The sequence below is a fragment of the Arachis ipaensis genome, chromosome B1 (assembly GCF_059453495.1).
Source record: "Arachis ipaensis isolate K30076 ecotype BB chromosome B1, ASM5945349v1, whole genome shotgun sequence".
Taxonomy (NCBI): domain Eukaryota; kingdom Viridiplantae; phylum Streptophyta; class Magnoliopsida; order Fabales; family Fabaceae; genus Arachis; species Arachis ipaensis.
The window spans coordinates 146,491,803-146,563,891 of NC_142436.1; the positions used below are offsets into that span (position 1 = coordinate 146,491,803).

A 72,089-nucleotide genomic window follows, 5' to 3' on the forward strand; every position below is an offset into this window, starting at 1 on the left:
CGATGTTCCTGCAATTATTTTTGTGTTAAAAATTTATAATTTATAATTAAATCGAAGCTTATGTTACACAAGACGTAAGACGCTCTCTGGTAGGGCGTTTTGGATATTGGTATAGGTATGACCCCACGGCCCTTGGTGTTGGGCCTGAGCTGCTAATATTATATTAGATAAATAAACCCCAACAAGGGCCAAAATAACTCATGAATGACAATAAACGGGGTTACATGCCATTTTGAAGTAGAATGAAGGTGACAGTGCCCTACCTTTGAGCGATTAGAGATTCTCTTTTTACAGCCATTGAAAGGCTGAAACATCTCCATCTGCTGCCTCAAAGCTCAAAAAATCCAAGTTCAAACTCCTGCGGGTGCAAATAGAATAGAAAGATATGTCAGCACTGGAAGTGAAAAGAGTAATAAGAATGCTTGAACAAATATCTTCAGCATTCTTAACCAACAAAATTGACAAGTTACCTCCTTTCAAGTCCCAACCCAAACTCAGAGAAACAACGGAAATCGAAAAGATACTACAATTGAAAAACTGTGGCGTTCACTAACTACCCTTCTAGCGAAACTATCCCATAAAGAATTCCCCACCGACATCAAGGTAAAATAGCAAGGTGATGGCAACATTAGTCCATCCTATTTTTTAATTGAAATTCATGTGGTTTGTGTGTGCATATGCATGTGCACACGTGTGGATGCACATTTGGGGCAGGGTAGAGAAGTGGGTGCAAGGATTGGAACCTGCAGGCTTATTTTTCCACATCCACTCTTGAGAAGTTTGGATACCCTGGAATTGATTCATGAAATAACATTAGACTGAAGGACATAATAACACAAATGAAAGATGTGAAGTGTAAACCTCGGAATACCTGAGAGTAGCGTCCAGCATCAACAGCAGAAATTCCAGATGCCTGTATCTGTTTATAATCCTGAATAGAAGCAGTAGTTCCAATTAATACAACAAAAAGGAGCTACCAAAATAATGACAACATAAAGTGCCAGAGGCTCCATGGACTGATTATGAAGAACATCGGGAATCATCTCTCTAGCGATTTAACCAAGTGTTGGCAAGAATAGTTTTACCTGAATACCTTGGTGACCTGTAACTCCGTATGCCTGGAACTAGAATTGCAAAATGCAAAGTCAGCAACATAAAATCTTTTTACAATGCAAGAATATCATAGATATGCTTACCACTGGGGGCTGCTGCATTTGTTGATGGTGGAGAACCCGGCCTTGATTACCTTGAGGCTGAACCTGTTGGACTTGAGGAAGTTGCTGAGCAGATATTACTGAAGGCTGTGACTGAGACTGAGACTGCTGAATAGACATCATTTGCTGTTGCTTTTGCTGTTCATATAATGTCAACTCCTCTGGTTTCTCCCACTATAGGTTCATTACAGTTAACAATAGTTACTCAACTACTCAAGTGAATTATAAGTCAGGGAAGATAATGACAAATAAAAAACAAATTCTTACCCTACTTTCACCAGTGACACTATTGTAGTAATACTTGAAACCCTCTGGAGATAAATGCTCTGTCCAATTACATTTCACAATAGCTGTGTTTGGGCTTACCACTGGGACAGCAGCAGAAGCAGAAGCAGAAGCAGATGCAGATGAAGGAATTTCTGCAGCAGTGCTGACCATGGTCTGCGGTATGGTCCCAGCCCATTGAGACTACAGGTAGAAAGCATTAGCAGAGGAATGTTACTGCGAAGCTTCCTCAAAGAATTATAAATGATGCATCCCACGAACACTACTATACACTATAACCATATGTCAACTCTAATAATACCATCGATGGAAGAACTGCAACTATCAAAAGCTTTGAAGTAAAACTGATTCAAAACAATTTCCACACGTCCACATTCTACTTAATAAAAATCAAGCAGAAACACTAATCCGCAAAACGTGAAACCTAATCCAAAGTGAGAAATTGAAAAACTAGAATCTAAAAAGGCTAAGCCAAGCAGATTTTAACCAAGAATACCTGATTTTTAGTAGCTTCTGAATTTTGCTGCAATGTATTAGCCTGACTAGATGGTTGTATCATCTGTAGTTGTTGTTGGAGCTGGGAGAAGGCCTGCTGGGAGGAATGAAAGCTTGCTTGTAAAGTCTGAGTTTGCTGTGACAGCATCTGAGCTAACTGAGAGGGGGATTGCTGAAGAGGTTGAACTGTCTGCTGCTGCCCAGTGGGAACTTGCTGTTTATTTGAAGTAGCCAAAGTTGTACCAGATTTTCCGCTGGTATCAAGAGGTGCCTGGGGAAATGCAGTAGCCAAAGAACTCGGCTGAGCTTGGGGTTGTGAAGTTGGGAACTGCCCACTCATGCTATGTATCTGCTGTGAAGGTAGAGAACCAGCAGGGAGTGGAAGTTGTGGCTGGCCAGGATGCCGTACAGATGAAGGTGGTGGAGTTTGTAAGTAGGGTGTTGGACCTTGCGGGTACGACTGGTGGGAAGGAGGCAACTCCTGAGAAGATTGTGTCGGTTTGTGCAATGGTGCTATTTGTTGTTGCTGGTTGGCTGGTGGAATTTGTGGCATAGGCTGGTTGAAATTCTGACAGTGACATTAATGTATTATTCTCTTTTATTTTAGGGTAGCAAACAAGCAGTAAACCCCAATTATTAATTCATGTCAAACTGCTGATTATTTAATTATACCTGTTGTGAAAATGGTGGAAAATTTTGCACTTGGAAACGGTCATCTATTGGACCTCCCATGCCAGTCATAGGACCACCCTGCATTTCATTTTAGTATAAACAATAGATGTTGTGACCAACCAGATCATTGAAAAAAAATAAACAAATGATGGAGGAAGAAGGGTAAAAGGTTTAGAGAAAAGATCACACAACCAGCAACTAATACATCTTTTTCTATAATAGATCTAGGAAGGATGATTGGCCAATAACATATAGCAACGAAGTTCTAGTTTAGTACAAACAGATTTCATGTTTCCATCAACTCCCGCCATTTTCATCATAAACTAAATACCTATACCAATTAACAGTTAACATTTCCATTTGTCCCATTTAATCGAAATACAAGCACAACTTTGGGTTTTTTTTTTTTTTTGAAGTACAATAAAAGACAGCATTTTCAACAGTATTAATAAATTCTATGATCCCCTCCCTTTTCCCCATAGCCCTGCCAACACTATGCTACGTGATTAAAAGGAGGATGACTTATGTCAATAGATACATACAAAATTTTGCAGTTATAGTTCTACTCATCAAATTAATAGACAACACATTAAATAGGATTGTTCATTCTTGGCATGACCAGACTTCACAGAATCCAGAACAAATTCAATACTAACATAAACAGTAGACGCACCACATTTCAGAAGGGAAAAGTTGTATTTGGGCAAGCATAACTTCATATCTCTTAGTTTATACTTACTGGATTTGTAGGCAATGCCATGTCACCAGACCTTGGAAGCATTGGAGGCCCCACCGCATGAAAACCAGCATTCGGGGATGGGCCCATATTTGGTGCATGCATTGGACGCCAAGCATTAGGAGGAGGCATACGATCACCCATGGGATCAGTAATATTTGATGGAAATCTGCACGATGTTATACAGAATGAAACATTACATCACCGAACCACAAATACATATGTATATATAGACACAGGAGAATGAAGAGATACAAGAAAGAAGTAAAAGGGCATGGATGTACATTATACCTTGGGCCTGGTGCATCAAATCTAGAACCATATCCTGGGCCACCAAGTGCAGGACCCCTGAAATGAGCAAGAAAATTTTCTGTAACAACTTTGAGATATATATAAAGCATTTCAAAGTTTGAATAATATGTAGGACACCAAAAATAGTACATATAGGACAGCCATTTGGGTATCAGCTTATTGATTTATGTCTGTTTCTTTGCAACATGTTAGGTACCAAGCTAATTAAAAATTAGGGACTTAACTGTTATTGAGTGAATTATGGGCTATGGTGGGTATCGTAACTAACTTGCCTAGCTGGAAGGTGAGTGAGAGAGAGCATTCTGTTATGAGGGAAGGAAAAAAGATGAGATGAGATCAGACTTTAGGACTTAGGAGAGAATCAAGTCTCTTGAATACCGGATACTTATGTTATACCCTCTTTTTACTAATAATAAATACTAGGAAATTGGGTGACATCTCACTGATATCACTCCATCTTCCTTGCCCTTCTATTATTGTTTCATTCTTCTACTTAATCTAGATGCCAGGCTCTTACACAACACAGCACACTCATTTATATGTCAGAACTCACGCATCAAGAATATTACCTGATTCAAAATTTCAAATTCAAATACAAAAAATAAACTCCTTTCGTTCACCCATGATTGTAATAGAAAATAAAAACTTGTTGAGTGCATAAAAATGAGGTCCACAATACCTTTCATCAACTTATCAGTTAATAGCAACCTCAAATTTGAACAAAGCTGTAGTTCAGATTGCCAAATACTAAATAGAACATATTACTTCTAGTTTGGGATTGATAAATGATATCAGTAAGCATAATGCAATCACTGGGTCAAGCATGAAAATTGCACAACTTAACAATTTTGTTAAATTTTTGGAGTTAAAATAGACTTCAGCTCACCTAGAATCTCCTTGACGAGGTCTCTTGGGATCAGCAAACCGCACAATTAGAGGTTGATCACAACCCTGTGCAGCAAAGTACAAGAGATTAAAGCAGAAAACTTCCATAAGGAGGACCATTACTAACTTCAAATATTCCTTACTCTCATTGTATAAATCCCATTCAGTGCATTTATAGCTGCCAATGCCATATCCCTATGCGAGTATTTAACAAAACCACATCCTTCAATAAAAAAGATGCAAAATATTATGTAATGGATATTGTCGTCAAACAGAAATACAGATAACGAGACATGGACGACAAAACCAGAATAAATGTTAGCATGGCCCAAAGAATGAAGTAAAAGGTTAATCCGGCATCCTACAGTTCCTAGCTATATCTCCGAACAGATAAAAAAACATACCACGGCTTTGCTTTTTCTCATCACGCATGAGATAAACATCTTCAACCCGCCCATATTTTGAGAAAACCTGAAGCAAAGAGGTACATCTATTACTTCCATGCTAAAATTAAAAGAAAGGAAAATACTCCCCCCCACCTAAAAAAAACCACCACATAATTAAAGAAGTATAGTAAACAGAAATTAAATATTAAGAGTGGATTTAATAATTCATTAGACAATTTCTTTATATATTTTTGGATAGAAATAAATCATTGAATAATCCAGGCATCAATTCCCTGGTGCCAAAATTTTCCTTCTGAATACCAAACCGTTTTTTCACTGAAAATATTTCTATAATAACATCTAGTGTGAAGCTTAATCAGTAAGCCACATACTTCCTCAACTTCCTTCACTGTAGCTTGTTTGTTCAGAGATCCCACAAATAATTTGTACTCAACTGCACCTATCATAAATTGTTTGCAGCAACATGAAGAAGTCAGCAAAGAAAGTTCGATGACCCTGAGTACTAATGCTTTAATAAATACAACAAAAGATCACCCAGCCATAAAAGTCTCCCCCCACCTTTTTCCCTCATCTACTAAGATATTGCTCAAACTGAAAACTAAAGTTCACTAGGGTTCAAATAACTTTTTGAGGGGAATATTAAGCTAATACTGCAATAGACAGAAGGCTTGAAGCATGGAAAGTTAAATAAGAAGAACTAACAAAAAAATGTAATAAACATGTTTTTCAACCTTTTACCATATAAAAAAAAAAAAGAAAAGCTAATGATTGTAACATCAATGATCAACCTTTTATGTTCTTTCATAATAAATATGTTTCAATCATTAGAACCCCTCACATGAAAATTAACAGGGTTTTTTGATAGCTATAGAGACATTTTAATTTGTAAAAGCAGCAGGAAACTACATGTTCAACTTATAACCTATGGGTAGTTATTATCTAATCTTTCTGTATAGTCCCTCATCAAAATAACTGTCTCACATTTTAGATTCATTCAAAAATTAATATATTTGGACAATCCCTGCCTAGATATATTAATTTTCAATGAACCTAAAAAGTAAAAGAGACACATATTTTGAGGAGGAGAGAGTAATGTACATATGGATTTAAAAATTTTCAAATATATCAATTTGAAGAAAGAGAGATAGCTACCAAGCCGTTCCCGCTCCCCGTCAGCATAGCGTACTTGGATAGGACCAACACCCTAATTGGCAATACAAGTGTCAGAAAACTATTAACCATAAATTTCCCTCAATGTTCAGTATTTAGGATTCAAAAGCACTACAACTCACTCCAGGAAGGGTATGCTGATTGTGTAATGCTCTAATTGCCTGATCAGCTTCTTCTGAGGTAGCATATTTTATGAAACAACAACCTGCACAACAAAAATCTTTTATGGCAGTTATATTAAAATTATAACCCAAACCCACCTTTTCATCACAACAGATATCAAATATAAATCCACAACCACCAAAGAACTCATTTGCCACCAAAGGTTAACAGTAACTACAAAATGTTTTGATAGATAGAAAGTTGGGAAAAAAAAGTTCTGTCCATGCTTATTAATTACTGAACAAATGAGATCAACGTCTTATTGTGCACATTGTAACAACTATATGGGAAAGGACAATAGATTAAATAAAATTTAAGAGCATAATGAGCAATTGAAATTATAAAAAAAAAACAATTAACACAGGATTTTCAATGGACCATGTTGACAAGTTCCCATAGGTCAAGAGACCAAAAATCCTAAACAATGAATACTAACACATAATCAGGCAACTGGCAATTATCACCAGTAGACTATATCATAAGCAGTATCTAATTTTAGCTGAGCAAATAAAATTCTATTCCATATCTCTTATAAGAAGCTGACGTCACATATTATGCAGATTTATACTTTCTCAAGGCAGAGAGAGAAACTTCGCTTGAGAAGACATTAACTAAAGCAACTACACCAGATAGATCCACAGAACAGAAATCCTTGTACTAATATATTCACAATCGACTGGTTCAAAACATGAGTATGTGCGCTGAATACACACTCATGCCTAGTAATTTACTTAGTATAAAAACTGAACTGCTCTAATAAATGAAGCAAAATGGTGAATCCAACCTTAGCACAAATAAGGGAAGGCAGAAGCATAAATGACTTATACCAGTTGGAAATACCAACTCCACAAATACATGTATGTGGACATCACTATCTTTATCCCAAACCAGGACACATAAGCAATCACAGGCTTCCAAAATTAATTTGGAAGGGGTGGCATAATTATACGTAATCGCATGCCTAGCATCACGACGAAGCAAATTAAATGTTCCAAAAGATAATGATAATTCTAAATCCACACCATCACGAAACGTTAAAGTAAATCCATCACATAAGCGCAACAATAAAACTGAATCCACTCGCCTACGCTTTACATAACAAGCTGCAAATGAACATCCATCAGTCACATCACCAACCGGTCTGGCATTCATAAGGGAACTAATGAAGTGTACCACCCATATTTTGTCAACCCAACTTCAGACCCATGCAATTTATTGAATTAAAACAGATATATGACATGCCAAGCCATTCAATAAGCTATTATGTTCACCAAAACATGAAAAACATGAAACCACTAGAAATACATTGTGATTCACACCATTCAATTGTAACAATCCCAATGTTTTTCTCTGTTCCCTTTGTACAAAAACTGCCTTCTAAATTCTTGACACAAACAACCCTACAACTATGGCATCCGAAACTCCCACTACAATTAGTTGTTGGGTAATGCCCCCACTGCTGCAGCTACAATTGCAAGAGCAGGATCTTTTGGTCCTCCAAGATCCCATCTGCTATACAAAGAGCAGCTTACAGGTTTACACGTCTTGCCTCCTTCTGGTATGACAGGACGAGGAACAAAAAAGGTGGAACCAAAACCAACAAGCCTGAACTTGTTGCAAAAACAAACTGAGATGATGATGAGCTCATTTTTCCTCCCATCAGCCTCTCAAAGGACCTGAAATAAGATGCATATAAATCACAACAGTCTCGGCATATTAAAATTATAAATACCTTGATGCTGCCCAGTTTTTTTATCCTTGATCAGCGCAACCTCAATCACATTCCCATGTTCCTCAAACAAAGGTCGAATCTAACATCATGATCGTGACAAGGAAATAATTAGTCATCAAATACTAGACTAGTTTAATATCTTTCAATGTTGTGAAAAGCATTAAATCATTAGACAATAACAACAAAGCCTTGTCCCACAAGGCGAGATTGGCTATATAGATTAAACGATGTCATAACGTCTTGTAAGGCATCATGTTTGTAGCAAGTGCATTTATGTTTAGATCTCTCTTGACAATTTAACAATATAATAACAATAAACACGGTTAGTATATCTTACATCTTCTTCAGTGGCTGTTCGGGGCACAGATCCAACAAATAGTTTGGCAAAGTTTCCACCATCAAAACGATCTAAAAAGGACAAATGTTTCAATCATTTCATTTATAGGATAGCAAGTGCCATAAGTCATGCTGGGCTTACATGGAAAACATTAGGGTAGAAAAAGCATGGGTGAAATTAAATTAATAGAGCAAAAACTGAAACAACTAATGTTGCAGGACATATAAAACTACAATCAAGCCTTCTCCAACTAACCATGGCTATAAAATAACAGAATAAGTGGACGCCTATATATTCTGGAGCTCTGGTAGGAACCGAATTATAACAGTACTTTAAGCAAGTAAAAAACGTAAGCTAATACCAGCATTATAAAATAGAGAAAGTCTAGAGAGCCAGCAACTTTTGTGTTTTGTGGCCAGCACTTAACCATCAAAAGAAAAGTGAGTAATCTCTCAACATTGGATGTAATCTCACACCATTAAAAATACTATTGATGGCCAATTGATGGTTACAAAACACAAAAATTGCTGGTCCCCTAGCACTCCTCTATAAAATATATATCCGAATTGCAGGTTTTCAATTATGAATTTATGATTCAGGTAATCAGGTGCGGTTGTGTTGTGATCACTGCAATTTACAACAATATAATTATGCACACGATTCCCGGGTAAACTGACAATCACAACCGCAATTGCCACTACGTACAGCAACTTTAAATTCTTAATAACAATATTCAATACAGCTTTAAACTCTTAAAAAACGTATCCCAACTCCAAAGCTCAAGAAGCCTCATGCCAACGCCACCCAGCTCAATCAATTGCGATTAAACCAAACCACGCAAAATTACATTATGCCAACAAACGGAAAACGAAGAGCTCCAATTCAAACTCAGACTCACCTGGCGAAACTCCACGAAACCCTCGCTTGTGACCAGACAGCTGCGGAGGAGGAGCCTGGTAAGTGTTGAACCCGTATTCTCCGTAACCGTCACCACCCATCGGCCCGAACCCTTCGCCGGGGCCGATTGGGTGGAAACCTCCAGGCCCAGCGGGAGAGCGACGTGGCGAGCTGTGGAAGCCGCGGCCTCCAGGGCGGAAGTGCGCGGGGCTCCGACGAGAGTTGTGGTATGTCATGGGAGAATCGGAGAAGCGAGAGTGCGGCCTCGAAGAGTGACGGTGGCCATGAGAATCATCGTTGTTGTTGTTGTTATTGTTTCCATAGCGGTCTCCTCTGTGCCTATCCAGCTTGGCCAACACTAAATTGGAACGAAACCCTAACCCTAGAGAGAGAAAGTTAGAGAGGGAAAGAGAGAGAAAGAGAGAGAAATTTGCGAGAGAGGGAGAGAGCGTGTGTAATTAATCCGTAGTGTTAGAAGCTGTGTGCAACGATTGGGGGAGCTGAGTGAGTTGTGGCACTTTTCTTTTCAGGTTATAGAGCGTAACAAATGTGACAACGACGATCAAAGGAAAATCAGCGACGACTTGACTCGTCTCTGTTTTATGCGAATTGGGCCTTTTATAAGCACTGGGCCCAACCCATGTAACTCTTACTACTACAAACATTTTAGTTTTGACTGTGACTCCTTATCTGCTTGCTTGCCCAACGTTATATCATTTTTCGTTTTAACTACCTGTGGTTTTTTGTTCTTTCTGGACAACACTATCGGATATTCGGATGATGTTGTCTCAAGTCTTCAACTCATGATAACTGACGAACATTGGCTCGTCCGTCCCAACCTAGCTGCGTCTGCTGTATTCTTTTTTTTTTAAGTAAATACCCAAATTAAAATAAACTTGGATTAGTTTACTCGTCTATTAACTAAGTTAATTTAGTGTTAATTAGAATTTTGGGTTAACGTTAAGTAGTTAATTATGTAGATTTACTGTTTACAGTTTATTGGATTAGCTTAGGATAATTACTTAGCTTCATTAATTTTTATAAGTATTTTTAAAAATTTTATTAGTTTTGATTATTAATTTTGTTTATTAAGTTTTAACTTTTACTAACTTTGTCTTTGTTTTAGGATTTTTTTTTTCCTTTTGTTTAAAGATGATGTAGTGTTATTGTGGGTTGTTCATGCTGCTTATATATATAGATTGTTCATGTAGTACCGATGTTAGTTTTTTTATCTCTAAACTTGTTAAATTGTTTAAATTTTACGTCGGACTTATTTTTCTTAGGATAGAGTTTTAGGACAGAAATAGGAAAAGGTTGCCTAGTAGCGCTATCTTGAAATCTTTGTGTTGCTAGAAAATTGCATAGTGATAAAGGGATGCGAACTAGAATGGCTAGGATTTTATGTTTGTTTGAAGGGTAACGTATACTTTTTGTCTTTGAAGTTTGACAAAAATTTCAAAAATACCCCTAAGTTTTATTTTGTTTCAATTTTGTCCCAAAAGTTTTCGATTTGCATCAAATATACCCTGGACAGCTAAATTTTCAAAACAATTAAGATCAATCTAACAATAATACATAAAAATTATGCTTGATTTGTTTGTGTTGAGGGTTGTTCTTATGAAATTGTTGTTGAATTGGTCTTTAATTTTTTGAAAAATTAGCCGTCAGTGGTATATTTGATGCAAATCGAAAACTTTTGGGACAAAATTGAAACAAAATAAAACTTAGGGGTATTTTTGAAACTTTTGTCAAACTTCAGGGACAAAAAATATACTTTACCCTTGTTTGAATGTTTGTTTGTTTTAATATATGCTTACAATTGTTTAAACTGTGAAATTTCTGTGGTGAAGGTTCTTGAATTAAGGGAAAATTTTGCCGAATTTTCGTCAATATTGTTTTTAAACATGTTTCATTTGTGAAAGTTGAAAATTACATTTGGTAGAGGACATTAATTATAGCCGAAACTCTATCGAAATTTTTAAAGAATTCAAAAAATGTGTTGGTTGGTTGCTTTAATATATGCTTGCGATTGTTTAAATTGTGACAATTGAATTTTTTTTTTTTTTTGAGGTTTCTGAATTAAGAAAAAATTCTGTCGAATTTCTATTAAAATTGTTTACGGACATAATTGGTATATAAAAGTTGAAATTTATATTTGGTGGAGGTCGCTGATTATAGTCGAAACTCTGCCAAAATTTCTAAAAAGAAAATTAATAATTAAGTTTGTTGTTTGTTAAATTCTAGGTTGTTTGTAGCAAAATGATTCTAAGTTATCGCTTGTGAATGCATGACAGGAATAACAAACAACTAGGGGGACAAAACCTGAGTTCTTTGAGAGGGTTTAACTATCTTAATTATTTGTTTCAGGTAGACATGTCCTGTAGAAGTAGTGGCGGAGGTCACCCTCATGGTTAGGGTAGAGGGTGGGGGACTCACCCCCGATGACTACTCAATCACCCTCTACATTTGCTATGCCGGTAACATCACAAGCACATGTTCTAGGGAACCAGTCTTTCATCATGATCTTGAACCCCAATTATTGGGATTCTGCAACTGTTGCTCCACCTCGATCTGAGCCAGAGTCGACTCCTTTACTGCCTCCACCTCCTTAGCAGGTCCCGACATCCACGCCACCTCTTGTGGTCGACCCCGAAGCAATGCCAGCTTCTTCTCATGGATCCCAGCCAGATCCCACATCACAACAGGTCATTAAGATGTTGATTTGGCCTGATGGCATGACTGAGTAAACATTAAACTTCTTTAATTTGTATAACTATTTATATTTCGTTCACTTTTAATGTATATTTTCTACTAAATGTAAATTATCTCATTGTAGGTTTGCACTAAATAATAATATTTGTATACGGGAGTATATAAATGTTATAAAGTTACTTTATGACCATCTTTGACCCAGCTACAAGAAGGTCCTCCTTGAGGTCAGAGAGAGATGATTTGACAAGTGAGAGATAAGTTATTTATTTATGTTAATTACATTTCATTTATGGTATTATAATGTTAGTTTTTAACCATATATTATTTCATTGTGTAGGAAAAATCACGTGGGATGAGGCTCCACAACTAGACAATAAAAAAGATCTTCCACCACCGTATGGCGAATCATCTTCAGTATATGTTAGAGGACGTGCGAATGAGGAGGGACCACCTGACGCAGTGACTTCGACCCAACATTAAGAAGGCCTTGTATTTCTACTGGGAGACAGATAAAGGTTTCAAACGTCGTCAGGCCATGAATAGGACCAACAGGGCGTCAAAGAACACAGGGAGTTCGACAACGATTATGAAGTCAAAGGCCAAAATGATATAACTTCTTTAAATATGCTTAGCTAGTTTTATCTTTGTTTCTTTAATTAATTGGGACTTTTTTAATATGCTTATCCAATATGTGCAGACAAAGTCGTTGGAGCGTCATGTTTCTTTGGCCGAGCTCTTCAAGCAAACCCGCACGCTCAAGGAGAACAATGAGAGATTTGCTGATCAGAGGTCTACAGACTTTTATGTAAGTAATCAACCTTTTATAGTATTTATAATATACTATCGTATCTATAATTATATTGACATTCATATTGAATGTGTTAGGATTTATACACTTACAACTTTGAGGTTGCAACACAGCAATCTCAGTAGACAATGGCAATGCCTCGAGCACATCCATAGTGGATCTTGATGTCATGTGGCACCAGACTGCATCTTAACCATAGAAGAGCATCATCTTTGGAGTGGGGTTATTCTTCACCAGCAACCTGTGCACATCCACCTTCTGGGCTTCCTCCACCTCAGCCAACAGCCCTGCAGATCCGCAGGACATTGATTTGTGTAAGTAGATCTATAGCCTGACATAGAGCCAGCAGGGTCACCAGTTCTATTTGGCTGATGAGAGGTACAACGAGCTCTTCGCACGCATGGGAGAGAGGGATGCTTAGGATACGGAGACAGAGTCCTTTAAACAGGAGCTGGAGCATATATAGCACATGTGAGGGACAGCGGTGCTAAAGGTAGCTTCTTTTTGTATGCATATGAGCTACCTTTTAGCATAAAGATAGCTCCTTTTATGATTATGAAGAAGTTCAAAAGGAGATAGATCATGAGTATTAGAGGAAGGTAACCGATTAATGATATAGGTGGCCGAAAGAAAAGCATCATCCTAATACTATAAAGAAAAAGAAATCGTTGCAAGCATGGCAAGTCCTGTCTCAGTGACATGTCGATGTTTTCTTTTGGCCCTCCCATTCTGTTGATGGGTATATGGGCAGGAAAATCGATGAGTGATGCCATGGTTGAGGAGAAAAGAGGTGAAGACTGAAGAAAGATACTCCCCCCATGGTCTGTTTGAAGGTTTTTGATCTTCAAACCTGTAAACTTTTCTATTTTGGATTTAAATTGAACAAATGCCTAAAACGCTTGAGACTTAATATGTAGTAAATAAATTGAAGTGTAACGAGTATATGCATCAATAAAAGTGATATAATAGCAATACATATAGTTAAAAAAATATACGGTGGCTAAGAAAGAGAAAAAAAGTGGCTGTAAGTGAAGCAAGAACAAGAGCATATGAGGGTCTCTACCAGTCTTTAGGCACGAAGGAAGGAGAAAAATGTATATATAGAATTGCAAAGAGTCGTGAAATAAGAACGAGATACTTGGATCAGGTTAAATGCATAAAGGATAAAAACGGAGAGGTTTTCCCTTAAGATAAGAAGATCAATGAAATGTGAAAAAGCTACTTCTACGAGTTATTTAATGAAGGATAGAGGACTCTTTCGAGTCTTGGTCGATTATGCACGAGGGAAGAAGATCAAAACTTCGACTACTATTAAAGGATTCGAGACTTCGAGGTAAAAGATGCTCTAAAGCGGATGAAAAATGGTAGAGCAGTAGGACCCGATAATATTTCGATTGAAGTTTGGAAGGGCCTTGGAGAGAAAAGCATCAGTTAGTTAACCAAGCTTTTTAATGAGATTTTAAGGTCAAAGAAGATGCCAGATGAGTGAAAAAATAGTACCTTAGTACCTATCTACAAGAATAAGGGGGATATACAGAGTTGCAAAAACTATAGAGGGATCAATCTCATGGGCCATACCATAAAGTTATGGAAAATGGTGATAAAATCGAGGCTGAGACAAGAGACATAAGTAACAGAGAACCAATTTAGTTTTATGCTAGACAGATCCACCACTGAAACTACATACATGTTAAGAAGGATGATGGAGAGGTATCGTAGTAATAAATGGGATCTACATATGGTGTTTATTGATTTGGAAAAAGCGTACGATAGGGTAATAAGGGATGTCTTATGGAAGGTTTTGGAAAGAAAGAGAGTAAGGATCCCATATATTCGTGCAATTAAAGACATGTATGATGGAGTGCAACTAGTATGAAGACTCAAGATGGTATGACAGAAGAATTTTTTATTGGTATATGATTACACCAGGGTTCATCCTTAAGTCCATACCTTTTTACATTAGGCTTGGAAGTACTCACAGAGCATATCCAAGAGTCTGTGTCATGGTGTGTGCTTTTTGTCGATGATATTATCCTTATGAGAGAGTTAAAGGAATACCTAAATAAGAAGTTGGATTTATGGAGAGAAGCTCTAGAAGTGTATGGTCTGTGCATAAGTCACTGTTACATGATCAATAGCCATTATACATTTAGTTTAAGAGTACATTTGTACTCCAAGTTTGCTAGATGATAATTAAGTTAGTTAAACTTAGTTTGTTAAAATTTGTACAGTAGGTTAGTTTGTTAGTTTTTAATTGTAAGCATATATATTGGATAGAACCTGAGTAAGTGGGTTCGTTCTCTCATTTGGAGATGCCAATGCTCATGCTTTTTCTCTCTGAGAACCAACTTCTTCTTCCATCTCTTTCTTCTACTTTCTAGAACTTTCTTCTCGTTCTTTCACTCATTCTTGATTTCTTTAGTTTTCTTCCTCCATTTTTCACTTCTCTTCACATCTAAGCTTACACGTCAGAGATGATGAGAGTTGCTTCACCTCAATTCACGGTTTTTTAACATGGTGCGGTGAGCATGGATCGTGGTGAAGGCTCCGATCACGAGCACTAATGTGAAAGATCTAACAGGTTTAAAGTTTGAATCAAACTTGTGGTTTCTAGCATCCGGATCTTGGAACTTACAAGATCTTTGAGTTGAATCCCTAATTTTCAGAAAGAATGGCCAACCAAACCTCGAATTTTGACATTCAAACACTTGCGAACCTCGTTAATCAGGTTAATCAATTGCAATCGGCAGCAAATCGAGCGAACACAAGTCCGATTATGGATCCAATGAGTCCGTATTTTCTGCATCCTGGTGAGAGTCTAGGAACTCCTTTAATTTCTGTGATTTTAGGTCACAGTAACTATCATGCTTGGGAGAGAGCTATGTGTAGAGCGTTGAGATCTAAAAATAAACTGAAGTTTGTTGATGGAACTTTAGTAAAACCATCAGAGGATGATTCACTGTTTGATGCATGGGATAGATGCAACACATATGTGGTGTCTTGGTTGAATTTGTCTTTAAGTCCAGAGATAGCACACAGTGTAGTGTGGATGGATGTTGCTGCAAACATATGGCGTAGTTTGAGACATCGCTATTACCAGGGAGACTCTTTCAGAATGGCTGAGTTACAAGAAGACTTGTTTGGAATAAGGCAAGGAGACCTGAACATTACTGCATACTTTACCAAATTAAAAGGAATTTGGGAAGAGTTAGATAATTTTCGCCCAATTCCATCATGTAAGTACTGCACTGGAACTTGTGATTGTGGTTTAGATGTGATGAGGAATTACCAAGAAGATACCAATGTAATGAGGCTCCTCAGGGGACTAAATGATCAGTTTACCGTAGTGAGGTCCCAGATCATGTTGATGAAGTCGCTTCTAACGGTAGATGCAATCTTCTCACTTTTGTTACAGCAAGAGAGACAAAATGCAGATATCATTGAAGGAAAAGCATTGATAACCACGGGTGACACTAGAGCCAATCAAGGCTTTAACCCTCAGATCAATATGGCCACTAGAGGAGGTAGGAGCTTTAGAGCCAGAGGGGGTAGATTAAATGGAAGAGGAGGCAGAGGTCAAACTTACAAATAGTGTGTATTTTGTGGTAAGAGTGGACACACTGAGGATGTATGCTATAAAAAACATGGATACCTTCCTTATATGAGGAGTGTCGGTGGCAGTGGAATCATCAACATGGTTACTGATTTGAATGGTGATAACATCAGTAACAACACTCAAGAAGCAATTAGCAAGTTAGAGGCTCAGTTCTCTGCAGATCAGAGAGCAGCATTATTGGCACTTCTTGAAAGGGAGAATAATCAACAGTAGAGTCATAACACAGGTTCTAATCACACCATTTCTCTACCATCAAATCAAGGTATTGCATTCATTATGTCTTTGGCCACATTTAGTCCAAATTCCTGGGTCATAGACTCAGGAGCTAGTGAACATATTTCTTTTTCATTAAAATCATTCAAAAATTTGTATCACATAAAACCTATACGTATTAACTTGCCTGATGGTACTCAAACAGTTACTGATGTAGCTGGAACAGTAGAGTTTAGCAATACATTTCATCTAGTACATGCATTATACATTCCCAATTTTAAATTCAATCTTATTTCAGTATCAAAATTGACTACTGATCTGAAATGTGAATTCATTTTCAATGATTCTACTTGTGAGATACAGGATTGTCTCTCCAAGAAGATAATTGGAGTAGTTGAACAAAGAAGAGGATTATATGCATTTGAGAGTCTGACAACTATTGCATCACCAAAACTACATACAACATTAACATCTCTGAGTTGGCCTCACAACTCCAATAAACATGAAGCAGGAGCCTTATGGCACTTTAGACTATGACATATACCATTTCAAAGAATAAATGTAATGCAAAAATCATATGAATTTTTGACAAATAAAGGATTTATGGATCCCTGTGATTCTTGTCATTTTGCCAAACAAAGAAGGATAGCCTTTTCGCATAGTTTCTCTCAATCTTCAGCTTTATTTGACCTTGTGCACATGGACATATGGGGACCTATTGGAATACCTTCCATGGAAGGTCACAAATATTTTCTAACAATAATATATGATAAAAGTAGATATACCTGGTTGCATCTCATGCGCTCTAAAGCTGAAACTGTTTCCCATGTGCAAAATTTTGTCAATTTCGTACAAACTCAATATGGCAGCACCATAAAGAAAATTAGAACCGACAATGGTCTTGAGTTCAAAATGCCTTCTTTCTACAATTCCAAAGGAATAATTCATCAAACAACTTGCGTTGAAGCACCTCAACAGAATAGAATTGTAGAAAGAAAGCACCAACATATTTTGGAAGTTACTAGAACATTAATGTTTCATTCAAATGTACCTAAAAGTTTTTGGCATTTTACTGTAGCACATGCTGTCCATTTAATCAATAGGCTTCCTAGTGTGTCTCTCAATGAATCATGTCCTTATCAAATTTTAAAAAATAAATTACCTAAAATTGCTTACTTGAGAGTATTTGGTTGTCTTGCCTATGCATCTACATTGATTGCACATAGGAAGAAATTAGATACAAGAGCCAGCAAATGTGTACATCTTGGTCATAAAATTGGAGTTAAAGGATATCTTTTATATGATTTGTCAAATAGAAAAGTATTTTTGTCAAGAAATGTCAGTTTTTATGAACATGTACTACCTTTTTTGCAAACTGAGAAACTTGAATCATCATTACAACATCATACAGCACCCTGCATACCTACACACTATACATTTTTTTTATCCTTTTGACTCACCTCATCATAATATCATCAACAATAACACAGATCACACACAATCTGATGGTACTCAGCATGCATCTCATGACTCTCAACACACCTCTGCATCCATTGAGCTAAGCAGTGACAATTCTAATCAAATTGCACCTAATAGTCCTCAATTGGAAATTACTCTTAGAGGTTCAGCACCCCAAATAATACCTCATCAACATACATTACATGAAAACCATGAGTTGCATTTAGAGACATGAAAGTCACTTCGCCCTAAGAGACCACCGTCTTATTTAAGAGACTTTCATTGCATGATTGCCTCCTCCAATAGTTCAGCTACTACCAGCACCACACATAAATATCTCCTCTCACAAGTAGTTTCATATGAGTCGTTGTCCCCAAAGCACAAAGCATTCACACTAGCTACATTCATGCATTTAGAACCCAAAACTTATGATGAAGCTGTTAAGGATCCGAATTGGAAAGAAGCTATTAATAATGAACTTTCTGCTTTGGAGAGGAATAAGACCTGGACACTTACTGAATTGCCTGTTGGAAAGAAAGCAGTGGGTTGCAAATAGGTTTTTAAACTCAAATTGAACCTAGATAGATCTATAGAGAGACACAAAGCACGCTTGGTGGCACAGGGTTTTTCTCAAACTAAGGGTGTTGACTACAAAGACACTTTCAGCCCTGTAGTAAAGATGAACACGTTTCGGATAGTTATGGCTATTACAACTATCAAGAATTGGCATTTTCACCAGTTAGATGTCAATACAGCATTTTTACATGGAGATCTCAATGAAACTGTCTATATGAAACCTCCACCAGGCCTCAAAATTCACAAATCAGGTCTGGTATGCAGATTAGATAAATCCCTCTATGGATTAAAACAAGCAAGTAGACAATGGAACACAAAGCTTGTTGGCTCTCTAACTAAGGCTGGCTACACTCAATCTAAGCATGACTATAGCATGTTTACCAAGAACACTTCGAAGGGTTTCACTGTTATCTTGGTATATGTTGACGATTTAGTGGTTGCAGGCAGTGACTTATAGGAAATTCTTTACATCAAGACTTATTTGCATAACTTGTTCAGAATTAAAGATCTTGGGGAGCTCAAATACTTCCTTGGCATGGAGGTAGCTCGAAGCAAGAAGGGCATTTCCATTTGTCAGAGAAAATACTGCCTCGACTTACTGCAGGATTAAGGAATGCTTGCTGCCGAACCAATATCCACTCCTATGGATTATACCACTCATTTGTCAAAGGACTCGGGAACCCCTCTAGCCTCAACTTTAGAATATCGTAGAATTATTGGAAGACTCTTATATCTAACAAACACAAGACCTGAAATTTGTTATGTAGTATTTAGATTAAGTCAATTCTTAGATTGTGCTACAGATAAACATTTTCAAGCAGCATTGAGAGTGTTGAGATATCTCAAAGGAGCACCAGCAATGGGTTTATTCTTTTCTTCAATCACTGACCTCACTCCCTCTAGCTTCTCAGATAGTGATTAGGGAACATGCCTAGATTCTAGAAGATCCATCACAGGGTATTATTTTTTCTTGGGCACTTCATTAATTTCATGGAAGAGAAAAAGGCAAGATATAGTTGCAGCATCATCCTGTGAAGCAGAGTACAGGGCATTGGCTTCAGCAACAAGAGAGGCGCAATGGCTTCGTTACATGATGAAGGAACTTCAGATTGACCAACAACGACCAGTGAGAATTTATTGTGATAGTCAATCAGCATTACATATAGCTGTTAATCCTGTTTTTCATGAGAGGACAAAACATATTGAAGTGGATTGTCATATTACAAGGGATAAATGGCAAGAGGGGGTCACTAAGTTGCTGCCGGTAACAAGTGCTGATCAAGCAGCAGATATTTTAACTAAAGCTCTTGCACCTAGCCTGTTTCGAAACTGTCATAACAAACTTGGACTATTGGACATTTGCACTCCAAGTTTGAGAGGGGGTGTTACATGATCAATAGCCATTATACATTTAGTTTAAGAGTACATTTGTACTCCAAGCTTGCTAGATGATCATTAAGTTAGTTAAACTTAGTTTGTTAAAATTTGTACAGTAGGTTAGTTTGTTAGTTTTTAATTGTAAGCATATATATTGGATAGAACCTGAGTAAGTGGGTTCGTTCTCTCATTTGGAGATGCCAATGTTCATGCTTTTTCTCTCTGAGAACCAACTTCTTCTTCCATCTCTTTCTTCTACTTTCTAGAACTTTCTTCTCGTTCTTTTACTCATTCTTGATTTTTTTAGTTTTCTTCCTCCATTTTTCACTTCTCTTCACATCTAAGCTTACACGACTGAGATGATGAGAGTTGCTTCACCTCAATTTACGATTCTTTAACAGTCATAGCAAGAGAAAATATATGGAATGTAAGTTTGGCCCCGAAGGAAAAACCCTAATACAGAGGTGAAGATTGGAAAAAAACATCCTACAAAAAGTTAGAAGTTTTAAGTATTTTGGGTGCATCATATAGGATAATGGAAAGATTGAACATGATGTAAATTATAGAATTCAAGTAGATTGGTCAAAATGGCGGAGCGCGCCTGGTTTTATATGTGACAAAAAAGTGCCTTTAAAACTGAAATGTAAATTCTATCGCATTGCTATCATACCAGCTATGCTTTATTGTACAGAGTATTGGACGGCCAAAGGGAGCACGAAGATAAATTAAGTGCAGCAGAGATGAAGATGTTGAGATGAATGAGTGGTCATACGTGATTGGATAAAATAAGGAACGAAGATATATGAGAGAGACTTGGAGTATCACCTATTGTGGAAAAAGATGGTAGAATCGCATCTCAGGTGGTTTGGACATGTGAGAAGAAGACTAACAGAGCACTCAGTCAGGAGGGTGGATGAGATAGAAGATAGACAAGGGATGAAAGGTAGAGGAAGATCTAGGAAAACCATCAATGAATTGGTCAAACGAGATCTACATGTAAACAGTCTCTTTGTAGACATGATAGAGTTCAAAGATGTCGTTTGATTCATGTAGCCGACTCCACCTAATGAGACAAGGCTTCGTTGTTGTTGTTTATATATTTATATACAAATATATAATGACTAATTTAATAGTTAATTCTAGCATTTTTGTGTTTTATACACACATTTGTGAGTTTAAATGTTAGACAACAAATTTGGATCAAGAATTTGTATTGATAAAGAAGTTTGATAACATGGTTGATTTTTATGTTAAGGGTTAAGTATGGTTTTGGTCCCAAAGGTTTTCAGCCAGAATCGAAACTATCCCTCATCTAATTTTTTATTTAGAATCATCATTAACATTTTTTTTCGTATTAAAATCGTCCTTTTAAATAAAATTTTTAATTTAATTCCTAAACTACCCCTATTTTAATAAAAAATAAAATAAAAAAAATAAAAAAATGCGTTTTGGGGGTGGGGGGGGAAGGAAACGCGTTGGGGGTGGGGGTGGGGGTGGGGGGAAAGGAAACGCGGGAGGGAGGGGAGGAGTCCATCGCCATAGCCGCCGCCACCATCGCCGGTCCGCCCACGAGTCGCCGCCGGAACCACGACCAGAGGAAGATGTCGCCGCCTTCCCTTCATGTATCTTTCTGCCGCCACCGTGGAGTGCGTCGCCAGGAAGGGGAGCCCGAGCTGCCGATCTACCCAGCCGTGGAGTGTGTCGCCGCCGTTCATGCATGCTCCTGCCACCGCCAATCTACCCAGTTGCCGTTGCTCCGTCGCCCACGATTCGCCTTCTGCATCTACTTCTTTGTGCTTTGAATTTCTGATTTGGCTTTGTGCTTCTCTGTTGATTTGGCTTTGTGTTGATTTGTTGATTTGTTGCTTTCTGTTTCTGCTTGTGTTAAATTTGTGTTGATTTATTGATTTTCTGCTTCTCTGTTGATGCTGTTATTCTTGGAGGTGGAGGTGGGGGGTGGGGGGAAGGGAAACGGGGAGGGGGAGGGGACGCGGGGTGGGGGGGTGGGGGTTGGGGGAAGGGGAAACAGGGAGGGGGAGGGGGAAGGGGAAAGGGGGGAGGGGGACGGCGGCGGCGTTGGTGGTGGTGGTGATGGTGTTGGTGGAGGTTGTGGCGGTGGTGGTAGATGAGGTAATTGTGTTGGTAGTGGTGAGGGTATTTTTGTTTAAAAAAATAAAAAGGACGATTTTAATACGAAAAAAAGTTAAGGATGATTCTAAATAAAAAATTAGATGAGGAACGGTTTCGATTCTGGCTGAAAACCTTTGGGACCAAAACCATACTTAATCCTTATGTTAATCTAGATAAGCCTATACATAATTGGAAAAGACAACATTTTTAATATAAGTATAATATTAAGTATTTGTATTGATCAATCGTACTCGAATAAATTTTTAACAATTATGTTAGGTTATGTTAGGTGTACATTAATATTTAACTATCAAATTAGTTATTATTTATATAGAATATATATTAAAATATAAATTATATATTTAAAATAATTAAATAATATATATATTTATATATAGTAAATAATTTAGTATCTAATTTATATGCACATAGTATTTTTATTTTTAAAATACACCAATTTGTAATCATTGTATGAAAGTTATTTTGTTTTGGTAAAATAATTTTTTTGAGTAAGACATAATAGATATTCCTTAATCCTTGTACATTCTTCTTAACCACTCAATTATAATTGTTTTATCTAAAATATGACTTAATGAAATACAATTACACAAATGCTCCATATATTTTATAATGAATGGTATTTACAAATTTGATTAATTAATATTATTAATATTATTAATATTATTATTAATAATATTAATACTAATAAACGATTATTAACCGTTTAGTACCATTAGTTGAAGGGACACAACCTTTTAAGGATTGTGTATGTTCAAAACATTGTGTCTATTGGCTAAAGGGACACAACTCTTTAAGAATTGTGTATGTTGAAAACATTGTATCTATTGGTAATAGAAAAGATACAACTATTTGTATACGTAACTAATCATAATTGTTATGTACAATATGTATAAATAAGTCATTGTCCACTATTTCAGAAATAGAAGTACTAAGTGTACATTTTAATAAACTATTAAGAGATTTTTTTGTTCAAGAGAGTTGAGAATTTTTTACTATTACTAATTAAGAAATTCTTAGGTTTCATTGTATCCTGAGAGAGTATTGTCATAAACCCTATAGCAACTAAGTGTGGGGACAAATATCTCTCTAAAGAAAGCGATCTAATCGTGCCTTGAAACCACTACACAAATATAAGATTTTGTCATCTTCTCAAACTAATATACCCAACAATTTTAGAGAGATATTTCTTGAAGATGGCACAAGATCAAAATAGTACGTTCAAGGTCACGAATCAAGAGTTCGTCAAATTAGATCGCTTTGATGGAACGAACTTCAACCGTTGGAAAGACAAGATGATGTTTCTTCTTTCAGTTATCAATCTTGCATATGTGATTGACCCAAAGACTACACCAATTGCCGATGCCGCTGAAAATTCCACACCGGAAGAGAAAGAAAAGATTGTTCAATTGAAGAAGAAACGTGATGAAGATACTTTTGCATGTCGAGGTCATATTCTCAATACTTTATCCGACCTACTCTATGATCTCTATATGTCAATTCAATCACCATTAGAGATTTGAAAATCTTTGGAAGAAAAGTACAATATCGAACGACAAGGAACATATAAGTTTATTATGATGAAATATTTTGAATTTATTATGAATGATACTATGCCTGTCATGGATCAAATTCATGAATTACAAATCCTTGTAAGTAGACTTCGTGATCTACAAGTGGTGATTCCTGAATCATTACAAGTTGGAGCAATTATTTCAAAATTGCCTTCATCTTGGAATGGTTATAGGAAGAAACTTTTACATCTCGATGAGGACTTCACAATTGAAAAATTACTAAGGCATATGCGTATAGAGGAGGAAACTTGAAAACGTGATGCTATGTATCTTTCTCAAAGTTTTAAAGTGAATCATATTGGTGAAAACAACACCAATAAGAAGAAAAGAAAGTTCTCTAAAGATTCAAAGCAAGATAAGAAGAGACAAAGAGAGTGTTATCATTGTCACAAGAAAGGACACTATATCAAAGAATGTATACTTCTGAAAAAAGAAGCATCAAAGACCAACTTAGTGGAAGAGAAGGATCTAATTGCTATGCATATTGGCATGGTTACAGAAGTTAACATAGCAACACAAGAAAAATCACCTGAATGGTGGTTAGATTCAGGGGCTACTATTCACATTTGCAATGATCGTAACCAATTTCAAACATATGAAGAAGTGAACAATAGAGAGGTCTTAATGGATAATGACAACTCAGCCAAAGTTTGTGGTCAAGGAACTGTGGAATTGAATTTTACATTTGGAAAGAAATTAAGTTTAATAAATGTACTTCATATGTTCCAGATTTGAGAAAAAATTTAGTTTTTGTTAGTCTCTTGTGTAAGAAAGGATTCAAAGTTGTAATGAAATCCGATAAAGTGATCTTGCTTAAGAATGATGTATTCGTAGGAAAATGATATTGTACTGAAGGCATGTTTAAACTTAGTATTAATAAAGTGAATGTTTTATTGTATGTTGTTGATTCTTGTGATTTATGGCATAGTAGATTAGCACACTTAAATTACAAATCAATTGAATATATGCAAAAGAATAACTATATTGATCTTAGTAATAAGGATTTTAATAAGAAATATGATATTTGCATACAATCCAAAATGACTAAGAAACCTTTTTCTAAAGTTGAAAGAAATACACATTTATTGGAGTTGATTCATAGTGATATTTGTGAACTAAATGGCAATATTACTAGAGGAGGAAAAAGATATTTTATAACTTTTATTGATGATTGTTATAGATTTACTTATGTGTATTTGCTTAGAAATAAAGATGAAGCTTTTGAAATGTTTAAGAAATATAAAATGGAAGTAGAAAATATGCATAATAAGAAAATAAAAGTTCTTCGTAGTGATCGAAGTGGAAAATATTTTTCTAATGAAGTCGATCACTTTTGTGAATTACATGGTATTGTGCATGAATCTTTCGCTCCATATACTCCGCAACAAAATGGTTTGGCGGAAAGGAAAAACCGTACCTTAGTAGATATGGTTAATTCAATGTTACTAAATGCAAAATTGCCTTACAATTTGTGGGGTGAAACATTATTGACATCATGTCATATCCATAATAGGATACCATCAAGACATAGAAATGTTTCTCCTTATGAAATTTGGAAAGAAAGGAAACCTAATTTAAATTATCTTAAAGTGTGGGGGTGTTTAGCCTTTTATCGAGTTCCTGATCAAAAGAGAACCAAATTGGGGCCAAGAGCCATAAAAGGGACTTTTATAAGATATGCTCAAAATTCTAAAGCATATAGAATATTAGATTTAGTGTCTAATGTAGTTGTTGAATCAAGAGAAGTAGAATTTATTGAAAATAAATATATCAATGATTCAACTTCTAATTCAGAGTATCCCCAAAATGATACTAATATTTCACAAGAAATAAATAATCAAAATAATAAACGTCTAAGCGACAAAGAGTTAATTGAACTAAGGAAGATTTTGAGAGTAACAAAAGAAAATGACTTGGGTCCATATTTTATTTCTTCTCAGTCTATCACCTTTTTGGTAGAAGGAACTAGGAATTCTGTAACAAACAAGATTCATATTGTTATGAACATAGAGAGTGATCCTCAAACATTCAAAGAGGCTATGGCTTCAAGGGATTCTGCTTTTTGGAAAGAAGCAATAAATGATGAAATGGACTCAATATTATCTAACAATACTTGGGTCTTGGTTGATTTGCCTCGAGAATCAAAGCCTATAGGATGTAAGTGGGTATTTAGAAGAAAGTATAACACTGATGGTTCATTACAAACCTTTAAAGCAAGGTTAGTAGCCAAGGGGTTTAGACAACAAGAAGGTCTAGACTATTTTGATACCTACGCACCTGTGGCAAGAATGACTTTTATTAGAACTCTTATAGTATTAGCATCTATACATAAGCTTCATATACATCAAATAGATGTTAAAACGGCTTTTCTAAATGGAGATCTTAATGAAAAAATTTATATGGAGCAACCGGAAGGCTATGTGCTACCCGAAAATGAAAAGAAAGTTTGCAAATTAATTAAGTCTTTGTATGGGTTAAAACAAGCGCCTAAACAATGGCATGAGAAGTTTGATTCAGTGGTGTTATCAAATGGCTTCTCGCATAATAGTGCGGATAAATGTATTTACTCAAAATTTACTAAAAATTATGGAGTAATCATTTGTTTATATGTTGATGATATGTTAATCATCGGAACAAATTTAGAAGGAATTCGTATAACGAAGGAGTATCTAACTTCTAAATTCAAGATGAAGGATTTGAATGAAGTTGATACAATATTAGGCATAAAGGTGCATAAGAATGAAGTTGGCTTTATTTTAAGTCAATCTCATTATATCAAAAAGGTATTGGAAAAGTTTGATCATCTCACAATTAAAGAATCCAATACGCCGTATGATCCTAATCTTAAATTAGAAGGAAACATGGGAAGACCTATAACACAATTAGAATATGCTAGTGCTATAGGAAGTTTAATGTATGCAATGCATTGTACTAGACCTGATATAGCATTTGCTGTGTGCAAATTATCAAGGTTTATAGGAAAGCCTAGCAATCAACATTGGAAAGCTATAACAAGAGTTCTTGGTTATCTCAAGAAAACCATAAACTTGGAATTACATTATAGTGATTATCCCGCAGTTTTAGAAGGTTATTCCGACGCAAGTTGGATTACAAATCTTAGTGACAACAAATCCACTTCAGGATGGATTTTCACCATAGGTGGTGGAGCAATAAGTTGGGCCTAAAAGAAACAAACATGTATTACACATTCTACTATGAAGGCTGAGTTTGTAGCTTTATCAGCCACAGGTAAAGAAGCGGAATGGTTAAGAAATTTGTTATATGATATAAAGCTGTGGCCACAGTAGACGACATCCATTTCAATCTTCTGTGATAGTGAATCAATCATGTCTCGAGTATATAATAAGGTTTATAATGGAAAGTCTAGACATATAAGTTTGAGACATGAGTTTGTGAGGCAATTAATAGATGATGGTGTAATTACCATTACTTATGTAAGATCTCAAGGAAATTTAGCAGACCCTTTGACTAAAGGTTTGTTAAGGGATAAAATCAAAGAGACTACTGCTAAAATAGGATTAAAACCTATTATTGCTAAATGATGGGAACCCAACCTTATTCTAGTAGACCACTAGTTTCAAGGTTTAATGGGTAATAACAAGTTATTTAGCAATTGGAGCACTAAGGTATAAGATTTAGTGCTATTTACAATAAATTAGGAGGGTGAGTTTAAACTCTTAATGGAATGATAATATTATCTATTAAAAGATTCCACCTATATGAATATAAGAGTGGTGCCACTCTAATCGAGAATTTTAGAGGTTTTATTCTCATAAATATTCATGAAATCAGGATGAGCACAAAGCCATATAAGTGTTTAAAATTGTAAACTCTTGAACTTGGAGGGTATAAGTAATGTGTGTGATTTTTGGTACTAGCATATGGAGTATATGTTTAATCGATTAGACACCTATTACTTCGTTAGAACTTTAAAATTTACACTAAAAGAATGTTTAATCTTAGTGACACATTTTTTATGTATATACTTGTATGACATTTAAATTTTGTAAATAGTAGGGGATTGAAGGGTATTTACAACTTTGATTAATTAATATTATTAATATTAATAAACAGTTACTAACCGTTTAGTACCATTTGGTTGAAAAGACACAACCTTTTAAGGATTGTGTATGTTCAAAATATTGTGTCTATTGGCTAGATGGACACAACTCTTTAAGAATTGTGTATGTTCAAAACATTGTATCTATTGGCAATAGAAAAGATATAACCATTTGTATACGTAACTAATTATAATTGCTACGTGCAATATGTATAAATAAGTCCTTGTCCACAATTTCAGAAATAGAAGTACTAAGTGTAAATTTTAATCAACTATTAAGAAATTTTTTGTTCAAGAGAGTTGAGAATTTCTTACTATTGCTAATTAAGAAATTCTTAGATTTCATTGTATTTGGGACAGTATTGTCATCAATCCTATAGCAACTAAGTGTAGGGACAAATATCTCTCTAAAAAAAACGATCTAATCATTCCTTGAAATCACTACACAAATATAAAATTTTATCGTCTTCTCATACTAATATACCTAACATATAATATATAATAATTTTGATATTTTAATTTAATAAATTATACTAATATCTAATAAAATACAAAAATGCCTTCCAACACACCCGAAGCTCTTGGTAATTAAATAAGATATATATATATATATATTACTAGTTTTTGAATGATCACTTTCAAAAAAGATAAACCCACTTTATCTCACAGACATACCAAATCTATAAATTAATGATGCACTACAAGTTTGTGCTATGATAATTGAGGAATCTAAAATCGGTAGATTTCATATTGAACACATCACTATAGCAATAATTGAAAATATCTAAGCTTAAACCCTATGTACCCCACATGAAAGCTTAGGAATATGATGGGATGTGTTGTAGTCTTGTAGACTAATATATAATTTACCCTTTATATTGACTGTCACATGAAATACAAACCAATAATAATAATAATAATAATAATAATAATAATAATAATAATAATATAGAATTTAAGATTAACTACCAATTCAGGCTCAATTCTTTAGTTATGAACCCATTAGTGTGCTTTTTCCGGATATAGAAATAGGGAGTGATAGACAAAAAGGTGTGACAGCTTTATGTCATTTTTAGATGAAAGAATTTTGTTAAGTAAAAATAAACAAACAAACAGTCAGAGGATTGATGGCTGGAATTTGAATTTTAACAATGCAAAATAGACTGTGCGTTTTATATATATATATATATATATATATATATATATTATCAAGTTGAAAATGAAATCGTAGGATCCGAGTTTCCTTTTTTAATATTAATTTAAATCTGCCAATGATGATAAACAGTGGGTCTGATATAGAGTTATTGAAAATATAAAAGTGTGCAACTCGTTCAACACTCTCAGATTCCGTGTTCTTCTTCAAGCTTGCTCGTCTTCTTCCTCTAGTTCTCTGGTATTTGTATTTTTCTCCTTCATGGTATGTAATCCAAAAATTTGTTAACGTGGTTTCTGTTATTATTTAGTAGAGTGAGAGAAATGGATGATAAAAGTACTTTTGAAAGTGTATTATTTTGGATGATAGAGTACAAAAATAATACACATTTCTATTCAGCTTCTAACAATAACAACAACAATAATAAACTTCCTAACAATAATAATTTTAATTATAAAATATTAAAAAAATTCAAAAAAAAAGCTACATCTGGTAAAAATGATAATAATTTCTAAATTCAATTTCTAACCACAACAATAATAATTAACCACCTAACAATAATAATTATAATTACGGAATATAAAAAAATTAAAAATTTTTTTTTACATATTTTGGATGATTGAGAGGACGATCAAGTGAAAACGGATGGTGAGTGCGGGGGCTTAATGTTGGGTAGGGCACCGTTGGGGGAGCCAACTGAGCGCGACAAGTGGCAGGAGAAGCACAAGTTGGAGGGTTCGTTTTCTCACCTACAACACGGACTGTCCGAGTCATACAAGACACACGGTCTGATTTGTGGTTTACCTGACACCACACTCAGGTGAAGCACCCTTCTCCATAAAGACATCCAACACATACTATACTTCCATATGAAAATTAAAAAGCGACCAATTCACTATTAAAAAAATTCAGTTACTGATAATAAAATTCTTAAAATAACTAATAAATATTATATTTTTTATAAATAACAAAAAAATTTGTGTTTAACAAATGACTTATTTATTTGATATGAATTTTTTTAATAATATTTGAATAAATATTTAAAAAGTGCATAAAAATTTAAAATAAAATTTAATATCTATATTTTTTTTAAAAAAATATGATCATTTACATTAATTTTTTTAAATTTATTTGAATAAAATTATTAAATTTTAAAGATAAAAAATATTATTTTTTAATAATAATTACAAAATTTATATTAAAATTTGATTTTTAAAATTTATTTTTAGAATATAAATTTAATATTTTAAATTTTTTTATCTCATTTATAAATTTTTCGAAAATTTATTTGTTGTTATTATTTTTTAAAATTCTTTTTGTAAGTAATGTGAACTTTGGCTACTATTTGATAGTTTACTCTAGAATTTATATGCTCATAGTTGTCTAAAATTTTGGGAATGTATAATTGAATTCAATTTCAAAATCCTGAAAAGATTCATAATTCAGATTGATTGAGTGGGGTTATTTCTGCTTGGAAACATATTAAAAAGGTAATACGAGAATTAAGTGGATCTGACAACAACAATCGGGATTAAAAGTTCCTACTTAGTTGTTCATCCACTCACTTACCATCATTAGTTGCAATTCGTGATTAATTAATTATTCAATTTACAAAAAAGTTTAAAATCTTAAATCCTTAATAATAATTGTTATTGTTATTTTTCTCAAATGATAAGGGGAATAATTCTCTGTCTATTAGTGCTACGTGTAAACAACCCTACGTGTTTTCAGTGGTAATCATCACTCGCCACTACAAATAAAACAAAACGCTTCAATTTTCAAAGTCGTTTAACAGATAAATAAATAAAAACACTGAAATCTGAAAACTCGCTTCTAAAGTGAGAGAAAGAGAGAAAAACATAAACAGAAAGCGAAAGCTGAAGAGAGATTCTGCATTTTGAATCAGGAAACAAAGAGAAGAGAAGAATGGCGAAACACGAGGAGCTTCCGATCCCCATTTTCCAAAGCTTGAACGATGTCTATGGCGAAGGCTCTCAGCTCGAAGAAGCTAAGCTCCGCTTTGACACGGCCAAGTCCAAGTTTCAAGAATTCTTCGGTCACGCGCCTCAACTCTTCGCTCGCTCACCTGGTTCGTTCATTCTTTCTCTCTCTATTGAACATTTTCATGTCAGCATGTGTGTTTGCATGGATATGCATTGGTTACGGATCTTCGTGAATCGCGAGATTGATTCATTTTCTGTGTGTTTTAATTAATTAATTAATTAATTAATTAGATTAATTATGAATATGTTTATTGTTATTGTTTGCGGTGGTGCAGGGAGAGTGAACTTGATTGGGGAGCACATTGACTATGAAGGATATTCGGTGTTGCCTATGGCAATTCGTCAAGATACGATCGTGGCAATTCGGAAGAATGAAAGCAGCAAGAAGCTTAGGATCGCTAATGTTAATGATAAAAAGTATTCCATGTGCACTTACCCTGCTGACCCCAACCAGGTCCATCCTCAATTCAATTCTTCAATTCCTCTTTGTTTTTGCGTTTTTTTTTAATTATTATTATTATTATTCTAACTTCTAAGAGTGGATGTTTACCGTTTATTTGAAGATTCAGTTTACCAATAAGATAGTTCTGTTTTGTTAATATACTCTGGGTTTCAATTTTGAGCAGCAACTCGATTTGAAGAATCACAAATGGGGCCACTATTTTATTTGTGGGTGAGTTCATTTTGGTTTATGTTTCTTTTTTCTTCCTAATTCTTAAGCAAAACAAAAAAGTATTGAATGCATTAGGAGGATAAATCATTAAAATAGATGCCAATGATATTCTCTATTTGCTAAACAAGAAATAATTAGTAGCATTTTTTTTAAATGAATTCTTAATATTATCTGTCTATATGGTTTCTGTAGGTACAAAGGTTTCTACGACTATGCAAAAGCAAAAGGGGTGAATGTTGGCCCACCAGTTGGACTTGATGTTGTTATTGATGGAATTGTGCCAACAGGTGTGCTCATTGATCCAAATTAGAATGTCACCAATGATATCAAAGTTTAGCTCAAGTGATCACCATCATTATCTTTCTTGCTCTATTGGAGATGATGAGAGAAACATAATTTATTAATCTATTCACTATTTATTTTTATAGGTTCTGGACTATCAAGTTCTGCAGCATTTGTTTGTTCTTCCACAATTGCTATTATGGCTGCTTTTGATGCTAACTTCCCAAAGGTCTGCATTTTCTACTTGATTGTAAATACTATTTTGCCCTTCAGGGGGAGCTTGCAAATTTATCTGGTTAAAATTTGCATGGATAAATTATTTGTAACATCTTGTTGGACTTTTTATCTTTTAACTGTAATAATTATTTTTTTAAGAAAATAGAAGTGAAACTGTCTGTATCATTCAGGTAACAAAAGAGAAAGAGCTTGTTAAACCTTTTAGATGTGCCCATCCGGATTAACTTATGCCACATCAACTTTATGAAAAAAATCTATTTGATACAGTGCCCCCATTGACATGATAGTGTTACTGGAATTCCAATTCTTACACTCTTAGAAAATCAGATCTAGTCATCAATTCAAATATCAAACTGAGGCTATCGAAGTTGTTTCAGAAATCTTTATCCTCCATGCTTTGTTGATTTTCATGATCTTTTTTATTTTTTTTAGTATGACTATTATCTGAGATACATTTCGAATAGACCTTCTTAGTGTCAGGTTGTGCCAACTAAATGAATTAACTTATTTATCTATCTGTCACAATGAAGATATGCTAGGATAAATGGACAATTACCATCTTGTTGAATTCATGTATTTTTTTATAATTAATTATGTAATGTATGTATTTAACATTTTTTTTCCTGGTTTTGTACCTAACATACATTATCCTATATTGTTGACAGAAAGAAATTGCACAAGTTACATGTGACTGTGAACGATATGTCGGGACCCAATCTGGTGGGATGGATCAGGTTGGGTACATCTTTTCTCATACGTATGTTTTATACCAATTTTAATGCAGATGTAGAGTTTAATTTTGATGCATTGATAGTGTAAAGCGTTTTACACAGTTGTGCAATCACATTCGTTCTTTTCGATAATCATTCACGCGGTCAGTGTAAAAAGTAGTTATTTTTACTGATGTGACGTTACGTAATTGGATGCACGTGTAAAACTATTTTACACTTACAGTGCATCAAAATTAAATTCTGCAAATGTATGCTGATTACTTATCACTAATGCAGGTTTGGTCTTTTATTCCAAATCTCCTCCCTGTGGAGTGGCCTTCATAAATATTGCATTGTAGCTTCTTACTCTCTTTTTACTCATTAGCCACTATAATAGATATCTCAATTTGAAAATGCTAGTTGAGACCTAAATTTTTTGTAGAAGTCATTTGCATCAAGTCATTAGTGCATTATTCTGTATCCAGTCAGCCCTTTTGTTTGTGAATAAATTTTAATTGTTACGTGATTCACAGCATTTTTATCCAGCACATGAATTCCTACATTTGTTGCTCTTTCCTGGACATTCTGGCATGTAACCTAGACTTAACTTTTCCCCTTTGTTTTACTTGACAGGCAATCTCTGTCATGGCCAAAACTGGCTTTGCAGAGCTGATTGATTTCAACCCAATTCGTGCAACTGATGTGCAACTTCCTGCTGGCGGGACTTTTGTGATAGCCCATTCTTTGGCAGAGTCTCAGAAGGCTGTTACTGCTGCTACAAATTATAATAATAGGGTTGTTGAATGCCGTTTGGCTTCTGTAAGTACATTTCAGACTAATCGATGTTATTTGTTGTATCTTCTTGTATTATTTCTGTAGCAACCTTCCATGATCGACCTATATCTTATATCCACCACTAGCATTTTTTTATCTCTCAATAAGATTTAACTTGTAAGTTCTTGAATATCCTAGCATCTAAATGTTTATATCTATTTATTGAACAAGATAATACCATTATCTCTTCATTTCTGCTATTTCTGGCCCTTTTTCCTAGAACTGCTAATTTGGTGTCTGTCAAATGCTTATTGCTTAGGCTAACTAGCTAATCCTATTGTGTTGTTAACTATATTAATAGAGTGCTTCTTTTAAATTTTCCAGATTGTGCTTGGTATAAAGTTGGGACTGAATCCCAAAGAGGCAATGTCAAAAGTGAGCACATTGTCTGACGTTGAAGGATTATGTGTACAATTTGCTGGTAAACATAATTCCTCTGATCCAGTACTTGCTGTCAAGGTAATTTTACCTGGTATTATGCCATCTATAATATTGGACAAGCAAGACATGTTGTTTCTTTCTTCTTTCTAAACTTTATATTATGAATATTTTGTTTCAATTGATATAAAATTTACCTTTTTTCTTAAGTTCATAGAAATTGTTAGCATTTTCCTGTTTAAAATCTTAACTATGTTCTGGGTACAGGAATATTTGAAGGAAGAACCATATACAGCTGAAGAAATCGAGGCAATTACGGGTGAAAAGTTGAGGTCATTTTTGGGCAGCAATGCTGCTTATGTGGAAGTTTTAAAAGTTGCAAAGCACTACAAATTACATCAGGTTCTTTTCTAATCCTCATTAGCAAAGTTATTGAGATCTGATTCTTATGTTATCACTTGGTTGATAACTTTTAATATGGTATCAACTGTTCATCTAGTTCTGCTCTCTCTTGATTAGTGACTACTGTAATGCTGTAGGGTCATTTCTGATTATCTAGATTGCATTTGCACCCGTGTAGTGGAGACACTTTCTCTCATTTGTATTACCATGCTGCAATTCTGAACATAACTTTTCTTGTTAATTATTTGGTTTGAAACCTATAGTTTTGTACGGAATTAGTCATGCTTTTTGGTTCAGGATTTCTTTAATAATTGAAAACTGCTGATCAGATAGTTTGTGCACCTTTTGATTATATTCTTGATTATTTAGAGTTCATGTATGATTTTCTCCAATTATATGATATCTAACTATTTCCTGTGCCTTTGCATTGATGCATTTATTCTTAGAGAGCTGCTCATGTTTATTCGGAAGCCAGGAGGGTGCACGCTTTCAAGGACGTTGTATCATCAAATCTAAGGTGAGATCGAACCCTTGTTCTTTTATTAGTGTTTCATTTTCTGTGCTCTTGATTATTATTATTCGCATCACATATTTCTTGATTGCTTAAAGCTTCTAGAAGAATTGTCCAAGTATTTGGTAGTTCATTTGCAAAGGGATAAAAAACACTCATTTACAGATCATTTTAACCCTGGAAAATTTAAGTTACAGTTAAATCTGAATTCTGTTTGATTGAACATTTTTATTTTACTGTATGAATAGTACATGATAGGAGTTAAAGTTATTTGTCTTTCTGTTTTCATCAACATGATGGCAAATTGGCAAGGACTTACCTGTTTGTCTATTTTGTAATTCTTTTGCGTGTGCGCATAAATTTTGTGGAAGTTAACTTCTCAATTCTTTTCAGTGATGAGGAGATGCTAAAGAAGCTTGGTGACCTAATGAACGAGAGTCATTATAGCTGCAGCGTTTTATATGAATGCAGGTATTGGCAGCATACTTATACTTGCTTTCAAAATTTTTGACAGAATGAGGAATAGTTCTTGGAAACTTTACTTTCCCTTCTTGGCATGAAAGTTGATCTTTTTCTTCGTTATGTTTAAAATATTTTTTGTTGATTGAATCAGCTGTCCTGAGTTGGAAGAACTCGTAAAAGTTTCTCGTGAGAATGGTGCCCTTGGGGCAAGGCTTACTGGAGCTGGATGGGGTGGCTGTGCTGTTGCTTTGGTGAAAGAGAGCATAGTCCCACAGTATATCCTTAATTTGAAGGTTTGCATCCCTACAATACTAGGCTGCCTAAATCATTGAGAATTTGTAATTATTAATTAACATGTCTTTAACAATGGATTCTTTATACGTTGCAGGAACATTATTTCCAAAAGAGGATTGACAAGGGTGTTATCAAGAAGGACGACCTTGGTCTTTATCTTTTTGCTTCGAAGCCATCAAGTGGTGCTGCCATCTTCAAGTTTTAATTTATTTCCTTTTATGATTGAAAGTTGTGAAACATATATGGTATTTTTTAGATCTTAATAAATTGCTTATGGTCTATATGGAGTAATAAGGTTAGAGGCTCCTTGATTTGCTTCATAGTTGCTTTTGATATACTAGCTTGTATAGCCAAAACGATTAATTTTGTTGATAATTCTTAAATCCATCTAGTATATTTTCCTTTTAGTGCAGTCAATTATAGAAACATGATTAACGTGGTGGTTCTATTAGCTCTGCTGATCTGACAGACTTATGTTTATGTTTCAATTTCAGTGCTGGGGCCTCCAAATCTTGTAATATCGAAACCCACATGCATTTGTACCTTTGTCATTGAACATGTAGAAATAAGCTGCACGTGTTATGCCAAAGGTTCTTTTCATTGGTTTGTTCTGCCCCCAAGGATGCAACCCTTAAATCTAAATGAAATACAAGGAACCCCACACAACAGCTACATCTATACGACGTATCCAAAGAACTATTAACGATAAACTAACAATATTCTATAGGCTACGATGAATTAACGTTAAATTTTGATTGATCAAGGAAAAGAGTCCATCCTCTCAAGAAATTCAAGGTCTCACTTTGAATCCCAACGTCCTGGTGATTAAAGCAGCTTTATTTAGGGGAAGAATTAGAAGTATTCGTTCTATGTGAATACAGTTCTGATTCATTTATCGTTGAGCATAAGAATAAATTACCATTTGTATTCTTGAAAGATATAAACGCTGATAAATGTATTTATATAAGAATAAAACGATAATTGTACTCACGAAAGATAGTTTTCGTGTGCCAAGAATACTCTAACGGACCAATTGTGTAACCAATGTCTGGATACTCTTAGTACACGAAAGCCATCTTTCATGATTATAATGGTCGTTTTATTTTTATATGAGTACATTTGTCAGGATCTGTATCTTTTATGGGTACAAATAGTAATTTATTCTTGAGCATAATAAATTATATTAAATGGAATGCAATAAATATTTTCGCAAGGAATAATCTTTTGTAGATGCTCAGCATATCTCTCGCTAAGTTTGGTGGACTGGTCCTACTGTCACGTCCCATTACCCTGCGGACTCAGTTCATGAACCTTGAAGCCATTTTCTTATCAAATAAAAGTTATACTTACAAGGAAATAATACCAAAAAGAAAATAATAATCATACTAGCTAAATAATAATAAACCTATCATGGCAATGAAATCTGGTTACTGAAAACAAGTTATTTTCCATATAAGCATGTAATGTAAGTTTCACTGTTCAGTTTGTTGGGTATAACATCATTGTTTTTCACTAGCTATAGAACTATATATTAGATTCTATAATGAACGAAATTTGCAGTATTGCACATGCTTAACGAAATAGCACCGAAGATGCGTAGAGTGATAAACGTGTTTCAAATCTGAATCCTTTACGACCTGGGGGAAATTAAAAAATAAAAAAAGAAAAAGAGAAGATTTTTTATAAAAAAGAAAAGGTAAACCTTTACCCTTTCTGTTTTTGTCCTAAAATTTTTATTTCTTATATATCACTACCAGATAATCTGATATGAGTGATATCCTGAGGTTGTGGAGTCCAATGCAGAGACTTCTTTTTTGATGATAATCATTGCAGATATTTCTTTTGTTATAAATAATAATAGATAATAGATAGATACAACTCTGCATATCATTAACCCAAAAAAAATTGTCGGTGTAGCATCAACGATCAATAATGAATTAATGACGCTATTTAAGGTTTTATGTGAATTACTCCACCGATAGTGGATACACATACACATGATAAATTGTTTAAAATAAAATCAAACAATAAGAAGAAAGAAATAATTTTTTTAAAGATTTAACTAACATAGATATTTGGAAAATACAAGTTAAAATTATTAATAATAATTTTTTTTAAATAATTTATATTAACAAATGCACAATAAATATATCAAAAATCTGAACTTTAAATATTTTTTATAACTGTTTAATTAATAATTTTATTATGTGCTCTAAAAATATATATTAACTAAACTCTTTTTAATCATATTTTTAATAATTTTGTAATTTCTAAATAAAATAAAATCATAAATATAAATAATTTGACTCATGTAGCTCGTTTTATTTAATAGAATAAGATTTTGTCACTGTTATAATTGTGTAAGAATTTACAATGTATTTAGTATGGTAATAATTAAAAAAAAATACACTCAATTTTTTATAATATTACTTTACCTATCATTTTTTTTATTGTATAATATAAATTTAAGGAAAAATGAACAACGTTATCCAAACAAAAGTAAAAATATTCATTTACTAATTTAAAAAGATACTTATCAAAAAAACTAAAATTGGTAATAACTTTATAATACACGGATTGAAGAAATTATTTTGTATATATTCCCAGAGATAACAACATTATAACAAAAATATCTATTTTGCTAATAGTAATTCAAATATGAAAACAACGTTAATTAATAGTGATATTGATGTATACTTAATGGTCCCAAACAAGCACACATGACAAAATTCATTCAAAAAGAAAAGAAGAAGAAAAGAAAGAAAAAAAATGAAAGAAACATGAGGAAGCTTTTTTTTTAAGAGTTTGTTTTTTCTTTTAAATTAAAGATAGAGAAATTTAAACTCGCGGTCTCTAAATAAATATGAAAAGACTATATACCGTTTGAGTTATAATTCAGTTGGCTATTTAAAAATCTGTTATTAATAAATAAAATATTACATGTATAAAATAAAATTTAAATTGTTGACATATATTTAAATAAATGGATAAGTTGACCACTCGATCAATTCAACTTAATTTGAAACACGAGGAAGCTGATAGTAAAATGTGGAGTTGCCAACTGTCGGCAGGTTCTCTCCTTTGAAGCTTCCTTTGGTTATATTTTGGCTGTATAAATATGCTCTTTTTTTTTTTCGAAACACACTAAAATTTCAAATAAAATATACACATTTTAATTTTAATTATTAACATAATTGCAGTTAATAATTCCAGTTTCCAGTTTCCAACTTAGGTTAAGGTAGTTTCCTAGTAGCCATGTTCTGAAATCTGTAAACTCCATTCGTGTCCGTGCTTCAAGCTCTTTTGTCCCTCATCGGATCTTGGGTTACTTCTCTTTCCCTCAAAGGGTATTCCTCTTTTCTTGAATGCTCTTTTTTTTTTATATTATTAATTTATTATTATTATTCATGGTTGAAGCTACCTTTAAATTAAAGCTGCTACCTTTGGCCCCTTTTCATCTGTTTCCAGCTGAATATATGCATTTCAATGATGTGGCTGCAATTTAGCTTTCATTTTATAATGTGGAGTGTTTCCTAGTGCTACTTTCTTTTTTTTTTTTTCCTTCCTTTGAATGTTGTTTGTGTAAGTTTGGATTGCTGTTTTTAGCTATTGTAAGATTTTAGTTTGGTTCAATTGATTGAATTCTGTCTCTTGTTATGATGCAGGGTCAGTCAATTCAGTTCTAGGGTTACATTTTTGTTTTACATCACAAAAGAACAGAAAATCACCCTGTATTATATATTGACAAGGTGATTTTCTGTTATAAATTGAGTTCAAAGAACTTGTCTTTTCCTAATTGGGACAGTTTGGAGGAAAATTTGCATTAGTTTTGGGATGGATCATAGAAGTGCAAAAGATGAGGATGCTGAAATTGATCTTGAATGTGGGGTGGCAATAAGTGATGATTTTCAGAAAAGTGATGATAATAAGCATAGGGTATCCTGCAATGACTCGAATTTAAGTGGAGCTTCCATGGATTTTTCGGAAGTTACAAACAAGTCTTCAGTACATTGTGCAGCCAAAACTCCTACCTCAAAGGAGAAGCATAAGAAGTCCTGTAACAAAAAGTCTCCGAAGCCTCCAAGGCCTCCGCGAGCTCCATCGTTGGATGCGGCCGACCAAAAGCTAATCAGGGAGATATCTGAACTCGCCATGTTGAAGCGTGCGAGGATAGAACGCATGAAAGCCTTGAAGAAGATGAAAGCTGCAAAGACATCTTCGGCTTCCGGAAGCAGCATGTTTGCCATGATTTTTACTGTTATCTTCTGCATTGTGATAGTACTCCAAGGTAGTTACTATATTATAACAAAAGTAATTTATATTATGCATGTGATCTTTTGTTTCTAATCTTGTGCACTATAACATGATGGCGGGTTTAAGTTAGAATCGATAGATGCTATGTTGATAACATTATTTGGAATCATTGAGTTGGAATTTCGCTTTACTTTGTTTTGGTTTGTTTGTATTTTGCTTTCGTTATCATGTCTGCATGTTGGTCAATTCAAATTTCATGCTTATACTTAAGTACTATGTTTAATGACTCCATGAAAAGTCATTGTTTTGGTCAAACTTGCATGTTGGATAGAATTTCCTTGTCCACAATTATAGACCGATGATAACTAATGTTAATATTTGTTGAGTACTCTTCTATGAAATATCACCATGTTGAATTTCTACTCACATATCTAATGATAGTTACTGTTTTTTCTAATAAGGAATAACTAAAGAATCAAAAGTTCTATGATTAGGTTTAGAATTTAGCTTGATTCAATAGTTGTTATGTATGAACAATCATCACATGGAGCTTTTTTAACAAATTATGTATTTCATCTCCATTTTGAATGCTGTAACTTCCTTTTTTAACCCAGTTTTTTAACATGTTCCCTTTGCAGGCATGTCGCCTGGAAAAACTTCGGTGGCGAGTTTCCAGGGATCTCCTGAACCTGCAGGAGAAGCAGAAGCTGCTCTGATTGAAGTTCAACTTCAACCCCACCTCAATCCATCTTCAAGTGATGTAACTGCCCCCAGTTTTGAGTCTCACTCTCACAAGTAAGTTGAAATGCAATGCATGTTGTTCGTCGAACTGCCTTTGGTGGAACCCTTTTCTTCCTATTGTTTTTGTCATTAATATAGGAGTTAGCAGCCTTGTAACATCATCTTTGTTACTTGATGGTACCTTGCAGCTTTGTTCAGCGAATTACCGGTTCGGATTTTCCTGTAAAACTGAGCAGAGATGCACATTAAGGATTTGTTCTTGACCAAGAAAAGAGGGTTTAGTGCTCTTGTGCTGCTTCTCTTCTTGCCTTTCAAAGCATTTTCTTCATTATGAGACTCAATATGTTGGGTAGTTTATCCCCAGTGTGTATATTAATCAATGATGGGGGTGAGTTAAATTACCATAATAGTGTTATAGGTGTAGTTACTTACCTCCTTAGCAACTACATGTTGCTTTTTCATACTCTCTAAAGTTAAGAGTTGGAGGAGATTTTGCTTTCCAAGTTTGATAATTATGTATGAATATGATCACCTAATTTATGTTGTATTGATGTATTTGTATCATTTCCCTCTTGTGAATCAATAAGAGAAGGCCTTTCAAATCTTTCTTGGTACCATCTTTCTAACTAGGAGACATGGATTAAAATTCATGGGTTTTACAATTGGCAAGAGTGTTTTGGGCTAACATTTGACTCGAGTAGAATAAGAACACTCGTTCGTAGAGCTATTTACTCGATCGCAGGTATTTCGTAGACATTTCAAGAGATAAATAGTCAAAATTTTAAAAGAAATTATTGTAAACTTTTTTCAGATATGAATCTACCTGATTTAGAAAGAAAGAACTTGTATCTGTATCTCAATTTGAATTCAAACGTCAGTTTAATTTACGCCATGTTCTCAGAAATATTTATCATCTAGGAACAATTGTCAAGAGTGCTTTGAGCTACATTTGACTTGAGTAGAAATCCATCTAAGAGGAAAAGATCAGAGACTAAAATTTGACAGCAACAAATTATGTATGTATGTAATGAAATATTGGAATACAATGTCAAGAAAGGGACGGTTGATTGGTTTAATAGAGAATTTAAACATTGAGACAAGGAAGATAGATGTGGCTATGATACCATATTATGAGTCAATTATGTGATGGCAAGTTTGGACCATAATGCAATGTTAATTGTTAATTGTTAATTGTAAATTGCAATGTGCATGTTGCAATGTTGAGAACTGAATAGATAGACATGTGATGGTGCATGTGACAATGCCTCGCTCTATCTGTGATCCGACAAACATATTTAAGAAAAAAGTTGACAAAGCAACCTTCGTCTTATGGGAAATCGACACCTATAACAGTTTCCAATCTGTATCAATCGAAAGTTCTCGATTACTCAAACCCATTTCACATTGGCAGCTCCTCAACCTAATTTTTCACTTTTTAAAAAGTTTAGTACACAAATTTTTGTTCCTAAAACATAATTTATCAATATTTCATAATTTTTTCTTCTTATTTTTCAAAACATTAACTTATGGAATATAAAACAGTAATTATCTTGGGTATGCATATATTTATTATTATTTCACATATTTGATAAATAAAAAGTTTAATTAATAAATAAATTAGTATTTATTAGTACACTAGCAGTAATAGTAATAATAATTGTTACAAATGACCTTCTATTTATTTAAAACCTACTTAATATTAAAAAGTTGAAAAATCATTTAGAGAAATGCTAACAAAATCAACAACTATAACTTTTGTTTACAAATTATATAATTTAGAACATCACCAAAAGAACAAATCAGATAATACTTGGAATCTACAATTAATTACATGATTTTAAAGTTGAATGAAACTGAAGTAACGGTAAGTTTGACAGGTTGTCAGAAAAGGTTAAGGTTATTATAAACATCTGCTTCAAAGTACATAGAAATATAACCGGGTTAGTCGAGTCGTTCACTTAAACAAGTATTAGGAGTTCAAATCCTGTTTTGTGCATACAACAATTTATTAACCAATAACAGACCTTTAAATGGAACTTAAATTCACGTATTATTCCTTGATCTATCGGACTAAGAGATATCGTGAAAAACTTCAAACAAAAATACATAGAAATAGAATCATATCATATGAGTCTATGGAAATATATACATAACCAAAACCAAAGCATATATTAAAGCATTTACTATTATGAAACAAGAACAACAGCAATGCTAAATACAAGTGCCAAACGAGTTTCTATATATATTGTCTCAGAAACAGTATCTAGATTCTAGACGCAACCTGCTACAACCAAGAATAATGTGTAAGAAATTAAAAAGAAAAAAAAAAAGGAAAAGGAAAAGGAAAAAGAAGAATCAGCCATTTAACAAAAGCTTAACAATTGCAGCAGCAACATCAACAAGCTTCTGCATAATCCCATTCCTATCACCCAAAGGAGACTGATTCCCAGAGAATTTCTTGTTGCAAGCATCAAGTTCTTTCTCAGCATCAGAAATACAGTAACTTGCAAAGCCAAATTTGCCTTGTTTCAAAGCATCAACAGCTTGAGGAAGAATATACTTAACAACAGGGATATAAGACTCAGCACAAAAGGCCAATTGTTGCTCCAATTGTTGATCAGAGGTTTTCTTAATGAGGTCTTGAATGTAATTGAGAGTGTCAGTGGCATTTTCTTCAATGTTGTTGACCATTATCACAGCCATACCCTTTGGATCACTCTTTGGGGTGAGAGGATTTGAATGGAGGATGCTGCTGCAGAGTTCATAGAATGGTGTCTTCTTGCATATTTGGTCTATCAAATCATCACCACCATCATCTGAAGATGATTGACTACTCACTAGTCTTGTGGATACAAGAGTCAAGCAGAGAAGAACAAGTGTTAAAGATGTTGAGGCCTTATTCTTCATTTTCTTTTTCTTCTTCAAATGATGGGTTGGGATTTGTGAGAGGAATTTTGAGTTGTGAGTTCTGATCTCTCTATGCTTCTTTCTTGGCAGGTATTTATGGTTAGTTTGGCCGTTGTTTGAGTTCAATTTGGTAATTTATATATATTTTTTTAAATAAGGTAAATGGTTAAAGAAACAGAAATTAATTTCTATTATGTAATGATCATAGTTGTCTACTAAAAATTAATTATTAAATCAATCATTTGTATAAAATATACTTTAAAAATAAATTAAACAATAATAATAATAATAATAATAATAATAATAATAATAATAATTTATTTGACGACTGTTTTTTAGTATGTACATAGTATTTTTATGATAGAAACTCATATGCAGTTAATATATATTATGTGAAGTTGATAGTTGAGAGTTCTTAAATGATTTAACAAGTTTGACTAAACTGTCATCTAACGATTATGAATTATCAACTTTACATAAAGTTAATTGTACCTAAATTTTCACTTATTTTTATTACAAAATAATTACCCATAATAAGTACATACAAAAAATTAACCAACAAATCAATCTATAAAAAAAATTATGTAAAATTTTTTGGGTGAATTAAATTTTTTCTATCGGTAAACTATTCTAATAATAGCTAATCTTATTATTAAGGTCTCTCACATTCCAAAAGTAAAAAGTCAAATTTAATTAATCAAAATTTGATTTAAATAATGAAAATAATTATTTATATAACTAGGATTCATCAAACAACTATTAATTTCTATAGAAAATTCGAAAACATAATCAACTAATGATAAATTTTAGTAGTATAAATGAACATTTTAAACTTTTTTCACAATAATTATTAGTTGTTCTAATTATATAAACAACATTTCTCCTAAAATGATAGGAGGATTCAATTCCACATTAAGGAGCACCACTTTATGTCGGTGTATACCATTTTTTTAATGTAGATTTTGTAGTCTTTTCAATAGAAGAATGGTCACAAGTATGTTGTTTTATCTTTGTAACTATGGGCTACCAATGTAATTATTGGATGAATCCTTTGTTTTTAGAAAGGTCAAATCCTGCTTGGATATCACGGATACCTTGTTTTCATCTTCGTCTTTTATTTATAAGAATTTAATTTTGATATATTGGCAGTATAAAATGTTTTACACAGTTGTGCAATTACATTTATTTTTTTAAATGATCATTTATGCAGTTAATATAAAAGATAATTATTTTTATTGAGCGTTATATAATTAAGGGCTTGTTTGGGTGATCTTTTAAGAAAAGATCTTTTTTCAAGTTATCTTCTTTTAAAAGATCTTATGGAGAAGTAAAAATAATTTTATATTTGGATATCTCATACAAAAAGATCTTTTTATCTATCAATTATGTTTGGGTATAACAATATAAAAGTACTTTTTTATTTATTTATTATATGAAAAACATTTTTTTTAAGGAAAAAAGATCTTTTAAAAAAGGATGTAAATTACAGCTTCTCAAAAAATATGTTTTTTTTTATTTTTCTAGTGTTTTTACTTTTACTACTAGAAATTTGCCAAACACACTAAAAAATAGAAAAAATATCTTTTTTTCATTAAAAAAATATTTTTTTTAACAAAATAATAACACCTAAACAAACACTTCATGTATATAATTACTTAATACTAATAGTCTAACACTAACCGTTCATTAAAATTAAATTCTATTTATAATTGAAACCAATCCCAGCCAAACCTTCTTCTGTTCTGTTCTGTTCTCTTCTGTTTCTTGTTCTCTTCCTACTTTACTTGTAAGATGCCAAATCAAAGATCTTTTGATATGATGTTTGCTCATTAAATCAAATTCTTTTTCCCTGGGAATTTAAGAAACATTATTATTATTATTGACCCCAAGAGACTGACACATACTTGTTCATTGTTTTTTAACTAAGATTTTAGTATACATTAGAGGACAAATACTCCCATGATTTCATTGTGTTAGAGCAATCTTGTTTTCCTCATCAATCAAGGCATTCCCTTACACCATATGACATACTAACTAACAACTATAATAATAATTTGCATTTTCTTATATTTCAAGACTCAAACATAATCATCACCTTTTTTGTCTTCTTATTAACTAATATTTTGATGCTCTCCTCCATTGACACTGAAGAATCTTTTAACATACTAAAGTTATTCTACAATTATTTGTAGCCTCATATTTTAGGTGATCAAATCAAATATATATCACACATTTTTTTACTTCCAAAATTTCACTCCTCTCTTTAGAGCCACCAATTTTGTTATGTGGTGTTTGGTGTTCACTTCTTGTGGTTGGACCAATAATAATAATAATAATAATAATAATAATAATAATAATAAATTAATAATAAAGGTAAATACATGTGTGTCGCTTGATGACACGTCATCTGATGTCTTAAAGTAATTAAGAGAATATTTTAATAATTAAAAAGTCAAGAATTCAAATCGAATATTATTTTTGACATAGTTGATCTGAAGTAAAGAAAATAATCATTATTCTCACAGTAATACTAGAGAAACAAAAAAAAAAATAATTAGAACTTGATTTACTTAATTTTCATTAGTTATTGTAACAATTAACTAATATTAAACAAAATAAATTCTAATTATTTTTAATTAATTTTTTTGTTATCAAATATTTTCTTTTGACAGTAAATACCAAGAGTTTCTTATACTTTGAAATTAAACCAATTATTTTGTTAATGTAAGGGGATACCAACCTAAACTAGTTCTTAACATTAGAAAAGGACGAGCCTATATGCATAATTTGTTCTACTTGTTAAATAAGATTTTGGTTCGGCCAACTCCATCATCAATATTATTTGTTTTAATTTTCTTCTCCACAATTTATATTTAATAAATAAGATTGAGAGGAATCCGTGTGAAAAGGAGAGAAAAAGACAGATGCATCAAATTAATGAAATTATACCTATGAGTATGACCTACCTGGTTCCAACAACGTTCCAATAATTGAACAATAAACAAGAATAAAATAAGAAACAAAACAGGAAGTTAAGGGGGTGAAAAGTAAAAAAAGTAAAAAGCTGGAAAATTATTCGAATGTTTTATTCCAGAAACAAATCAAACGAGAATCACGAGAGTCCATATATACAGAACTATATATACATTATTTGAGGCTAGTGACTAGTGTGTTATTAACTTGTTATTGTAAATATGATATGATAATGCAGGACTAAGCTAAGCTAATATAGCACTTTCATATTGGACAAACACACGCATGCAATCAATCATATACTATAAAACATATGGTTAAATTACATCATAATAAGAACTAATCTGTCGTGAATATGAGCTCCATTTAAAAGTAACTCCCAACATTTGTTTAAATGGACGAGTGAGTTAACCACCTGACCAACTCAAATTGGTTAATTGCATCATAATCTTCGTCATGTTTAACTAATAACTACAACGCGGCATCATCCATGTTATTGGTGACTATATTGCTGATTTTCCCTTGATGGAAGCTGGTCTCAAAGGACTTCAATCAAGGTAAGGTATGATTGAGAATGTTAAATTATTTAATATGTTTGATTAAATTACTTAACGTCCATGTGTTTATATTTTAACTGATATCTTCACCTAAATACATCTTTACATGAGTAATAAATTCAGGTGCAGTCGATTTTACGTGAGATTGATAGTTGATAGCCATTGACTCTCAGTTATCCACTCCACGTGAAGTCGACTGCACTTGAGTTTTCACCTTTAATCAATCATATCTGCAGATAGGGCTGTCAAACGGACTAGCCCGACCCATTTAGGGCCGGCCCGTTAAGCCTGTGGGTTAAATGTGCTGGTCCGTTTAAGCCCGCTTTATTTGCGGGATATAATTTTTTAGTCCGGACCGTTTATGGTCAGCCTGATGGGTTAAACGGGCTAGTCCGTTTATTCTTTTATTTTATTTTTTGAAAAATATTTTGACAAAAAATATCACTTTTAGGTCAAAAACTTTTTTTAAATTTTTTTTTTTAGTTGATGGGTCGAATTTTCGGGTCGGATCGTGAGAAATATCGGCTAAAAGTGCAATTTTTTAAAAAAAAAATATAAAAAAAATAAATGGACCACCCATTTAATTCGCGAGCTAGCTCGTTTATCCCGTTATTTTTTTCGGGTTAATCGGGTTCAGTCCATTTAGGCCAAAATTTAAACAGGCTTAATTTTAGAGAAAAAACCTGCGATTTTGACGGCCTATCTGCAGAGCATGTTCTTCAAAATTAGTGTCCCACTCCCCCACCTTAAATTTAAAAGAATCAATAGCTAGCCAGCTTTAGCTTCCACAAGACTACAACATTACCATTCAAGAATGTTGCTTTGTATAAAGAAATTAAGAGATGCATTCAGAGTTCCTATATAAGGCAATGTTTGGTTTGCTTGTCATCATTTCAGCCATGATTACTCTGCCCATGGACATGTGCACAGCGCTTCTTCTCTAACACAAAGTCCAAAGGCCATGATTGGTTTGTCGTCTGCTATGCATGTTTCCTCTTCCAGAATTGGTTTATTGGGAGCAATGTTTTGTAGTGACATATTAGTTTGGTCATCATTGGTAGTATTGACTATTGAGATTGTATTCTTCTTCACAAGAGTGCACATACATGGTTGTTATGAGTTACCTCCATCAACATATTCTAATTCATAAGACTAATCTATTACATAGGAGAATTCCATTAGGAAAAGTAAAAGGCAAGGATAAACTAAGTGGTACTTAAAAAATTTACATTCGATGGTTTATCAATGGCTAAGAAAAGGGGGTTGAATCTTAGCCCATTTTCGCTGAATAACACTTGCTGCCTTTTTAAAATGTTTTAGGAGATATTTCTGCTTTTTGTCTCATCACTAGTCAAGAGACATTTTTTTTTTCTCGTAACCAATGAAGAGATATTTTTCATTTTTGTCTTCTACAAACAGAATCAAAAATTGAGTAGAAGAGAGGGAGAGAATCACACCCAGAAGTATCCTGGTTCAGCCGCTAAGTACAGTGCAGCCTACATCCAGTCTCCATCACAACAATGATGGAATTTCACTATAATCAAATAGATTACAGACACCAATTCTCCCTAGGAACTACCCTTCCTATCCGGGACAAGTCCAGAATCTATCTCTAATCTTGAACTTGACTTGGTCACCTACCAAGCTTTCAACTGCTAAGTGCTAACCCAACTTGCAAGGTGATGGTTTCAGTGGCTAAGAGAAAGGGGGGGTTAAATCTTAGCCCCCTTTTAATGTTGCTGACACTTGCTGAACTCAGAGGAGACTTTTCTGTTTTATCTCGTCTCTGGACACGAGACTTTTTGTTTTTGCTCGTCACTTGCCACGAGACATTTTGATTTTTGCTCCTGTGCAGTATAGAACAGAAATGGAGTTGGAGAGAGGAAAGATTATACCCAGATATATCCTGGTTCAGCTGCTAAGTGCAGTGCAGCCTACATCCAGTCTCCATCACAAACATGATGGAATTTCACTATAATCAATCTGATTACAACTTGTAAAGTGCTAACCCAACTTACAAGGGGATTCCCACAGAATCATGAAACACAACATAGATGAACAAAGGAACTCTAAGACATCTATGGCTTTTTCTTATAATTTTTCACTCTCTGCCTTTTTCCGCTCTATGGCTTTTTCATTACAAACCTCACTGTTTGCCTCTTACCATGAGACTCAAGACATGACAAAATTAAACAGAAAAATACAAAACTGAATACATTGAAGGAGAAGAGAAAACTGTTAGCTCAGGTAGCTCTGAGAACACTGTGCCTTGCACTCTCAAATTTTCTCCTTGCTTCAAACAGTGGCTGTCCACCCTTAATATAGAAGAGGGGAGCCTCCACTTATTGAAGCCAAAACCGAACTAACTTCTTCCTCCTTCAACAAAACCGGTTCGGCCACATAGAGAGAGAAGAGATAACCATGCATTAACCAACATGCAATTACCTCTAGTCCTTTCTTGATCATCACCCTTCATCAATCCGAGCTCTCCATCCTTGGCTTGCTCTCCAAGATGGAATTCTGGCCCTTGATGCTTCATGATGATGATGACTTCATCTGCTTCAATCTCTGCCTTTAACCATCACTTCGCCACTCTAGCTACTCCCTGTGGTGGTTGAGCAGAATCAAAGACAAGCCATGCTTCAAGAATCTTCCTTGTTGGCCGAGATCTTCTTATTCCTTTTTGAGCATGCAAAGCTCAAGATAACCTCACCAAATCTGACCATATTTGGTAAGTATCTTAGCCACAGTTCATTTTTATTTTAGTATGTTTTCTTGCCATCATTAGCTTGATGGTCTTGATGCATGCAGCTTCTTCCTTCTATTGGTTGAAGAACATTTCTTCCATTATTTCCTGGATAAGGACCGAAGAAAGAAGAGAAGCAAATAGAGAGAAAGAAGAAAGAGAAAAGCAAAGCTATGAGAGTTATGATAGATAAATTAATTAGGTGCATTTCTCCAAACTTGTGAAGTAGCGTGTAAGCTACCATTAATTTCCATCATATCACTTGACTTTTTCTCTTTCATATTCCCAAGGACTGCATTAACTTTTCTTTATAAAATTTGAATTCCATAATAAGTTAATGTGTGAAGTCCGTTGGAAGCATGCAACCAAAGTTCAATGAGTTGGGTTTTCATCTTTGTGCCTCAATTCCATTTTTCTTTTCGGACCATGCATGCATAACAAATTGGGCTTAGTGATACTATTTAAATTCTGGCCCATTTGGTTAACATTTACTTTCTTGATGAAAATTGTTTCGGATCAAGCATAAGAGGCTCTCATAAAAAATTAACCATGGGCTTGGTTGTAAGCAACATTAAGCTTGGCCCAACAATATAAAATTTCAGCCACTTAGTATATAATCATGCAACAAGGCTGGTTTTTGGGCTTAAGCCAGAAACTCATTTTTCGGCCAAATAGAAAAATCCTGCACAGCAAAATTAATTTAATTAACACATGATTAGATTAATAATTTTGCTGTTAATAATGTTTGATCATCATCAATTTAGTTTAGAGTTTTCCAAACTCATTAATCTCCCCCTTGATGACAAACATTATTAAAATTGAAATGGGAAAAGATTTAGAGATTGAGTAAAGAATACTCCCTTTGATTTGAATTTCTCCCCCTTTCAAAATGTCACAATGCTCCCCCTTGATGTATGCTTATGTTACCAAGGGAAGCACTTAACCTGTAACATTTTAAATCAAGTTTCAAGTAACAATGTTATTTAGCATGTTTTATGATGCTAAATGCTTGATTTATGAGCAGTTTTAATTGATAATCAAAACTCATTTGATATCTTAAACTGATTTACTGCTCAAACAATTTCATACAAAAATTATCAAAATATTTTTCAAATCCTTTCCTGTTAAAGATATCAGAGCAAAACAACATGATGGAAAAGTATTTGAGCAAACAAACAGGGCAGTTTTATTACATAGTTTAAAGGAACTGCCAAAAATAAGTTTTTAATCCAAAAAGTTTATCAATGATGAATCAGTAATCAGGCATTAAAATAATTCAACCATCATTATAAACCAAATGCCAAATGATCATTAATTAATCCTGATAAACTAAGCAGCAACCATAGTGAATGCAATAACAACATGCATTCTTTGAACAAGGGTGATCATGAATTTTCAATTTTGAAAATTTCATCCCCTGTTCCCTGTTTTCCTCCAGCCCCTGTTTCGTTCCAATTTCAATTTTGGAACCTTAAATTTCTCCCCCTTTTGTCATCATGGGGGCACCTGCACAAAACATTGTTATAGAAAACAGAATATGCCATATAACAGTCCAAAACATAACCAAATGGTGTCATCAAAGTATCACCAAGGTAGCTATTGTCAATTGCAACCCTAACAAAAAACAAAAGAGCTAATTGAGCCAAATTGTGCCAATATCAAATAGTAACCAGAGAGTTAATCATCGAAAAGATTAAAGTAAGGGTCCTCCTCGGCGCCATCACTGCCAGCTTCTTTTTCAAGACTTTCCAACATTAGACTGACCCTCTCTTGACATTTCTTCCATGCCAATTCATTTTCATAAGCAAGTTTGCGGGTAGACTTGTGAAATTGAACCATGAGATCGGACATATTGGTGAATTCTGTGAGAATCTCTCTGAGGGAACCAATCGTCTTTGAGGATTCTGGGCGGCCTTCAAAGTCATCATCAGATTTCTTTCCTCTTTTTGCAGCTCCGCCTGCTCTAATCATGGAAACACGGTTCTCTACATCCTCATTGGTTAAATCTACCTTAAAGTACTCAAAAATGCATGTAAGAAACATTCCATAAGGTAGATTGGCCTTTTTTGTACTTTTCACAGACTCCCACATGTGATGAATCATAATATAGCTAAATGAAATAGGAGTTGAAGTAACTAAAGCAAATATTATGAGACAATCAGATACAGTTACCCTGTTGTGAGAACCACTTTGAGGAGTGAGAATGTGAATTATGATGCGGTGCAGCAGAGAGTTAGTTGGACCCAAAGCCTTATGAGTCGGAACAGTTCCATCTAGGCCAGACAGATTTTCACAGATTTGATGAATCACTTGCTTGTATGTAACTCCTACATGTGAGTCCCATTTATCACTCATATAAACCTTTGGCCCTTCATCAATGTATCCAAGGGCAGAAGAGATTGTTTCAGAATCCAATATGATTTGAACCCGTTTCACATAAGAGTGAAGGCTGCCATCAATAAACCTTAGATTTGCATAGAACTGCCTAACCAGCCCTGGGTACACCATTTTATGAATATGAAGCAGAGGTGACCATTTAAGGCCTTCAAACATGGGCTGTAAATCGAGTCCTTTGGATGCCAGAGATTTTAGATTCACTAGATAAGAGAGACACAAATGCCGTTTCTCCAGGACTTCATTGTGGAATTCAAAAGCAGCACACGTAGAGAACCTGGAAGGATCGAAATGTGAGTGTTGTTTGTGAAACTTGTTCTTGAACTCCATTGACCCAAGGTTTGCGGGTTCTCTAGTTTCATGGAACTCGAAACCCTTCGTCTTTTTGGAACTCTTTCCGGATGCATGTGGAGAGGTTCTTTTGGCGATGATGGAGAAGGTGAGGTATGAGACTCTTCTACTTCCTCTTCAATGCTGGGCTCCTTCGCCTTCTCGCTCTTCCTTCTTCAGAAGATTTTTGAGTGATAACTTTGCGCCTCATAGTCTCGGTCCGCTTGGAGGGGGTGAAAGAGAAGAGGAGGAGGTGGAATCGATGTGAATGTGGGTATGTGATTGAGGTGTAGAAGGTTTTTGAGATTGGCGAATTCTCTCACTCTTTCTTGGGGTTGTTTTCTTTTTCATAATGAAAGAGATCAATGGAGATGGAAGTTGGAGATGAAAGGGTGGCCGAATAGTGAGGTGAGTGATGGGAGGTTAGAGAAGCATTAAATGCTTAATTGGAGAGAGAATGAGAGAAGTTATTACCCATTAAGAGAGCGGTTATTATCCATGGGAGTTTCAAAAACTGAAAATAGGTTTCCCTAAATCAAGGGATTAGTTGGAGGGAAAGATTTGATTTGACAACATGCTTCTTCCAACAAGATTTGATGAGACAACCAAGGGATTTTGTTGATTTAATTTTTCAAAAGAAATGAAACTAACAAAACTGTCATGGTGGGGTCAAAGAATTTTTGGTGGGGCCCATAAAATTCGAATTCTGCGTTGCCTCCCCCTTGACCACAGCTCTTCCATTCTGCCATTTATTGTTTCTCGTCCAAACCTACGAGCAAAAACTGAGCAGAGTCAAATATTCACAAATTTTCAATGAAACTTAAATCAAACATTCCTAAGCTTTTTCTCAAGGTACAGAATCTGTCTTCACAGAGGGGTTTTGTAAAAATATCAGCAATTTGGTCTTTTGATTTTACAAATTGAATATCAATAGTACCCTTTTGCACATGTTCCCTAATAAAATGATACTTTATCTCAATGTGCTTGGTTCTTGAGTGCAAAACAGGATTTTTTGAAATATTTATTGCACTCATATTATCACAAAATAGGGGAATACTATTGATTTTTAATTTGTAATCTTCCAATTGTGTTTTTAACGAAATTAATTGAGTGCAACATGCAGATGCGGAAATATATTCTGCTTCAGCGGTGGATAAAGCCACTGTGGCTTGTTTCTTGCTTGACCACATGTTGAGTGAGCTTCCAAGGAAGCAACACATGCCGGACGTGCTTCTTCTATCCACTCTATCTCCCGCATAATCTGCATCACAAAACCCTACTACACAAAATTCATCAGATTTAGGATACCATAAGCCATAGTCACAAGTTCCCTTAATGTATCTAATGATGCGTTTAACAGCCGTAAGATGGGATTCTTTTGGGTGAGATTGAAATCTTGAACATACACCCACACTTTGAACAATATCCGGTCTAGAGGAGGTAAGGTACATGAGTGAACCTATCATTCCTCTATACCTTGTTTCATCCACATCTTGGCCATCATCATCTTTTTCAAGTTTTATATTAGAATGCATTGGAGTGCCCATTGCTTTGGAATTTTCTAGGCCAAACTTTTTAATAAGTTCTTTTGCATATTTTTCTTGGTAAATAAAAGTACCACTAGGAGTTTGTTTAATTTGGAGGCCAAGAAAGAAGGTAAGCTCTCCCATTAAGCTCATTTCAAACTCACTAGTCATGAGTTTTCCAAACTCTTCACACAAGGAAATATTGGCCGAACCAAATACAATGTCATCAACATAAACTTGAACAAGAAGTATATCATCATTAGATGCTTTAATGAATAAAGTAGTGTCGGTGGTACTCCTTTGAAATTCATTTTCCAACAAGAAGGCGCTAAGCCTTCCATACCAAGCTCTTGGAGCTTGTCTAAGCCCATAAAGAGCCTTAGATAATTTAAAAACATGATTTGGAAACTCTTTATGTTCAAAACCGGGGGGTTGAGCCACATACACTTCTCTATCAATAAAGCCATTAAGGAAAGCACACTTAACATCCATTTGAAACATTTTGAAACCTTTATGGGCGGCATAGGCAAGAAGCAACCGAATTGCTTCCATTCTAGCTACCGGAGCAAAAGACTCATCAAAATCTATACCCTCTTCTTGATCGTAACCTTGGGCCACTAATATAGCCTTGTTACGAACAACTTGTCCATCCTCACCAAGTTTATTTTTAAAGACCCACTTAGTACCCGTTACCTTCATATCATCCGAATAAGGTACTAATGTCCAAACCTTATTCTTGTCAAATTGAGCTAGTTCCTCTTGCATGGTCTTGACCCATGATGGATCTTCAAGAGCTTGTTTGACATTGTTGGGCTCCATTTGTGACAAAAGAGCAAAGTTGCTAGGTTCGGTTTGCCTTTTGGTGGAGGATCTTGTTGTTACACCATGAGAGGGATCACCAATGATGAAGTCATGAGGATAACCCCTCATAGACTTCCATTCTCTAGGTTTTCGGCCAGGTGTTGAACTTTGATGAGCTTCTGGTGGTCTTGCTGTTTCATTTTCTCGTGTCTGCTCAGGAGATAAAATGGAAGTTTCTCCTTCAATCTGACGAGACAGAATCGGGCTGACAGATTCTTCATTCTGGACAGATTTGGGATTTTCTTTGCTTGTTCCATCCTCTTCACAATCTGAATCAATATCCTTCACAATACTAGGAATTAAGTTAGAATCACAAAAAATAACATGTATGGATTCCTCTATTGTCCTATGTTCCTTGAGATAAACTCTATAGGCCTTGCTAGTGGTGGAATATCCAACAAACATTCCTTCATATGATTTTGGATCAAATTTTCCAAGATTTTCCTTATTGTTAAGCACAAAGCATTTGCATCCAAAAACATGAAAGTACTTAAGATTTGGAGGGGTTCCTTTCCATAGCTCATAAGGCGTTTTCTTTAACCATTTTCTAATGATTGTTCTATTCAAAATATAACATGCTGTATTCACAGCCTCAGCCCATAAGAATTTAGGAATTTCACTCTCACATAACATAGCCCTAGTCATTTCTTGAAGGCTTCTATTCCTTCTTTCAACCACCCCATTTTGTTGGGGGGTTCTAGGACATGAAAAGTTATGAGAAATCCCTAAGTCATCACAGAATTTTTCAAAATCTTGATTTTCAAATTCTCTTCCATGATCACTTCTCAAATGGGCAATTTTCAAATCCTTTTCATTTTGAATTTTCTTACAAAGAGTGGAAAAAGCATGAAAGGCATCATTCTTATGAGTAAGGAAAAGTACCCAACCAAATCTAGAGTAATCATCTACCACCACAAGACCATAATGTTTACCTCCTAAACTTTGAGTTCTAGTAGGACCAAAAAGATCAATATGTAACATTTCCAATGGCCTTTTGGTTGAGATTCCATCTTTTGATTTAAAAGAGGATTTTACTTGTTTGCCTAATTGACAAGCGTCACAAGTAAGATCCTTATCAAACTTGATGTTTGGGATTCCTCTAACCAAATTTCTTTTGACTAGCTTAGAAATTTGATACATGCTAGCATGTCCTAATTTTCTATGCCAAAGCCATTTTTCAGATTCAAAAGATGTGAAGCATGTTACATTTTGTTCCTTTAAATCCTCAAGAGTTAATCCATACACATTGTTACATCTTTTAGCTTCAAGAAGAACATTCCCAGTTTTTTCACACACAACTAAGCAAACAAATTTCTTAAAGATAACTTCAAAACCCAAATCACAAAGTTGACTAACACTAAGCAAATTATGTTTCAAGCCATGTACAAGGAGAACATCATTTATACAAGAAGAAAAGTTTTTACCAACTTTCCCAACAACTACAATTTTTCCTTTTGCATCATCACCGAAAGTGACAAGTCCTCCATCATAGTCATCAAGCTTTATGAAGAAGGTTGCCTTTCCGGTCATATGCCTAGAGCATCCGCTGTCCATATACCACACATTTTCCTTCCTTTTGGATGCTAGGCACACCTACAAAACAATGCTTAAGTAACCTTAGGTATCCAAATCTTTTTGGATCCTTTTACGTTAAACCATCTTCTATGTCCTAAGCCATTGTAATCAAAAACAATTTTATAAACCTTGTCACCAACCATTCTTTCACCGAAAAAGCATTGAATGGGAAAGTGTCCATTCCGATTGCATAGTCTACAAAACCTTGGAGTTGCATTTTTGTTAAAGTAGGTGGGATCTTGAAATCTTGTGTCATTAGAAGATGAAGCAATATTTTCAAAATGTGAATTTTCAGATTTATAAAACCCCAACCCAGCCTTATCATAAAGAGGTTTTTGACTAGCCAAGATGTGATTTAAATTTTCGGAACTTTGTGTAAACTTGGCCAAGTCTTCCTTAAGTCTTTTAACCTCTTTAAGCAACTCTTCATTTTGCTTAAAACAGTCCACATATGCAAGAACACAATGGTTACTTTCACAGCTCCTAACTTGGGCTCTTAACTACTTATTTTCTTCAACAAGATCATAAGCAGTTTCAGCCTCTCTCACTTTTTCTTTTAGAAAACTGTTTTCGGCCTTAAGAATGGTAATTTGCTGTTCAAGTTCTTGATTTTCCAGCAGAAAGCATCTTATTTTTTCAGAAAGGTGGTCTATCATAAGATGGAGATCTTCAGTGTTAGGGTTATGAAAGACTACCTGATCTATGTGGTCTGCCATGAGACATGTCTGTGACTTGGTCTCGGTTTCTTCATCATCATCATCAGAGTCATTCTCCAGGTCTTTCCATGTGGCCATCAGTCCTTTCTTCTTTCCTCTTTTCGGTTTTTCCTCCTTCTTCAGCTTGGGACAATCAGATTTGAAATGCCCCATTTCCTTGCAATTATAGCAAGTTACCTTGCTAAGGTCTTTCTTTACTCTCCTTGTGCTGCTGCCTTTGCCTTTGAGCTTAGCCATTTTCCTGAATTTTTTTGCAAATAAAACAAACTCATTTTCAGAAGAGTTATCACTGGATTCATCATCCAGAGGGTTAGTCACAGAAGAAAATGCAATTCCTTTCTTTTTTGTATCTTTTTTCAAATAGGTATTTTCAAAAGCAAGAAGATTTCCTCTCAAATCATCAAGAGTCATGGAGTCTAAGCTACTGCTCTCAGAAATAATTAAGGCTTTAGTTTCCCACTCTTTTGTGAGACATCTCAACACTCTTCTCACTAGCACAGAATCAGAATGAGTAATTCCCAGAGCATCTAAGCCAACAATGATAGCATTGAACCGTTCGAATAGTTCATCAATGGACTCTCCTTCCTTCATTGCAAACATTTCATATTCTCTATTTAGCATATCTGTCCGAGTCTTCTTGACAATGGTGGTTCCTTCATGGGTGATTTGCAACTTGTCCCAGATTTCCTTTGCCGTTGTGCATCTTGATACCCGTCGGTACTCCTCGAAGCTGATAGCACAATTGAGCAGATTTATTGCCTTGGCATTTAACTCCACTTTCTTCCTATCTTCCTCGGTCCATCTTGCTTCTGGTTTGAGAGAAACAACTCCTTCTGCACTTGTGATAGTTGGAAATTGAGGCCCTTCGAGAATAATCTTCCAAAGTCTGTAATCCACTGCTTGTACGAATATCTTCATCCTCTCCTTCCAATAGGTATAGTTTTTCCCATTGAAAAGAGGAGGTCTGTTGCTTGATTGACCTTCAGTTAGATTATAGGACACCACATTTGCGCCACTGTTTTCTGCCATGAGGATCTTTACTCCAAGCTGCAAAGCTTGATCTCTTTGAGACCAAGCTCTGATACCAATTGATGGTTTCAGTGGCTAAGAGAAGGGGGGTTGAATCTTAGCCCCCTTTTTATGTTGCTGACACTTGCTGAACTCAGAGGAGACTTTTCTGTTTTATCTCGTCTCTGGACACGAGACTTTTTGTTTTTGCTCGTCACTTGCCACGAGACATTTTGATTTTTGCTCCTGTGCAGTATAGAACAGAAATGGAGTTGGAGAGAGGAAAGATTACACCCAGATATATCCTGGTTCAGCTGCTAAGTGCAGTGCAGTCTACATCCAGTCTCCATCACAAACATGATGAAATTTCACTATAATCAATCTGATTACAACTTGTAAAGTGCTAATCCAACTTACAAGGGGATTCCCACAGAATCATGAAACACAACATAGATGAACAAAGGAACTCTAAGACATCTATGGCTTTTTCTTATAATTTTGCACTCTCTGCCTTTTTTCGCTCTATGGCTTTTTCATTACAAACCTCACTGTTTGCCTCTTACCATGAGACTCAAGACATGAAAAAATTAAACAGAAAAATACAAAACTGAATACATTGAAGGAGAAGAGAAAACTGTTAGCTCAAGTAGCTCTGAGAACACTGTGCCTTGCACTCTCAAATTTTCTCCTTGCTTCAAACAGTGGCTGTCCACCCTTAATATAGAAGAGGGGAGCCTCCACTTATTGAAGCCAAAACCGAACCAACTTCTTCCTCCTTCAACAAAACCGGTTCGGCCACATAGAGAGAGAAGAGATAACCATGCATTAACCAACATGCAATTACCTCTAGTCCTTTCTTGATCATCACCCTTCATCAATCCGAGCTCTCCATCCTTGGCTTGCTCTCAAAGATGGAATTCTGGCCCTTGATGCTTCATGATGATGATGACTTCATCTGCTTCAATCTCTGCCTTCAACCATCACTTCGCCACTCTAGCTACTCCCTGTGGTGGTTGAGCAGAATCAAAGACAAGCCATGCTTCAAGAATCTCCCTTGCTGGCCGAGATCTTCTTCTTCCTTTTTGAGCATGCAAAGCTCAAGATAACCTCACCAAATCTGACCATATTTGGTAAGTATCTTAGCCACAGTTCATTTTTATTTTAGTATGTTTTCTTGCCATCATTAGCTTGATGGTCTTGATGCATGCAGCTTCTTCCTTCTGTTGGTTGAAGAACATTTCTTCCATTATTTCCTGGATAAGGACCGAAGAAAGAAGAGAAGCAAATAGAGAGAAAGAAGAAAGAGAAAAGCAAAGCTATGAGAGTTATGATAGATAAATTAATTAGGTGCATTTCTCCAAGCTTGTGAAGTAGCGTGTAAGCTACCATTAATTTCCATCATATCACTTGACTTTTTCTCTTTCATATTCCCAAGGACTGCATTAACTTTTCTTTATAAAATTTGAATTCCATAATAAGTTAATGTGTGAAGTCCGTTGGAAGCATGCAACCAAAGTTCAATGAGTTGGGTTTTCATCTTTGAGCCTCAATTCCATTTTTCTTTTCGGACCATGCATGCATAACAAATTGGGCTTAGTGATACTATTTAAATTCTGGCATATTTGGTTAACATTTGCTTTCTTGATGAAAATTATTTCGGATCAAGCATAAGAGGCTCTCATAAAAAATTAACCATGGGCTTGGTTGTAAGCAACATTAAGCTTGGCCCAACAATATAAAATTTCAGCCACTTAGTATATAATCATGCAACAAGGCTGGTTTTTGGGCTTAAGCCAGAAACTCATTTTTCGGCCCAATAGAAAAATCCTGCACAGCAAAATTAATTTAATTAACACATGATTAGATTAATAATTTTGCTGTTAATAATTTTTGATCATCATCAATTTAGTTTAGAATTTTCCAAACTCATCACAAGGGGATTCCCACAAAATCATGAAACACAATACAGATGTACAAAGGACCTCTAGGACGGACATCTATGACTTTTTCTTTTAATTTTGCATACTCTGTCTTTTTTCGCTCTATGGCTTTTTCTTACAAACCTCACTGTTTGCCTTTTTCCATGAGACTCAAGACAGACAAAACTAAACAGAAAAATACAATATGAAAAATATTGAAGGAGAAGAACTTCTGTTAGCTTGGGTAGCTATGAGAACTCTGTACTTTTCACTCTTTTCTCCTTACTTCAAGCCTTGGCTGTCCACCCTTATTATAGAAGGGGAAGCCTCCAAGGTTGAAACCGATCCAACCGAGCTAATCTTCTTCTTCTTCACACAAAACCGGTTCGGCCAGAGAGAGAGGAGAGGAAACTAAACGCTAAAACCAACATGCAATTACCTCTGTGTCATCCCTTCTCACCAAGTTTCATCAATCCGAACATTCCATCTTGACTTGCTCCTCAAGAAGAATTCCTGACCCTTGATGAGTCCTTGATGCTTGACAGCTCCTCCTGCTCTTATCTTCTGCCTCTTCCTCCACGTAGCTACAGTAGCTACCTCCTGTGGTGGTTGATCAAAAGTAGAGACGAGTCATGCTTCCAAGGGATCTTCTTCCTCTGACCGAGTTGGATCTTCTCCATTTTTGAGTATGGAGAGCTTGAGACTTCCTCACCACTTCTTACTATAAGTGGCAAAGATCTCAACCACACCCTACTGTGGATCTTCTTTTTCCCAACGCTATCATCACAATGGCTTCTTGCTTGCACATAGCTTCACTGCTACAGTGCCTAATCTCTGATAGCTTGCAACTTCTTCTTCTTTGTGACATGATCGAAAGTGATGAGAGAAAAGAGAGAGAAGAGAGAAAACTTTCAATGTAATTGAAAAAAGAAATTAAAATGAATTAATTTCCACTTCCTTTTTGCTTAGTAGCGTGTGTCATTAATGATGGCAATCAAATCAATTGCTATTTCTCTTTCATGTTACCAATGTCTGCATTAACTCCATTTAATCAAATTTGAATTCCAATCCAAGGAGTGAATAAAGTAACCGAACTAAGCATGCAAAGTTCCCTCCTTCTCTTTCAATTCGGACCAAATCTTTTTGGTCTAGAAGCAAATATTAATCTGGGCTTGTTCACCAAAAGCTGGCCCAATTAATGAAATAGAAGATTCAGCCATCTATGCTTAGTCATTTTTGCACAAAGCTGAATATTATCACATTGGGCTTGTTCCATTTTTAACCTAGCCACAAAATCTGCATAACAAAATTATTAATTAACATATGATAATTAAAATTTAAATTAATAATTTTGTAATTAATTATTTTAATAATATTTGATCATCATTAATTTTATTTGGAATTTTTCAAACTCATCAACATTGTTGTCAAAAATAATTTTAAAAGATTCAAACGACAAATAAATTTTTAAAAAATTTAAAAACGCTATAAAAAATAACTAAATACTAAATATATGTTTATAAAAAATTTTAGAAATCGAATTTTGATAATTTTTTTCAAGAGTTATTAAAAAATAATATCTTTTTATCTATAAAATTGATAATTTCATATCAAGTGAATTTTTAAAAAAATTATTGTGAATGATTAATTCTTTTTTAAGAATAAAAAATTCTAGAGATCAAATTTCAATTTTTTTTGTACCTTCTAAATAGTTTTATGAATGTTACCGAAAAAAATTAGTCTCAATGGATAAGTAGTCTGCTAAACTTAAACATTTTTTTGCCGCTTAAAAGATATATTTATTGTACTACAAGAAAAACGCTGAATACCATTGGATTTAGTATCAAACATTAGTGGCGGGTTTACTGTTAGATTTGACAATAAATTCGTTTGGTAAAAAAGTTACCGCTGGATTTGATTTCCGACGATAAATTCGCCGGCAATAATTAGAGAAAAAAAAAATTGGTGCGATTATTATGTGGGATTTACCGGCGGATTTGGCGGATAAATCCGCCGGTAATCCAAATTAGTGCAATGCTGCATTTTGAACATTTACAAAGTATATTACCGTCGGATTTATCCGCCGGTAAATCCGATGGTAATCTTACTCTAAATTCGAATCGCGAACCCTCTCCCCCATCATTTTTTAACCAATCTCTCTCTCTAACCTTCTCCCCCCTCTCTCCCCCTCCAAACCACCTCAGACAGCTCTTCCACCAGCGTCGGCTACTACCAACAGCATTTAAAGACTGCGTGGACTCCTTGCGTTGCGTTGGTCGCTCTATTGTCGCCGTTTTTGTCGCTTCCGCCACTGTTACCGCCGCCACGGCTGCCACCACTGTCGCCACTGCTCCCTGTGTCGCCGGAGCTACCTCATTTCTTCCTCCAAGTATGTTGTCCTTCTCCTTCTTCCTATTATTTTTTTCAATTTCTTTAAAAAAATCCTAATGCAGCCTTGCCGGTTGGTCACCGTTGCTGCCATTTTGCCGTCTGTGTTGCCACCACGTCAGTAAAGTCTTCTGTATCGCCATTGTCTCCAGGTAACTCAATAGTCAGTTTTTTAGCTGGTTTTAATTTATTATGTATTAAAAAATTTGCAATTAGGATGTTTGTATTAGAGATTTAACAGTTTTTAGATTTAGTTCATAATATATTAATTTAGATTTAGAATTTTTTAATTCTGTTTTGATTTTGGATTTTTTTTATTCTGTTTTAATAATTCTGTGTTTGAAATCTACACTGTTCTGATTAGTTAATTGTTATTCGAATCTACAAGTGTAACATCCTCAATTGTATTATTCTGATTTCTATTCTAATGTTGTTAAGTTAATTATTTTTTGAGATATTTAGTTAATTATTGTTAATTATCTAGATTAATTATTGGCTTTATTATTTATTGTTGTTAATTTTTTTAATTTATTATTTTTTGAGTTAATTATTTGATTATTGTTAATTATCTGAATTAATCTTAACTTGTTTATTTTCTGAATTTATTATTGACTTATTGTTTATTGTTGTTAATTTTTTAAGTTTATTATTATCTGAGTTAATTAGTTGATTATTGTTAATTGTCTGAATTAATTTTAACTTATTTATTGTCTGAATTCATTATTGACTTATTGTTTTTAAGTTTATTATTATTTGAGTTAATTATTTTTTGAGTTAATTAGTGTTATATTTTTTGATATATCAGTTTAGAAATTATTGAATTTAAATATTTAAAATTATATATTAATTTTTAAACAAATTTTTTTAAAAAAATTAAAATTTAAGTTTACCAACAGATTTACCATTGGTAAAATTCGCCGGTAATTATTAATTAATAATATATTACCGTCGGATTTATCGGAAAAAATCCGATGGTAAAAATTACCGGCAGAATTGTTCAATAGTAATTAGCGGTGGACGAAAAAATTCACCAATAAATAATTACCGGTGAGATTTATATCGTCAAATTTATTTCGACGGTAAATATATTATCGACAGATTTTTTTTAAAAATTTGTTAATAAATTCAACGGTTTTTGACGAACTTCTTGTAGTGATGGTTATTTTCGTCATGTTTTTAAATTATTCAAGAATTTATTTATCGTTTATATCTTTAAAAATAGTTTTTGTCAAATGACATAAATTTTTGGAACTATTTTAATAGTTTACCCAAATGATGATGACGGTGGTAGGGGTGATAGTGGTTCAATTTTTTACTAGAATTTAAGTTACCAAGCATTAATTCTTTACCATAATAATCTCGTTTTCAATTAAAATTAAATGTGAGACTCGTTAACAATACCGTGGTTCAATTTTTATTTAGATTTACAATTAAGACTCAACATATATCACCCTTGTCTCCCACTATGATTATATCTTCAATGCAATTATTTTATGAGTTTATCTATTATATGTCTTAAATATATAGGTTAAGATTATAAATTAAATTTTTTTTATTAAAAATACAAAAAATTTAAGTTTTTAATATATTTATTTTATATTTATTAAATAAAAAAATTTAAAATTTTTTATTAATAATAAATCTATCATGGGTCCTTAATAAGCTAAGACACACATGTTAACTAAATTCTTACTTTATTTTGTTAAATTGAAACCTCTAGTTTTTTTTAATGCGATTATTTATATTTTGAATAATAATGTTTGAAAGATAATAAAAAATTAATTATAGTGTAACAATATAATTATAGATGATTTTGAAAGAATAAATTAAAACTCAGATATGTCAATAGTTTTGTCAAGATTTTAAAAAATAAAATAAACCCCTTAAAAAATGGACCAAAAGAAGTGGAAAGAAAAGTACAAAATAAAATAAACCCCTTGCGTGGTTTATTTTGAAGTGATTCCTCATGTGAATAAATGTTTTCATGTAAAAGATGATAATAAAATGAGTTGAGTGACAAATAAGCACTGAAAATTAATATTCTGAATAAATTAATTTAAAAAATATCAATAATTGTAAAAATTAATATTTTGAATAAATTAATTTTTAAAAAATATCAATAATTTTTTAAAATAGTAGATGTTGATACATTATTTTTAAATTAGGTCCTAATTAATAAAAGGTCTTAATTAATTTGAGTTAACTTGTCTTTAGAATACTTTATTAATATTTTTTATGAACTAATCTCTTTAAAATATAAATCTTCAAAATTTTATTTGTCATTTTATTAATTTACTCTAATAAAAAGAACATAAAATAACTAAATTACTTAACATAATATATATTAATATTTTAATTATTTTATTTACATAAACATGCATTCATACTTAATTAAGTTTAATTACTCTTCTAATTCTCTAGCAATAGCCGCTAGCAAGAGAGCAATATCATGAATAAGAGTAGGGGTGTTCGCGGTGCGGTTTGGTTCGGTTTTAAGGGAAAAAGTCATCCGATCCGAATGTTTAATTTATGTGCGGTGCGGTTTGGATTGGATGAAATTTTTTTTTGAAAATTCGATCCGATCCGATCCGATTACAAGCGGTTTGGATCGGTTTGAATTTGCGGTTTTTTAAATAAAAAAATTAATTACATAAACAAGTCTCAACATCAAATTTTAAATAATCAACGATGACATAACAAGTCTTAACAATATCTTAAAAAAACTAACGATAACATAACAATAGAAATAAAATTATAGATTAGTTAAAATGGATAAATAAATAATATTTTAAACATAAAATATTTATTAAATAATAATAATACATGAATAATAGAAAAATGTATAACAAATTGAACATATTATAAGTATAATTGTAAATATAATAATAAAATAATAATATTATAGCACATTGTGCGGTTTGGATTGGATTGGATCGGTTATGAAAAGTAGATCTGAAATCTGATCCAATCCAGCGGTTTACAAAAAATAGAATCTAATCAAATCCGAATTAATGCGGTTTTAATCGATTTTCGGTTTGAATCGAATTGAATAAACAGTTTAATTTGGATCGGTTTAGATTTGAACACCCCTAAATAAGAGTATTGAAATTGGTAATTGGAGATTCCCCATTGAAGCTTTCCTCACAATCACTGACTCCATGGGAAGCGGTATCAGCACCAACTTCAGCCATCCGTGGATTCCCATCTTTGAAAGCATCAATGGCTACTTCAACATCAACATTCAAAATATTATTGTAACTTCCAAGACATGCTTTCAACTTATGAACCTTCAAATCCGGTCTTTCTGCGGCCGACATCATTCGGTAGATTTTGTCCCTGGCGAGTTTTGCTTTGAGTTGTAAAATTCTTGCCATGAGTATTCCAACATCTTGGACATCCTTAACAGTGTTGCTCCTAGGATCAGCTTTGATGTAGTGGAAGCATTGGTCAGGGTTTGGTGTGTTGCTACATGCTTGCACTATAACTTTGGGTTTGTCATCATCACTATGAGACATTGAAGCTACAACAACAATAATAGTGCACAAGAATATATTAAGAGATGATAAGTAGTACTGCTGCTTCATGTTTATAGAGAAGTGCTAGAGGCAGTACTTTTGTTAAATTTTGGCCAGTACTTAACTATAAAAAAGAAATTGAATAATTTTACACAACTAAATATAATATTATACCATTAAAAATATCATTAATAGCTAATTGATGGCTAAAAACCACAAAATATGCTGTCCCTAGACTTTCTCCGTGTTTATATTATAAAGCTTCAAGATTGTATGAGTATTTTATAAGAGAGTGTGAGACAACCATTTCCTTTGGGAAGAGGTGGGTGGATTCTTTGGCTAATAATGTAGGTCAAAGATGAATCTAGGAAATATTACATGCTTCGTGAATTGTGTTCTAAATTTAATTTCAAGAGCATTTTAAATGGAGTATTTTTCGAATCCAAAATGTTTAGTAATTAAAAGAAATTAGTTAAAATTCGTGATAACATGTTTTATTTAATATTTATTAATTATTGTAATAATTAAAAAATATTAAATAAAATAAATTTTGGTTATTTTTTTATGCATTATCATTTTTGAATATCACTTTTGATATTTTTAATAATTGAATTGATGTAGAATTAAAATTTATATTAAAATTAATTTATGAAATGAAATTGATATCACTTTAAAAATTTTAATGAAAAACTAATAAAATTTTATCATTTGTATAATTATGATGATGAAATAATTTAAAATAATATAAAATTCTAATTAAATGAAAATTAAGCGCTACAGAAACAAATTTCATTTTTAATTTCAAATTACTATTTATGATATATGGTCCTACAAATGTTCTTGTAGGACCCAACATGAAATAAAATTAGAACTAGCATTGGTGATGTTCTAAGATCTTCTAAATTAAGAAAAGGATTAACTATCTATTTGATATCTAAAAGAATTAATTACTAACAAAAAAAATTCTTGAAATGCATTATTAATAAAATGACCCCTGAAAGATTTGAAAAATGCGTAAAAAATAATAAATAAATTATATTTTTTTTGTAAGTGACAAAAAAAATTTTGTATTTAACAAACGAATTATTTATTTAATTTAAATTTTTGTAAATACATTTGAATTGAATATTTAAAAGATGTAAAAAAAATCAGAACAAAATTAATCTCTGGATTTTTTATTTTTTAAAAAAAATGTGGTCATATACAATTTTTTTTTTTTAAATTCACTTTGACAAAAAATTATTAAATTTTAAAAATAAAAAATAATAATAATTATAGAAATTTACATCAAAATATAATATTTAAAGTTTTTTTAGAATATATATTTAAAATGTAATTTTTTTCGTGTTTTTAAATCTTTCGATAACTTATTTGTCGTTAGTATTTTTTGGAGTTCGTTTGTTAATAATATAAATTTTTAGGTACTATTTTAGTAGTTTACTCAATAAAAAAATTAATAAAATAAAAAGAATAATTGAATTACTCTTAAATAAAGATCATATAACTTTCACATAATAAAAATTATAAATTTAATAATTATTATTTTTTTTGTCTACTTTATTATTTTATCACTTTATAATTCTTATGTTAAATTTAGTAAAAAGAAATCCTCTACAACTGTTCTGAGCAACCCCCTCCCCCCTCCTTTTCCTAAATGTATAACACATGAGAATTCCTTCTTTTTATCCTCTGTTGACTACTTTACATTTACGACGAATTCTTGTGTATAGAAGGTGGGTTTAATTTGTCTAAAAATAAAAATACAATAAAGTGAGATCTATTTTTTTATGTTTAAATTCTATTAGTAAAATTTAAGTGGGGAGAATGGATTCTCTCAAGTCTTAATTGTTAAAAAAAATTGAGGAAGTAAAGTATAGTTTCTAGTCCTTCATTATTCTTTTTCTTTCATAATTTTTTTTATCTCATTTATAAAATTAATAGTAAAAGAATAAAAAGATTACACTTTACTTCTTCAATTGTTAAAAAAAAAAAAATTGAGAGAGTTCATTCAATACCAAATCAACATTCGAAAGATTTTAATACATAGTATCTAATTTTTATTATTGATAAAATAGTCCTTAACAAATTTTAAAATTTGACAAACATAATACTAACTAACCACCATATTTTAGTGACCTGATCAACTACTCCCAAAATCTCCTTCTCAACACACTATAACCAGCGTTAGAATGACTTTGTAGATATCTTTAACTTGATGGCGATTTTTGAAGGAGGATTGCCCTTTATGAAAGAAGGTTGTATGCTCTTGCAACAATCTGAATCCCATGGTGATGCTATCATTCCAGGCATTACCCACTCGGGGGGTCATGGAAGGATATATGCCAAATACAGTTCAAGGATCATCGAGTAAGACAGAAGATGATTAATGAGTTGTCTATGAAAATTGGTGATGGAAGAGGAACGAGATTTTGGGAGGATGTTTGGTTGTATGGTGGGCCCCTGAAAGATACTTTTTCGAGAATCTTCTCAGTTTCAAACCAAAAAGGATTCGTCATAGGGGATTGTGGGTTCTGGGACGGATTAGAGTGGATGTGGAATTTCCAATGGAGGCGCGAGCTATTCCAATAGGAGTTGGACCTGCTGAACCAGCTGCATGAAACATTAAGACTGGTTAATCTTGTATATGACAGAGAGGATAGAGTGGTGTGGAAGTTTGATAAATAGGGTGTATTTTCTACTAACTCTTTTGTGCAGGAATTGCAGATGGAATTGCTTCCGGAGGATATAGCGAGTTTCAGCTTTACTAGGACTGTATGGAAGGGTCTAGTCCCACCAAGAGTTGAATCTGGTTTGTCTTGACTGGAGGGTCAATACAAAGGAGAGGTTGAGTCGGTTGGGAGTGGTTAACCAAGAAGATGTGGTCTGTGTGTTGTGTAATAACGGTGTTAAATTTGGTCACCACTTGTTTCTTGCTTGTGATTTTTCTTGGCAGGTTTGGTGTGCATGACTATCTTTTGTTAGAAGGCAATGGTCATGCTCAGGGACGCTAAAGAAATATTTTTAGAGTTGGACTGAGTCATTAACTAGTAAGTAGGAGCGCAAAAAGGTGGAAGGTATCCTTCTGTGCTATAATCTAGAATATCTGGCTTGAAAGGAATATGAGGATCTTTCAGAATAAAAGAAAAAGGGTTGACGATATTATCTACCAGTCGTTCATAAACTTTAAGGAGTGGCTAGGTGTGGATCCCTTCTGTTGTTGATGACAATGTCAAAGATGACAAAAAATATCATGTAATTTTGCTAAATAATTTATGCCTTTACCTGGTGATTTCTAAATTGTTTATTATCGTTACACCACTTGTTGTATTGAGCTTTTTGATTAAAAAAAAAAAAAGATATCTTTAACTTTTTCATAGAAGCTAGATCCTCACACACTAGGGCACCCACACGAACAACATAGTCAAATTTCTCCACCTCACACATACTCGTGTTGAATTGATTGTACATTTTTCATTTATTATGTTGATAGTTATTAAAATTGAATTCTAAATTAATCTGGTCAAAATACTAAATTACTAGTTGAACCATTATGAGTTAGTTTGGCGGGTCTTTATGGTTAGTTTGGCCGTTATCTGAATTCAATTTGATAAAACAAAAATAATTATTGAACATTAAAGTTAGTTTTTAATATAAAGTGTTTGTTGGGCGTCATTATTTTAATAAAAAAGATCTTTTTTTTAATAAAAAAGCATGTATTTTTTATTTTTTAAGCGTATTTGACAAATTTTTAGTAGTAAAAGTAAAAGCATTAGAAAAATAAAAGAAATATCTTTTTTAAGAAGTTGTAATTTACATTTTTTTAAAAGATCTTTTTCATTAGAAAAAGATGTTTTTCATGTAATAAATAAATAAAAAGTATTTTTATATTATTATACCCAAACATAATAGATAGATAAAAAGATCTTTTTGCATGAGATACCCAAACATAAAATTATTTTTACTTTTCCATAAGATCTTTTAAAAAAAAATAACTCGAAAAAAGATTTTTTTTTTAAGTTAACCCAAACAAGCCCTCTATATATATTGGGGAGTGCTAGGTAAACAATGACCATCTTGAACAACATGAACAACCACCAATCAAATAAAAATACACTATATCCTAATTTAATACTACTAATTAAATTTAAGATTAATTTACTCTTTTAACCCTATTAATTCACATTGTTCACACATTGTTCAAAAATATTATTGGTGACCTATACTTTTTCTATATTAAAATATAAAATATGCATTAAAAATAAATTAAATACCATATGTATTTATACATAAATACAGTAAATATTAATTAATGGCTTCTTAAAATTAGCAAACGATATTTAATTTACAAAAAAAATTAAAAAAAATTTTAAAAAAAAACACTTAATATGAAATAAAGGAAGTAAAATAATTTATAATAAAACTCTACGTCCAAGCAAAATATTTAATTAAATCTAACCAAATTGTTATAATAACTTTTCAAATCACGCGTCTCTTTCTACTTCTCCTTCTCCTTCTCCTCCTCTTTCTTCTTCTAAATTCTTGCACACAAGTTCTTCTTCTTCTATTTTTTTTTGTTATCGTCGTCACCAATAGCATCAACAGTTTGCAAACATCTTTATTAGTTCTGATTTTCTCTGCTACCATCATTTAATAATTTCAGTTCATCATTTATTAATTTATTTCGGTTCATTTGTATGTTAATTGAGGTTCACTTGATGCTGCTGATAAGTATTATTGACCAAATTTTTATTTCTTAAGTAATTTCAGTTTATTTCTTTGTTTAATTGAGGTTCATTTGGATCTAGAATTGAATTTGATGTGTTTTTGTTAATGATTGAGTCTTTGTTACTGTTTGTTCAAATTTGAACTAATTTCAGTTCATTTGTGTGCTAATTGAGGTTCACTTGATACTGCTGAAAAGTATTGATCAACTTTTTTATTTCTTAAGTAATTTCGGTTCATTTCTTAGTTTAATTGAAATTTTGTTTGGATCTAGAAATAAATTTGATGTGTTTTTGTTGATGATTGAGTTTTTTTGACTGCTTATTCAAATCTGCACTAAGTGAATGGAATATAGTGGAATCTAATGTAATTGCATAAACTGATAATAAATAATTTCATTTTTCTTTGCTAAAAAATTTGGTCAATACTTATCAGTAGCATCAAGTGAACCTCAATTAACACAAACACATTGAATTCATATCTGGATCCAAATGAATCTCAAATAAACTAAGAAATGAACCGATATTACTTAAGAAATAATAAAAAATTAGGTCAATACTTATCAGCAACATTAGGTAAACATCAATTAACACACAAATAAATCGAAATTAATTTACAAATGAACCAAAAATAAACCAAAATTATTTAATGATGGCACCAGGAAAAATCAGAACCGATAAAGATGTTAGCAAAATGTTGGTATTGTTGGTGATGACGATAATGAAAGAAAAGAAGAATTTACGTGCGTGAATTTAAATGAAAGAGGAGGAAAAGGAGGAGGATGAGGAAATGGAGAAGGAGAAGACGAAGACGAAAAAGGATATGTTTTACGTTATTGAAACGCGTATGTGTACACACTGGTGCGATGAAAGTGATTTTTGTTGAGTTTGGACAAATTTAGTTAGACTTAGTTATCAAAAACACTTGGATGTGTAGTTGGATTGAATAATTTAATTATACCATGTGTAAAAGAAATATATACGTATAGAAATATGTATTTATTATCTCATTAAAAAATTATTATATTAATATAAACGAATTTAATTGTTTTTATTGCAAACTTTATTATTTTAGTAATTAATTATTTAATTATAAATAATATGTGAATTAATTAGGGTTTAGTGTTTGTGAGATTTGTCAACTGGGAAAGA

The 72,089-nt window shown here is 33.5% G+C and overlaps 6 protein-coding genes across 6 annotated transcripts; 3 read left to right on the forward strand and 3 right to left on the reverse strand.

Moving 5' to 3' along the window:
* Positions 1-17: 17 nt before the first annotated feature.
* FCA (flowering time control protein FCA) lies at positions 18-9,898 on the reverse strand. Its single transcript, XM_016342812.3, has 19 exons — positions 9,306-9,898; positions 8,408-8,478; positions 8,071-8,149; positions 6,299-6,381; positions 6,159-6,210; positions 5,378-5,445; positions 5,004-5,070; positions 4,743-4,822; positions 4,601-4,665; positions 3,694-3,750; positions 3,406-3,571; positions 2,667-2,744; positions 1,996-2,562; positions 1,482-1,682; positions 1,197-1,388; positions 1,086-1,124; positions 872-931; positions 744-789; positions 18-358 (listed from the first exon to the last, which is right to left on the reverse strand). Exons 1-19 carry the CDS (start codon positions 9,538-9,540, stop codon positions 351-353), a joined length of 2,214 nt encoding a protein of 737 aa, XP_016198298.1. The 5' UTR covers positions 9,541-9,898; the 3' UTR covers positions 18-350.
* A 5,597-nt stretch (positions 9,899-15,495) lies between these two features.
* Positions 15,496-16,416, forward strand: LOC107614847 (uncharacterized). Its single transcript, XM_016316978.1, has one exon. The coding sequence runs from the start codon at positions 15,496-15,498 to the stop codon at positions 16,414-16,416; it is 921 nt and encodes a 306-aa protein (XP_016172464.1).
* A 14,270-nt stretch (positions 16,417-30,686) lies between these two features.
* On the forward strand, positions 30,687-36,223 carry GALK (Mevalonate/galactokinase family protein). The gene is made up of 13 exons (XM_016342820.3): positions 30,687-31,109; positions 31,299-31,477; positions 31,650-31,696; positions 31,889-31,983; positions 32,125-32,207; positions 32,881-32,949; positions 33,559-33,744; positions 34,084-34,218; positions 34,405-34,539; positions 34,986-35,056; positions 35,444-35,521; positions 35,664-35,805; positions 35,901-36,223. Exons 1-13 carry the CDS (start codon positions 30,947-30,949, stop codon positions 36,009-36,011), a joined length of 1,494 nt encoding a protein of 497 aa, XP_016198306.1. The 5' UTR covers positions 30,687-30,946; the 3' UTR covers positions 36,012-36,223.
* Positions 36,224-38,812: 2,589 nt separating this feature from the next.
* On the forward strand, positions 38,813-41,405 carry LOC107639352 (uncharacterized). The gene is made up of 4 exons (XM_088502093.1): positions 38,813-39,153; positions 39,472-40,094; positions 40,699-40,855; positions 40,990-41,405. Exons 2-4 carry the CDS (start codon positions 39,641-39,643, stop codon positions 41,048-41,050), a joined length of 672 nt encoding a protein of 223 aa, XP_088358219.1. The 5' UTR covers positions 38,813-39,153; positions 39,472-39,640; the 3' UTR covers positions 41,051-41,405.
* A 1,542-nt stretch (positions 41,406-42,947) lies between these two features.
* LOC107639362 (Plant invertase/pectin methylesterase inhibitor superfamily protein) lies at positions 42,948-43,852 on the reverse strand. The gene has a single exon (XM_016342835.3). The coding sequence runs from the start codon at positions 43,706-43,708 to the stop codon at positions 43,157-43,159; it is 552 nt and encodes a 183-aa protein (XP_016198321.1). The 5' UTR covers positions 43,709-43,852; the 3' UTR covers positions 42,948-43,156.
* A 21,938-nt stretch (positions 43,853-65,790) lies between these two features.
* On the reverse strand, positions 65,791-66,285 carry LOC107614856 (cell wall / vacuolar inhibitor of fructosidase 1-like). The gene has a single exon (XM_016316985.1). The coding sequence runs from the start codon at positions 66,283-66,285 to the stop codon at positions 65,791-65,793; it is 495 nt and encodes a 164-aa protein (XP_016172471.1).
* Between the last annotated feature and the right edge of the window lie 5,804 nt (positions 66,286-72,089).

Bases quoted from the DNA above. Each gene is read 5' to 3' on its own strand.
- LOC107614856 (XM_016316985.1), bottom strand. From the start codon at position 66,285: ATGAAGCAGCAGTACTACTTATCATCTCTTAATATATTCTTGTGCACT.
- FCA (XM_016342812.3), bottom strand. From the start codon at position 9,540: ATGACATACCACAACTCTCGTCGGAGCCCCGCGCACTTCCGCCCTGGA. The intron at 6,211-6,298 runs GTGAGTTGTAGT...ATTGCCAATTAG, and splicing joins ATCAGCATACCCTTCCTGGA to GGTGTTGGTCCTATCCAAGT. The intron at 5,446-6,158 runs GTAGCTATCTCT...AATTTATGATAG, and splicing joins CGGGGAGCGGGAACGGCTTG to GTGCAGTTGAGTACAAATTA.
- GALK (XM_016342820.3), top strand. From the start codon at position 30,947: ATGGCGAAACACGAGGAGCTTCCGATCCCCATTTTCCAAAGCTTGAAC. The intron at 31,984-32,124 runs GTGTGCTCATTG...TTATTTTTATAG, and splicing joins TGATGGAATTGTGCCAACAG to GTTCTGGACTATCAAGTTCT. The intron at 33,745-34,083 runs GTAAGTACATTT...TAAATTTTCCAG, and splicing joins TTGAATGCCGTTTGGCTTCT to ATTGTGCTTGGTATAAAGTT.
- LOC107614847 (XM_016316978.1), top strand. From the start codon at position 15,496: ATGGCCAACCAAACCTCGAATTTTGACATTCAAACACTTGCGAACCTC.
- LOC107639362 (XM_016342835.3), bottom strand. From the start codon at position 43,708: ATGAAGAATAAGGCCTCAACATCTTTAACACTTGTTCTTCTCTGCTTG.
- LOC107639352 (XM_088502093.1), top strand. From the start codon at position 39,641: ATGGATCATAGAAGTGCAAAAGATGAGGATGCTGAAATTGATCTTGAA. The intron at 40,095-40,698 runs GTAGTTACTATA...TTCCCTTTGCAG, and splicing joins CATTGTGATAGTACTCCAAG to GCATGTCGCCTGGAAAAACT. The intron at 40,856-40,989 runs GTAAGTTGAAAT...GGTACCTTGCAG, and splicing joins TTTGAGTCTCACTCTCACAA to CTTTGTTCAGCGAATTACCG.